The 71719-nt window shown below is 39.2% G+C and overlaps 4 protein-coding genes and 1 long non-coding RNA gene across 8 annotated transcripts in view; 3 read left to right on the top strand and 2 right to left on the bottom strand.

Annotated features, from left to right (window-relative positions):
- LOC115052041 (uncharacterized) overlaps positions 1-3181 on the bottom strand; it is a 13480-nt gene extending 10299 nt beyond the window's left edge. The window contains exon 1 of the long non-coding RNA XR_003841341.1: positions 3057-3181. This is a non-coding gene — a long non-coding RNA (uncharacterized LOC115052041). The remainder of the gene's footprint in view (positions 1-3056) is intronic.
- On the top strand, positions 1730-4450 carry ier5l (immediate early response 5-like). Its single transcript, XM_029515926.1, has one exon. It carries the CDS (start codon positions 1928-1930, stop codon positions 2795-2797), a length of 870 nt encoding a protein of 289 aa, XP_029371786.1. The 5' UTR covers positions 1730-1927; the 3' UTR covers positions 2798-4450.
- A 7619-nt stretch (positions 4451-12069) lies between these two features.
- Positions 12070-34719, bottom strand: ptpa (protein phosphatase 2 phosphatase activator). 2 transcript variants are annotated; one of them, XM_029515630.1, is made up of 10 exons: positions 34683-34719; positions 33563-33645; positions 32961-33047; positions 32587-32712; positions 31645-31762; positions 29834-29933; positions 27662-27786; positions 24988-25088; positions 18193-18300; positions 12070-13734 (listed from the first exon to the last, which is right to left on the bottom strand). In XM_029515630.1, the coding sequence occupies exons 1-10, from the start codon at positions 34705-34707 to the stop codon at positions 13660-13662; spliced, it is 948 nt and encodes a 315-aa protein (XP_029371490.1). In that variant the 5' UTR covers positions 34708-34719; the 3' UTR covers positions 12070-13659. The 2 variants fall into 2 exon arrangements, with proteins under 2 accessions (XP_029371490.1, XP_029371491.1); XM_029515631.1 differs by lacking the exons at positions 32961-33047; positions 34683-34719 and having other exon boundaries at positions 33563-33619.
- A 424-nt stretch (positions 34720-35143) lies between these two features.
- crata (carnitine O-acetyltransferase a) lies at positions 35144-51572 on the top strand. 2 transcript variants are annotated; one of them, XM_029515756.1, is made up of 14 exons: positions 35144-35350; positions 36789-37085; positions 38577-38695; positions 40836-40889; positions 41728-41893; positions 42081-42255; positions 42889-43067; positions 43779-43879; positions 44026-44145; positions 45580-45702; positions 46340-46475; positions 47315-47377; positions 47565-47702; positions 48506-51572. In XM_029515756.1, exons 1-14 carry the CDS (start codon positions 35324-35326, stop codon positions 48719-48721), a joined length of 1914 nt encoding a protein of 637 aa, XP_029371616.1. In that variant the 5' UTR covers positions 35144-35323; the 3' UTR covers positions 48722-51572. The 2 variants fall into 2 exon arrangements, with proteins under 2 accessions (XP_029371616.1, XP_029371617.1); XM_029515757.1 differs by lacking the exon at positions 35144-35350 and adding an exon at positions 35415-35599.
- A 3978-nt stretch (positions 51573-55550) lies between these two features.
- On the top strand, positions 55551-68154 carry LOC115052465 (leukemia inhibitory factor receptor-like). 2 transcript variants are annotated; one of them, XM_029516582.1, is made up of 18 exons: positions 55551-55656; positions 55746-55930; positions 58542-58693; positions 58803-58956; positions 59068-59340; positions 59442-59565; positions 59882-60018; positions 60182-60327; positions 60408-60561; positions 61920-61981; positions 62463-62685; positions 62934-63113; positions 63210-63311; positions 63405-63572; positions 63693-63821; positions 63919-64012; positions 64125-64188; positions 65243-68153. In XM_029516582.1, the coding sequence occupies exons 2-18, from the start codon at positions 55867-55869 to the stop codon at positions 65747-65749; spliced, it is 2733 nt and encodes a 910-aa protein (XP_029372442.1). In that variant the 5' UTR covers positions 55551-55656; positions 55746-55866; the 3' UTR covers positions 65750-68153. The 2 variants fall into 2 exon arrangements, with proteins under 2 accessions (XP_029372442.1, XP_029372443.1); XM_029516583.1 differs by lacking the exon at positions 55746-55930 and having other exon boundaries at positions 55577-55656; positions 65243-68154.
- Positions 68155-71719: the final 3565 nt, after the last annotated feature.

The raw sequence follows: 71719 nt of genomic DNA, 5'->3' as shown, positions 1-71719 counted from the left end.
CGTTTTTTCAGAAACTGCAACTGTGTCATCCAATCTGAATAAAAAGTTATTAACGAAGACAGCTTATTTGCTCATATTAGGTTATTGGCAGGAACAGCTATCCATCCATCTTCTACCACTTATCTGTTTCCGGGTTGCGGGAGCCAATCCCAGCCAACGTTTCTGGGCGAGGGGCAGGGTACACCCTGGACAGGTTGCCAGTCCATTGCAGGGCCAACACACAGAGACAGACAGAGAACAACAACCACTCACACTCACATGCATGTCTGTGGACAGTGGGAGGAAACCAGGAAACCACAGGGGAGAATGTAGGAATTCCACACAGAGAGGACCCAGGCCGGGAACCGAACCTGCAACCTTCTTATTGTGGGGTGACAGCGCTGCCCCCTACAGTACAGTACAGTACAGTATTTATAGGGTCATTTGCACGTATTGAAGGTGTGCACCAAACTCCAGAGGATGTCACTGATACAGTGATCTGAAATAGTTCTCCAGTGTGTTAGCCTCTGGCTTTTGGTGGCAAAAAGAATGAAGGTGCCGCAAGAACAAAAATACAAAAGCAAAGAAAAAGAGGACAAGAGGCTGTGAAAAACAAAACAACTACTGAAGGCCAAAAGGCTCCACACAGCAGAGGGTATAAGAGTGACCCCTACAGTACCATTCATTCATTTTCACCTTCTGGGTCGCAGGGCTGCTGGAGCCAATCCCAGCTCACGTTGGACGAGGGGCAGGGTACACCCTGGACAGATAGCCAGTCCATCACAGGGCCACCACACAGAGGCAGACAGAGACAAACAACCAGTCACACTCGCATTCACACCAACAGCCAATTTACAGTCTCCAGTTAACCTAGACATGCATGTCTTTGGATGTGGGAGAAAACTGGATTACCCAGAGGACACAGGGAGAACATTAAAACTCTACACAGAAGGGACCCAGGCCGGGAACCGAACCCGCAACCTTCTTATTGTGGGGTGACAGCGCTGCCCCCTACAGTACCAGTGAGACATGAAGTCTATATTTTACAGGCTGTGTCCACATGTTGGCCCTGTGATGCATGACAGAACTGTCCACCCAGTGTCAGCTGGGATTGGCTCAGTTTAGAACATAAGATGGATTGAAGGAACTTTTTCGTGGGTAGAAAGACACATTTTAAATGTTTAAATGTGATCCCTCAAAACCTTGACAAATAATGAATAAAACTACCTATGGCAAAATCTGTCATTTGGATGAGCTGTATATGTAAAAGGGACAGCTGCTTTTCTTCAAAGGCCCATGTACTAAACAAAGTTTGTAAAACAATTGCACAAACTCCTCATATCATTATTGTGACTGACTGATCTTTGGAGGATCCAAAGTCAATATTGTTGATTTAGCTTATTGACAAATAGCTAAATTTTTCCCAATTTCACCAAATGAACATGTAATATCAAATTGAAATGGAAGGTTTATTTTTCACCTGAACTTCAGTTGTGGGTTTTGAAGACTCTGCACTGTGAAGTGAAAGCCCGGGAAACTGGTTGTGTTGTGGCTCCCAGCTTTGGGACAGCTGAAATATGGACTCTCCTGATTCAGAGCCTGGGTGGAATTTGAATAGTACTGAGGAACCGCCGAGCACTGATTGGTCCACAACGACATATTTCCATTGCGTCTGCCTGTCACTCAACAGATTCTGGGCAGCTGATTGGCCGTTCTAGGGGAGGGCGGGCACGCTGCCTTCAATGCCCTACATATTCTGGTTCCAGGGTATCTGCAAATGAGCGCTGGCTTTCACAGAGAGGCAAAGCGCTGTGTCCAATGTGTCTCCACAGATCTGACTGGAGCCTTTCTCTGAGAACAAAACGAGTCCCACCGACACCGGCGAGCCATTCTCCTCTCCCGGACAGAAGCCGGGGTGGACCGGGGCAGCACATTCATCACCACCAACATGGAATGCGCAGTGGACGCGCAAAGCCTGATCTCAATTTCTCTGATGAAGATCCACAACTCCAGGACCCAAAGAGGGGGAATCAAACTGCACAAAAACCTGCTAGTCTCTTATGTGCTGAGGAACGCCAGGCAAGTCTACATCAAGGAGAAATACGCCGAGATCTACAGGATGCAGCAGTACGAGGAGGTGAGGACGGTCTGCAACGAAATCCAGGAACTCAACCCGCTGGATCTGGACTCGGAGGACGCAGACGATGAGGACCAGGCGCGGGCTGCTTGCTGTGGCGACGAGACGAGTCTGTGCCACAGAGGCGCGGCACAGCCGGCGGTGCACGTCCGGGCGCCTAGCACTCTCCTTGGCTGCTGTCCGTTCGAGGACAGCAGCAAAGAATCGGAGCCGTGCGAGTACCGGAGCTGCTGCATGGAGGCGTCCCCTGTGTCTCACTTTGATCCGTTTTCTGCAGACAACATCAGGCACTGCAACAAAACCACAGTGCTGGATTTGGACACGCATGTGGTGACAACTGTGGAGAACGGCTACCTCCACCAGGACTGCTGCTGTGACGCGCTCCAAGGCGGCCAGGGCGCGCAGTCTCCGGCCAAGAAAAGGAAGGGTGAGTTCGGTGGCTGCGTGTCCGAGGCGGAGGATGTATCTGATTTTACCGCTGCCCGCAAGAGAGCGAAACGCGAGGACTGTTCCTACTCCAACCCGGACTACACGGAAACTTCTAATATCTCCAACCTTATCTCCATCTTCGGCTCGGGGTTTTCCGGGCTGCTGAGCAGACAGGCGGACTTGGAGCAGATCTGTAGCAAACAGGCCCTGGCAGGTCTCGGAGCATGGACCCGCGCGATTGTGGCATTTTGAATCAAACACTTTATTTGACGGGAGACCGGGGTCGGTTGTGAAACAGCATCCCATCACGTATTAGCAAACAAAACCAAATGGAGAAGTACTTTCTCCTTGCCAGCTCTTGTTTAAGAACACTGTTCTTAGCTTAGAGGCTTGTCCCTGAATGTTAACAAAGAGACGCTCCCACTTTTCACACAGCTACAGAGAGCTACAGCCTCTCTGCTCACTAACTTGTCCATGTAGGAAGTTTTCAAAAAGGAAATAGTTTCCTCACCTGAAAGTATTTATTAAAGATGTCAGACGGTTGTCCCAAACCTTCGGGTCAGCAACAAAACTTCACAGCAGATATGACCTTGTGGTAAAGAAACACTAGGCTGAAGATGAGTTTCAGAAAATGTGTGTTGAAACCATATGTGGTGTGTTGATAGCAGTAGAGCCCCATGTGTGGGTGCAGACCTTCAGTTTGATAAAGACATGATGAAACGATCAGACCATGAAAACTGAGGTGGGCTTCATGTGGAAACATTTCTCAGACTCAAGCAAATCACTGCCCTCTGCAATTTTGAACATTGCATATACTCTATTCCCAACTGCAACAAAAAACAACTTTCAATATGTACAAGAGCTGGAATGGTCAACAAGGACACCTCAAAGCCCAATTCGGTGTTTAACATCACACAACATGTGACTGGCCCTTGTGTTCTGGGTGAAATCACTCCCTTTTCTCTGATTGGAGGAAACGCAGGTATTTACAGCTGAGCCCGGTCTCCTGCATAACATCTAAATCAACTTTATTTTTTAAAGAAAGAAAAAAGGCTATTTAAAATGTATCAATTTAACAACAATAGTTTGTGGTGTTGAGGGGAAAGTGTTTCTTGCTACATGTACCACACACAGGCTTCCTTGTTTTCAAAATGGAAGAGAGACTACATGCCTAGAAATATACTCTGGTGACTTAAATCTGATGAAATGGATTGACTGTTCTTGCCTTAAGTCTGACGCACACTATTGCTCGCTACTGTCGGAACTGAAAGTACATAGAAAGTGACTGAATGTCTCTGCTGTCTGTCCTGTCCTTGGCCAAGGAGCCTCTTGGGAAGATCACCGTCTCCATTTTTAAATGGACCTTGCACATTTGTCGTCACATGAAAAACCACATTCAAGACTTGTGTACCTAACAGGTTTTCACTTTCAGGTACATGGACTCTTAACCAGCTTGTATTGCTTGATGGAGTGCCAACACGTATTATTGTCTGATGTTTTCAGGCCGTTACTGTGTTATCACTACACCTTCACTCCCAGTATGTAATAGTAGAGACAGTATCAGTTGTTTTGGCAGTTTGATGTCTCTTTAATCATGGTTGTTGCTCAGAAGCCTTCAAAGCAATTCATGATTCCAACATGCCTTGGTTTTGTGGGTTTAACTTTATTTTGTAAGAGTTACTTCAGTCCTTTTGTTTTAAAAAGGCAAACTCATGATTTAGCCATAACCTGGAAACCATGCATTAGCTTTATGAGCACTATGTGTACCAAAATAAAGAGAGTATTCAGCCATTCTCTACATATTTTGTTGTTATTTCTGTATTTTTGTGTTTAATTGTAGCTTTCCGGGTAAAACTGTTTCAGAAAATATTTGTAAAAATTTATAATCTTAATAAAAAAAAAACTAAAACCTTAACTGTAAATGCTTTGTGGTTCTTAAATCTGAAGTCATGCATAAACCCAGATATTGACCTACAGACAGTGCTGCGATTGTAATAATCCAAACAAGTGGAACCATTAGGCTTTACAACAATGGAACATAGCACATGGCTTAATAGTTAATAAATCATTTAAGTTTCAAGTTGTGTTGCAGAATGAGTTTACAGAAGATTAATATCACTCAGGGCACTGTGAGTGCTGCTGAACAATTGTTTTCACATAGGAATCATGCAGACAATTAGCTTAGCTTCACACAAAGACATGGAACCTCTTAAACCTTGTCATAGGCTCTGAGACACATTCACCAATATCTTATTTGTTTGTTTAATAAGAGCACTACCAGCTCAGCAACCATTGCTACATGGACTTAGAACTATTTTCTAGATAAGTAATTTATCATTACTGGTTGCCATATACAGTATAATCCCTTAGAAAATATGTTTCACAGCCACTAACTAGCTTTTTTCAGGGCTCATGGTCTTCCTCATTTAGCAGTTAGCTCTAATTATATTCATTTACAAAATGTATTCGTTAGTCCAATGTTTTTATCATGACTTACAGTGAGGGACATCAGTAAAGCTTTAGTACAGTAGAGCCATTGGTATAAGTACAATGCCAACATCTATTAATTAAGTGGAGGATATCATATAAGAAAGTGCAGTATTTCATACCTGGCTCATATTAACCTGTTTATTCACACCAAAAACAATTGTTGCTGGTGATTGTTTCTCACATCTGGAAGCTCTAAAATTGGAGTTTTGGCTTTGGACAGCTAATGCAAATTTTGAAATAATTGAATAGGTTGTCTCCACTAAATTGTATCAGTGTCATGTAAGTAGTATGTTTGGCCCATGACCTCAACTCTTTTCTTCCTACCTGCACCTCCGCAAATATCTTAAATAAAAGATAACTGAAATATTTTGTACATATATTTTGGAAAGGGTCTACTGCTGATATATAATGAGAATTATGTGTCTGAATGCAGCATTAGTTGCCACTAGCATAACACATAGTCATATAGTCATGGTGTTAAGCTCGGTGTCAAAGGTTTTGACTGTTTATCCAATATTTTAATGTTTCTTTTTTCAATACATCTTAAAACTATCAGATGTTTTGGATCTTCTGGACTTGAAAGATCCCCAAAGTGATGTGTGCTACATTATTATCTTTGTAAACTACTGTCAGTTCTTTTATAAGTTCAAACACTCTTTTGTTCTCAAAGACTGTTTTATGAGACCGTGAAGTAAAGTTGCATCGTTGTCATTGTTAGTTCCCTTCAGTACGCTTTGCCATGGTATCTTTGAGTACCTGATAAAGTTCTGAACACCCTTGCAGCTATGCTTAATTATAGTATGCTACACATGCATGTACTATTGTTATTTATTATATATGTAAATAGGTCAAATGAAATAATTTGAAGACTGTGTAGTTTCCCACTGGCAACAGTTGTTAATGAGTATATAACACACATTTTCATTAACATAGCCACCATGGAATATGGAATGAAAAAAAAAAAAAAAAAAAATCATAAACATTATGTGCTAGGGAGGTTTAAGGGGTGCATTGCATGCAGTTATTTTGCAGGGGAAAATTTTGGGATTAAATGGGTTAAAGCAGCTGACCCATTTCCATGATCACACATCATAATATGTGGTGGAAAGACTTGACCAAACATTCCCAGTAAATTTTGACATAATCAGAATTGTTACAGATTTACGTCATTAAACATTGGTTGTTGTTTGTGAAAAGTTGCCTTTTTATACTAAATGTGTACTGTGCTATGAGTGACTCAGCCTGCACTTCTCATCTCAGCCTGCAATTTCCTCCCCTCAGCATAACTTTGAATGCTGTTGTCTCTGCTCTGTGCCACTTGGTGGTGTGCTTTAAAATCAATGAATGGAGATATCAGCTGTGTACGCAGGAGCAGCGCTACATCAAGCTGACCCTGTCTTAAACTCTCCTCACACCCCTCCTCCTCTTCCTAGCTGGGTTGCATCACTCTGCCCCAGCACAACACATACCGCTTGCTCACTTGCTCCTGTGGCTCTGCAGGCTGCTTGCAGCTGCCGGTACCCATAATAACTTGCCGTAGTTAGGTATGGAATGGAAATAATGAGGCGATGTGAACAATGCATTTTGTAATTGCAGAAATAAGATGCAGGAAAAATTTTTATCTGACTGCATCTGTCTGCTGCACTGAAACACCAAATCTTAGTTTGCTAAATGAAAATGAGAAGAAAACAGAAAAATGAAATGATAGACACAAACCAGGCTTCAGCTGCTCTGCGCTATTAGCAAATGACAATGGTTCTGCTTCATGGTGTATACATAGCTCCTCCATCTGGAGTGGGAAAGACTGACACCCATGTGAATACAATCAATTCTCTTTATTAGTTTAACAGACTCATTGTATCTTAAGAAATGTATTTATGTTTTTTGTTTTGTTTTGATTAGTTCAATTTAATAATAAAACACAACTTGAAAAGTGTTCATAACAAACAAAACAATGACCACTGGTTCAATAATTTGAGATATGGATTTCTGAAGACAATAAAATAAAAAAGTAATTAAAATAAAAATAGGGAGGTAAAGGTATGAACTGGGAAATGTGAGAAAGAGCAGTCTTTTTTATTTACCCAGTGATCACCTGGTCTGCACTGAGGGACAATATCAGGTGGTTGGGGTGACATGGGGGAGGAGGAGTGAGTGTGGTCACTAGTTGTTGTGTAGTGGTACTGGGAGGAGGAGGAGGGGACGACGATAAAGGGAAAGGAGCAGTCTGGAGGGGTTTCAAAGGGGGGGTAGGGAGGCATGCTTTGTCAGGAGAAGGGGTTGATGTGCTTGGGGGGGTGTTGCAGAGGAGAAAGGAGGGGCGAAGATAGGGAGGGTTTGTGTGTGTGTGTGGCACACGGAGAGAGGGGTGGGGTGGGATGTTGGGGGGTGTACTGTAGGGAATAGGGCTCTTGGGAGGGGGAGGCAGACTGTGGCAGCAATGATTGCCAGGGTCATTCAGGTTGCTCAGAGGTCTGTGGGGGAGGGAAGAATTTTTGTCTGTTGGATCTGAGGCAGACTGAGTCCAGTGTCAGGACCAGGACCAGGACCAGTTCTGCTCCGCCATGCAAACTGTTCCAGTACGTTCTGCTTCCGTCTGTTCTTCAGTGCTGAATTTTGGACCAGCAGCAGCATTTTATTCAAGGAAAAACTTTGCATAATAGATAAAGTGAGAGAGGATGACAGCAAAGTGCCCCAGGTCAGACATGAATCCAGGCTGCTGCAGCCAGGACTAAGCCTAAAGGGTCTGTGCTCCATCAGCTGAGCCACTGGGGTGCAGCCTCTTTCAAATAAATTACGGGAGTTCCAGATTTTTCTTTAGGCCTAGAAATGGTTTCAACCATGCTTCGCAAGTGGCCCTATGATCAATCACTCACAGTCTGAATTTGTGCTTTGGTTGGTTTACATGTATAGCCACGTGTGCATTTTGAGTTATGAATACAATGAATGAATTCACAGTTCTTGCTCACCATGAGATACCTGAAAAATAATATGGTACTTTTGACCCATTAGTTCATGAATTGCTGTTTTGAAGGCTTGTTTTAGTGATTTGTCTGTTGGCCATCTTGGTTTTTTGGAAAAATAAGAAACCATATTTATGTGGAGAAGGCCAACCAATCAAATTGTAGCCACACCCATGAATACCTGATGTTGACAAATGAATATAACGTTGTATTGAAGACCTGAAACTAGAGAGCAAAAGACCAAAACCAGAAACTCATTAGGAAGACATTTACTGAGCTAATGCATCAAATGAGAACTAGGACAATTTTCACATAGAATTCAGGACAATCTGACTTCTATTTCTAACCAGTGCCGTTGCCACCTGATGGTCATTAGCTAGAATGCAGGTTTAAGGCTCGTCAGAATTGGTTTCAATGTTCAGACCCAGAGTCTATGTTCACTTTAACAGTCTGTGCCTCAGATTGAGTGATGTAACATCATTCCAATTAATCAGTGACAGTTTGTTTGTGTGAGCATTGGAAAGGGGAACAAGGAAGAGGGGACACTGAGGAGAGGGACAAGAGATGATACTCGTGTACAGACTGGGCCATTCGAAGATGACAAAGGTATTGGCCCATATAATGTGGGAAGGGTTTTGAAGCCACTAAGACCTGAACAAAATCAAATAGCCAGCACAACCATATGCTTGGTTGGAAAGCCACTGCATTGTGTTTTGACACCTATCATTGCATACATTTGTGTGATGACATCAGATGACCATTGTTGTTTTTGCAGTTGTGTTCAAATATCAGAAATCACCCCCCAGACCTATTTTATTTGAGTTTTTTTCATTGCCTTAATTTTCACAACAATATGCCACACACCAGTATCTCATTTGCATGAAATTACAATAATTGCATATGATTTACATGCCCCAAATGGAAACACCCTTGTTTGCATGAATTAAAAAGCAAAATTGAAATTGCTTGTCCCACAAATCACATCATTCATTTAAGGAAACAAGACACACCCCTGTTTGAATATTAAGCATCCCCCTGGATTTCCATGTCTTTATTTTGCATATTTGCAGGACAAACTACAATATTTCAAATATGTCATATATTTAAAATATAAATAGCTGAGAAGGCTTGTTCACACTGCTAAGACAATTAGGCCACACCAGAAAAATCACAAATCTCTTTGTGATTTTCTCTTTTTGATTCAGTGGAGACAAAAATTAATAAAATTCCAAACTTTGTGTGAAACTGAAATGCCATATATTCATTCATTTATTCATTCACCTTCTCCCGCTTGTCCATTTCCAGGTTGTTGGGGGTGCTGGAGCCTGAACGGTCATATATACTGGATTTAATCATTTTCTCAGTTTTGGTGTGTAGATACTGAGTGATTGACAGTCAAATCATGTGTATCTCACAAAAGGTGACCTGCCTGTCAATCAGGAGTACAGAGCAGATCAGTTCCAAGAAGGCTGTTTCCAAGATAGCCAATTGATAAATTACAATCTGGAGCCCTCAAAGCAACAACAATGGATGACGTCATGGTGGATTGGCATTTGGTGTTAACCAACAGTCTTCCAAGCTATGAACAAGCTGCTGTTCTGTACTGCTGCTATCCTGATTTTATGAGCATGACTCTGTAGACAGGCTGCCCATTATTTACATATTTGATTATTCCACATTTTCCAATATGGAGAAAAAAAAACAAATTTTTTTCTGAAGTTCTGATTTTGAAAATATTGTACTTTCACGTCATTGAATTTGAACAACTGTGTTATATAAATAGCATTTTGCCATTGTAGCTGGGTGTGGCCAGTTCTAATTTTACCAATGATTTTTATAGTTTAATCCGATGGCTATCAACTGTCAAAGGATAACAAGAGAAATCTGAAGGGTTGTGAGATTAATGGTTGTCTTAAGTTTTATTTTTATGAAAGATGGTATTTTTTTTAGAGCTGAACAGTTGAAATTCAAATGGATTCATGTGAAATGTTAAGATGGTAATTCACTTTGTGGAAGAATTCAACTCAGAGCTGTAAAACATTTGAGTGGTCCAAGAGTGAAGACATAAAATGACTGCTGCAATTATTTTAGTATAATTATAACTTAGCAAGAAATGATTGCTTATAGAATTATAGAAGTATATGACTATTATTTTTTATTATTATATTGTAGTAATGACCACAACCTTTACATGATATCATTATTACTTTACTGTTGCCTCTTTGTTATTAATTTCTTGTTCCCCTTTTCTTGGATTTTAATTCAGATGACTGCTCTGCAGTTTGTATTAATTCTTATGATTTAACTGCAATGGTGTGGGCAGCAGAAAGATAGATATCTTGGCAGTCACAAATGGGGATCATCATCAAAATGGGGATTATACTCAAACATTACATTTTCAAATTAAGGAAGTGTACCTGGTTACTTTCCACCTCCTCTCTCCACTGTCTGAAGTCTGTCATCCCTCAGAAAGTGGCAGAAGTCCACTCTTCAAGTCCAGACATGTCAGAGCAGGTCGCCACAGCTGTCCAATTCCAGAAATTCTTCCAAGTGTCTGGCCAAAAAATTTGTGCCTTTTGCCCTCAGATTTAAACCCGAAGTCCATCAAGTACTTGCATTCTCATGTGAATAGTGAGTCATGAAGCCATTTTCTATGTTGAATGTGTGAAGCATAAAAATTGATTGCGTAATAACTAAGCTTATGATATTTCCCTTTTACTTCATGGAGAGTATCAAACAAGAGTCAGCATAATTTCAGTGGCCCACCAATTTTCTTGTCAAATTGATCAGCTGAAGCTGCTGAGAGACGACTGCCATTTACAGCCCCCATGTCGTGTTGAGCAACATGCAGTTAGAAGAACATATAAAGCAGTTTATGCCTGGATTCCATTTTTTCTTTATTTTTATTTTATGGTTTTTACAGAAGACAAGGCCCTGTGACCCATTTACAAATATTGAGTTTAGGATAATCCCCAGAATTCACTGGAGCTACAGTGCTCTGTGAATCAAGGGATACTGCATTGATCTTTCTGTAGGCTGTCTCATATGGGAGTGTTCAGTCCTCTGAAGAATATACCTTCAGCGGCTGTGTTGTACAACAGAAAGTTTCAAATGAAATGAGACACAGCTGCTATTCTGGTTGAGCAACATTTGTACCATCGCTGTTGGACTGCTCTGCTTTATTCCGTCACTCTCGTCTGCAGTCCAACATCCTGTATGTAGGGGGAATTCCACCCCAGCCCTCGCTGCTAGTAAATAAGAAAAAAAGAAAGAGTACCATTGCACATTGTGTTGGAATTACATCAGTTAAAAAAAAAAAAAAAAAAAAAAAAAAAAAAAAAAATCACCACTTGCATTTAGGATTAGTATTAAGTTTTATGACTCATGCAATATTCAACACTTTTTTGACATCTCCACTGTCAATCCACTGTCAATCCACTGGGTCACAAGAAAGACAGTCTGTTTTCAAGAAACTGCAGTATTCACTCCTATGAACAGGTATGTTCTTAAGTGGGATGTATGAGTTTAGTCATTCCGAAGTCCTCATCAAGGTAAAAATAAAATTTGGAACAAAGTGGTCTCAACCTATACCACTTTATAACGCAGCCTGTGGATGAACCTCAGTAATTTGGGCCAATCAGCATCCTGTAAAGGAGGACCAACTGGCAACTACTGGCATCTCTAAAGCCCCTCCAGACCTGGCATCAACATCTGTCCCCAGAGGTCCGATCACAAGTACAAATGATATGAATGAAGCGAAGACACGTTTGAGATGCAGACACTCATTTGGAGGTGGTCTGGTCCACATGTGACCACATTCTTTTAGCAGTCTTAAAACAAATGTGCAGCTGTCATTATGATGCCTCCAGTTTGTAAGTTGTTCATGAGCCTTCTTACTTTCTTTTAAGCAGAAGAAACTATTTGGAGAAGACGCTGTGCTTTATTCTGATTGTCAGGTAGATCTGTGTGTAGCACAGTCTGTCAATCACAGGTTAGTTACGCCCTGATGTATACCCTGCTCTGTGGTCTATTATCTTCAAATTGGGTCACTCATTTAGAAAATTAATAAGGAAAGCATTTACTGAGCTAATAAATCAAGTGAAAATTAAGGACATTATCACATAAACTTCAGTAAAATCAGGTTGTTTTTTTTTTTCAAACCACTAGTCACTCGTCCTGTTGCTCATTAGATAGAGTGAAGGTTTAAGGTTCTTCAGAAAGTTACTTCACTTTAGAGATCCAGAGTCTCTGTCCACATTTATACACAGTATATGGGAAGAACACAAAGGTCTCTTGCCCTTTTCTTGTTTCCTGTGAAACTTTCCTAGCTGTTTCTTTGCAACAAAACACCTGGTGAATCAGGTTACTGGTAACATGAGTCATGTACACATGACAAGACAGTGAGACAAAAGCAATTCTATTGCTTAAGAACTACAATGGCCTAGTCCAAATTAAGAAGCATGACACCTAAACAAACTGCCATAAAACATTCAAATTTCACTATTTTTTATTGGCATATCAAGCAAATGTCTGAGGCATGTCTCTGACTCTGTACAGGACAGACTTGTGACAGCAGTAATATTTCTGTGACATAAATATCTTCTCATTGTTATAATGAACTGCTTTGCTTAAAAAAAAAAAATAAAAAAAAATGTATCAGTTTTGTTTGACTTTTATTTTGAGAGCTACAGTGCAGGAAAGGATGACATGCAGCAAGGGTCAGACCTGAACCCGGTGCCACTGTGGTTTGGACTAAGCCTTTATGGTTTTTAACCTACCAATATGGACCACATGGTTGACTTTTTATGCAATTACAGATCGTTTAAAATCCAGTGAGCTCTGTCATTTAGTTCCACCAGTGGTAGCAGATTTTACATGTGGTTTTAAAAGAAGAAAGGAAATTAAAACAAAATTAAAGTACATTGAGGGAAAATTAAACGGTAGAAAAGACAAATGTATAAATTAGTCTTAACAGTTAAACCCCCCCCCCCCCCAAAAAAAGGAAAAAAATTATTTCAATAAATTAAGAAATGCATGAAGTAATCTTTACTACATGCTAAAAGAAACACATTCAGAAGTAAATTGTCTTTTTTAAACTGAATAATTATGGGGTCAAAAAACTACAATATTCTTACTGGGCTGAGAATTTTGAGGGAATAAAGCAGCACAACACAAGCACAAACAATGATTCAAGAATGTTACAAGGTTTCCCAAAACTCAAATAAAAATAAAATTTAAATAGTGGGACTTGAAAACTTCTGACCTTGAAGGAAAAACCGAGGCTAAATACTTCTTAAGATGTACACAAAATCTTATTTGTATCATCTGATTGTGTGAATGAGCACATGGCTCAGGAGGATCCTAACTTTGAGGCAAATTCTAGAATCAAGGATCAATCAATAGGCACAATTCAAAAATGGGTTGAGAAAAAAGAGGATGCACCAAAAGCACTTCCACAACATGCTCCACATTTTGCTGTGGAGCATGTTGTCCACCACCACGTGTCTACATGTGGTAGACATGTAGACATGTCTCACGTGGTTGATATTTGCTACATTTGCACGAGGATGCCAGAGAGAGGGAAATATGTTGGTTTCGACTGCTGGGATTTTGGTCTTTCCACTGTGTGTGTGTGTGTGTGTGTGTGTCTGTCTTTCAGAGTCAGGGGTTCACCGGCTGGATGGACAGCAAGCTACCGAATCTGAAGTGTTGGATCACAGGGAACTTCTCCAAACACTAGAAATGGGGAGATGAAAAGAGCACAGGTATTTTACTAACTCACAAACAATGGAAGAAAGAAACAAATATGACTGAGGCCTTCATGTGTTTCAAAATTTCCAGAACTGACGAGCATGTCCTAAAATATCTACAGTTGCTATTAGAAGCTCAGGGACAGGGAGTTTAATTTCACTGACGTTTGCTGTGAAATGTTCCTGTTTTAAGGCTGGTGACATGACATTAAAATTTAAATCTAAAAAAAACTATTTCCAACACACTTTGTTTCAAAACCAGGTGCCACAAAATAAGAAAAAACAGTCCAAAGGATGTGTCCCTAGTAGAGTCATTGTTTTGAGCCAACCCAGACATTTACTGGCCCAGAGAGCTCAACACACACATACAATTTTGATGGAAATGCTTCCAAGGGATCTGTAAAAGTGTTGACTGCAGAATGGATGAACATGCATCACTGTACTGCAACACACAAATTTATGTGGGTTATCACCATCCGTGCAGATTTATTGTTTCACAAGAGTTATCAAATTGGTGAATATTAATAAATGTACTTTTGCCTCGTTGCATGCGTCGAACTGGCAATTTTGAGCCCTCTAGTTTTTTACGTCAAGTGCAGTCTTAATGGTGGCCCTGAGACCAAAGAAAAATATATTTTAAATTGAACTCAAAACAGAATGTGGATACTGTCAAATGCGTCGTATTCAGATGATACAGCCATAAAAGAGAAAAGACCAAAACAGAAGACTTCGAATTAGAGTGACACCACAGACGACTCAAGAGCTTCAACCTTGACCTAAACACACAAAACTCGTCTGACTGGATTTGCTCTGTGAACATGTTCAAAATGGCTGTTGACCAGCCTAAACAAGGGCCTTTGTATGTGTAGACACAGGGCGTTTTGGGGAGCAGGGGTGGGGTTTTGAGTGTCTGGATTGGGGGTTGGGAGACTGTGTTTAGAAACACTGCAGAATTGAAAACTTGTGCTGTCAGCGTATGCTGTGGCACTCGATCATGGCCATCTCTCTCATTGGTAAATTTCACAAACCATGAAATGATCACTGATCACAGAAACTCCACCGACAAAATGACCATCTAATGCATTTATAGCATGTCATTTACATGTCTGTTGGTAAACCCAGAGTCAGCATTTGTATTCTGTATTGATTGGTTTCAATATGTCATGCATTACTATATGGACCTACTGCTCACCAGTTCATCATGAACACCACTGAACAAATCCCATTAAAGCAGCCAAAACCAAATGTGAAACCTAATAACAAATGTGTGGATATCAAAACACTCATATCTTCAGTATGTGTAAAAAAAAATACATCTCGACAAACTGCTGCATTGGCTGATGTTCCTTCATGACCATGAACATACACAGTGGTCCATTTCAACGAAATATCTTGCATACCATCCTGCTGCTCCAGATATTCACTCAAGCACCACATGTGTATGAATGCAGGGGAAAATAGTTCCCTACCGATAGCACTGAGGAAGCTTTAAACTCTTTTAAAACAAAAACAAAACTGACACGATGAAACAATAGCTGCATGATATTATCTATAAAAAGAGGTGGCTAAAACTTTAAAGTTTAGCTTAACAATGAAGCCTGTCTGGAAATATCTGCATATTTTTGAAAAAGGAGATGAAATTACAGGACTTTTTTCAAACTCCTTTAAAGAGCTTTCTTTCACTGGATGGCTGTACTGAACATACGTCTTCCCACCTGCCTCAATCTTTTTTCCCCCTATGACTGTACATCAGGAGGTTGCCGCTCTTCCAAAAGTGTTGGCTTTGACCTAATGAATGTATAAATTCAGGAGACACACAGTATAAACCACAACCCTGCAGAGACACATTTCTAAAACCAAACTGAAGTAATCCAATTTCAGCCAAACCCTAATACATACTCTGCTATATGGTCCATTATGCTCTAGAGAATAAACAACATATTGTATTGAAGAAAAATCAAAACTAGAGACAGATACCATAAACTTATTAGGAAAATGTTTTTTTTTATTTTCACATAGACTTCAACATAAACTGACTTTGCTTTATGAACCGGTGGAGGTGCCCCCTGATGGTCATGATAGAGACATTTTACAGCTACTGGAGTTTATATATTGGGGTCTCTGGGGTTCACACTATATTTTATATAGTCTCTGGGGTTCAGACTATATTTTATATAGTCTGAACCCCAGAGACTTGAGGACGAGGGAAAAAGAGCAGCTCAAATCAACTTATTTATGCATTTCAGGACTCAGTTCTATGGGACTCTATCACAGGGTAAGAAAGAGAGGATATGTCAAAGTTGTTCAATTGTTAAGATGTGTTGATTGTTATGGTATAGTGGTTAGTGCTATTGCTGCACAATAAGAAGGTTGTGGGTTCAGTTCCCAGCCTGGGGCTGTGTGGAGTTTGCATGTCCTGCCCGTGCGGGTTTCCTCTCACAGTCCAAAGATATGCATGTTTGGGTTCATTGGTGACTCTAAATTGTCTGTAGGTCTGAGCGCGAGTGGTTGTCTGTGTGTTGGCCCTATGATGGACTGGCGACCTGTCCAGGGTGTACCACGCCCTCGACCAGAGTGAGCTGGGATTGGCTACAGCACGTAGCGGTAGAAGGTGAATGAATGAATGATTAAGATTTCAAATTGATTATGGAAAGAAGAGAAAGGGAATGTCAGCAGTTTTCAGCAGAATGTCAGTACTTTAGTTTAAACCCTAAACCCTAGAGCTTGCTCTACAAATTTTTTGATTATTAAAGCAACAGGAAGTGTCCCATGACTAAGTGCTTTTGCCCATTTTACCAGAACACTTAGAACCTTTGATATCTGGCAGTTATCAGTATGTCGCAAGAATGTATTAATAGTAAACAAAGTAGGAGTGGATTTGCCGAACTCTAGCAACAGTGCAAGTGGAATTACCATAATGATTATAATGGCTGTCAAGTGCAACTTCTCAGCTGTCAGAAACCACTGGAATTTCTCAGATAGAGCAAACACTTTCAAACTTCTACTACTACATCTACTAATTCAAAGTGCTGTTGTGCAAATGTGTTGCCGGCGGTACGCTCTGTTTAATAGGGTTAAGATGTTTTGGTTTTTTTCCATCTTTTTGTTGTGTCTCCATTTTTTCTTGTAATGAGAAAAGGACATGTAATTATTTAACAATTCATAACATTAAGCAAGAGATTTAAGATTCATGTTGTAAGAGAGTGATGGGTGGCTGATTTTTTTGTGTGTATAAGATATACTAGAAATACATGACAAATCCATTTACCATTGTCTTAATGAGTGTGTCAATTCGCACATTCTGCTCTAAACAGGCAACTTGACCCAGAATCAGGTCTGTCTTGGATTAAAACAGTGGATTCTCTGCTCTCCAGGTCTTGCAAAGCTTCCTGCCCGAAACCCTGTGTGGGGCCAGGAAAAGGGAGAGAGGAATGCAAGTCTGCTGATGGTTGCTCCAGGCTTGGAGGAAGGTCGGGACAGAGAGAGGGAGGATTTAATGAAGGGAATGGCAGAGGAGGAGGGGGAGACAGTGTGTGTGTGTGGGAGGGCGGGCGGGGGGTGCAGACAGCTTGGCCCCTCAGCTCTTTGGGAAGACTCACAGGCCGCTCTGGAAAACACAGGATGTGGCCATGCAGGCGGGGAGAGAACAGGCTTAGGCATTCCCCCCCAACCCCACCCCTAACCGTACACACGCGCGCGCGCGCACGCGCACGCGCACACACACACACGCGCGCGCACACACACACACACACACACACACACACACACACACACACACACACACACACACACACACACACACACACACACACACACACACACACACACACACACACACGATCCCATTCTGTCCTTCCCTCTGTTAACCCTTTCTTGCCTCTATCCTCTGCTACCCGTTTTGCTCTCACTGGTGCAGCGTTTGTTTAAATGTGATTCATATCTCTTTGCTACTTCAATTGTGAAATCTATCATTTCATCTCCACATCATCAATATTTTGATATTTACAGATATCAGATCTGAAAATATATAACGAAATCCAAAAAACATTGTCGTGACACAAACTCACTTGGCAGTTTATTAGGTACACCTAGTTAAACACAGCAGGCCAAAAACTGCTCTTCCATGTTCAGTTTTTATTGAGCTTGTTCGATGGAGATGAGCGTTTCTTTGAGAGGTGTTCCTATTATTTTGTCAACCTAAATTCATAATTAAAGCTATTGGCTAAATATTTGGAACAAATTTTTTAATCAGTGTGATAAGCTGATTTACCTAAACTTAATATTTATAACGCCAACCAACTGCCAATGAAACAATGCAGATTTATGCAGATTTTGGGTATTCAACGTAGGCTGCAGATTGTGAGCATCCCATTGAGGTTTTGGTGAAGAATCAATGAAAAAGTTGATTGATGGTTGAGAATGATAGCAAATGGAGAAGGTGTACCTCGGCTTTGTACATTCTGATCAGCCCCTGGTTGACTTTGGACCAAGAGGGAACAGCGCTGATGTTCCACAGCTGGTTGGAGTGTTCGGCAAATGGACCCGTCTTCATCTGCAGACAGAGGCAGAGTGATAAAACCAATGGTGGAGACATACATGCAATGGAACCTGAACCTACAAATGAAAAGTTCAACTAATTCTTGGTTTCAGTTGATTATCATTAGCAGCCACTGCTTATATCTGTGTAACAGACAAACAGGAAACAGCTACAGTAACAAAATTAAGTTTAATATCTTATTTTATATGTTGCATATTGAAGTTGAAATAATTTAAATTCTTTTGGTCATCATTAAAGCAAAATGTCTTAAATCTGCCTATGAAGAAAAAAAACCTCTATTTGGACTGAAAAACTGATGTTAATTACTTTTAGTGTCTTTATTAAGATGTTTCTGATTTAGTCTTTTACAATGTATTATAAAGATAAGGCATTTTGTGTTGGTTATCTGTGCTTATTTATAGTGACTTAAAAAGTTGAAGCTGGTGTAATTAACATTTTTGTGCCACTAATTGAAGATGCAAGACGGTCAGTCACAGAGACTAAGCCCTCGGTTGATCGGGTTTCAACCTCCATCAGCTCTGTTTTGGCTTTTTGACCTACAGCAACGTTGCTCATTACATTGTTGATTTTTACACTCATTATGCTGCTTTCAGGAACATAACGAAGAACATGCAAAACAAAAGACTGACTGCTACTTCTGCAGTCACCTGAGAAGCAGTGAGAAATTCTTGGTTGCAATTAAGACGATTGGCAGTAAAGCTATGCAGAAAAAAAATTTTTGGACTTCTGGACTGGGGAAAAAGAAACAACAACAACAAATATCTGAATTAATAAATGAATGAAGTGAGTACCACAGATTGTTTTCCCACCATCATCTCCCAAGAGACTGAAGAACTCAAACCCAGACCCTTGGGCATCAATCTAACAACCTCTCCTTTTTCCACCCCCTACATCCACCCTCCCACTAGCCCTCTCCCATACCCCTTAAGCACCCCCCCAATCTCTCACACACACACACACACACTTTCCAGGGGCTCACATGAGAACACATGGGGGAAGGGCATGGAAGAGGAAGGAAGGGGGGTGGAGACAGCACATATTCCCTGGAGGAAGGAGTGATTCACAGCGGCATGTGGTGAAGGAAGTGACTCATGTTTAGGAGGACGCAAACACTCTCACACACACACATGCACACTAGAGCCTTGTGTGTGAATAAAAGGAAAAAAAAAAAAAAAAAAAGCACATGAGCTTGAAGTATCCGTGTGTGAACGAGAGGAAAATTCTTGGCTGCACATGCTATGAGGCTTAAAGGCAAAATAACATGGTCAGCTTCCGGTCAAAACAACGTTTCTGAGATATAAATGTGACCCGTTGTCTGTCTGAAAATAGCACTGCTTTGGGCACACCTGCATTTTAACCTACAAACTAAGTCATTTAATTTCATTAAGAAATATTGTGTTCAGTTGTGGGTTCAGATCCCGGCCTGGGGCCTTTCTGTGTGGAGTTTGCATGTTCTCCACGTGTCTGTGTGGGTTTCCTCCCACTGTCCAAAGACATAATGTTTGGGTTAATTGGCGACTCTAAATTGTCTGTATGAGTCTGAGTGAGTGAGTGGTTATTGGCCCTGTGATAGACTGGCAACCTGTCCAGGGTGTACACCGCCCTAGCCCGGAACGTTGGCTGGGATTGACTCTAGCCTCCATGTACAGACCGACAAATGCATGTTGCACTGGACAGTGTAGACCACAAAGGACACTAAGAACTGAAGCAATCTATCCGTAATATTCATAATATGCTTTGATTCAGCCAACTGTTATTGATAATGTACTGTGTTCCACTGTTCCACCAAAAGAAATAAAAAGATGGATATTCACATGAGGACAGTCTGCAAAGGTATTGGTAAGCCCCTTTTCCATTGCTCAAAACAACCTGGTCAGCCCTTGAACACTGGGATTCTTTAATTGTGTTTAAACACGCAACGTAAAACTTGCCTAGCTGTTTCTTTCAATGGAAAAATGTTGCTGGACGACACCATATCACACAAGAGAGCAATAATACACAGGCAGTTATAGTGGAGAAGTTTTGAATCCTTACCAATATGACACAAGAAAATGTATTTGTTATAGCTTGGGTCATTTGATGTGGGGTTGATTTATCAGTAATATTTTTAAACCATTGGCCACTTACCATAATGCATCATGCAAAAAAGAAAAAGATTTGGCATTTCTTTAAATTTGATGCTTTTAGAATGGGAATCAGGATTTTCTTTTTTTGATCCAATGGCCAAGCTCCATCATATCTCAGAGCTCATAGTTCCTTACTGTCCTAGCAGGCCACTCCGCTCTCTAGATGGAGGTTTACTTGTGGTTCCTAGAGTCTCCAAGAGTAAATCTGGAGGCAGATCGTTCAGTTATCAGGCTCCTCTTCTATGGAACCAACTCCCAGCATCGGTCCGGGGGGCGGACTCTTTAGTAACTTTCAAGACCAGGCTTAAAACTTTCCTGTATGACAGAGCGTGCAGTTAAAAAGTCCTCTACACTTTAAGTATGCTGATATAGGCCTGTGCGTGCGTGATACTGTCAGACTGCAGATGCAAGCCATTTACGTGAACATCTGATTAGCAATGGCCTGTTTGCAGAGCTTCAGAGTAAATCATAGCACAGAAACAGCACTTGTTAAAGTTTCCAGCAATATTCTAATGGCTTCAGACAACAGATTTGCCTCCATCCTTGTCCTGTCAGATCTCTGTGCTGCTTTTCACACCATAGACCATAATATTTTATTACAAATTAAATTGGGATCAAAGATGCTGCACTAAGCTGGTTTGAATCTATTTATCAGACAGATATCACTTTGTTCGTGTTAACGGTGACTCTTTCTCACACACTTTAGTTAATCATGGCGTTCCACAGGCTTCTGTATTTGGACTGATCCTTTTCACTCTATATATGCTTCCTTTCAGTTACACTTTTTCAATGAAGCTGAATGAAATGAATTAGCTAATCAAACTTACAGACATAAAGAGCTGGATGATCTGAAACGCGTTATTTCTGAACCCAGACTAAACTAAAGTCATTGTATTTAGCCCGAAACACCTATGAGAAGCATTATCTGATCATAACCACTCTGGATGGCATTACTTTGACCTCCAGATCTATTGTCAGTCTGGTGGGGGGCTCTGCTTTCAAAATCAGGCTTAAATCCTTCCTTCATGACAAAGTCTACAGTTAAAAATGTAGGGTTTTATTACTTTTTCTTTTAGTTTTTCTGCAATAGGCCTAGAGTAGGGGGTTGCACTGAGGACTTCCCTCTCTCTCTGTCTCCCCCTACCTCTCCATCACTCTACCGAGCCCCCCACCTCCTCTTCATCCTTTTTTATAAAGAGTTTGGTCTAAACCTGCTGTATGTGTAAAGTGCCTTGATGTAACTGTTTTTTAGCGCTATATTTATAAATTTGACTTGATTTGATTTGAATAGATGCATGGACCCACTCTCTGAACACCAGCCTCCTTTCATGAGTGTGAGGAGGTGGGAGAGGTCAAACATCAGGAAGAGGAGGCGGAAATAGAGGGAATAAGGTGGCGTGTCTCAGTTGGAAGGAGGAAAAGGATGTAGCCAGTATGCCAAACCGCCCCTTACTTCCTATCCCTCCTTTTCTTCCAAAAACAAAGCCCATGGTTCCTGCTTAGGCAGAGAATCATCAACCTATTTCCCATCTTCCTTTTCCTGACACCTAACTTTGTTCAGCTGTGGGCCGCACTTCAATTCCAACAGTATGATACACGTTTGTTAAATATACCTGCAGGCCAAACATTAACTGAAACATAACAAATGCAGTAGCTTCCACACATGTGCTCTGCATTGCACAATTTACATCTACTGATGTACTGTAATGCTGAGTGATCACATCTGATTCTGTTTTTGTGTCAAGAGGAAAAGAGCTAAGTGACTGTAACAGAGGATTTACTGTTGGTAGACAGGAGCTTCAGTCAAAGGCCCCAGCCCCCTAAATGTACACTTCTGGAAATGATGACAGAGATACCCTACGAACGGTGTGATTTAGTCTAATTGGTCACAACTAGAAGGAGTGAAATTAACACAGATTAGGGATTACAAATCTCTCTGACCCTGTTGTCACTACCAGCAGCTGTACCTTTGCTATTTCTCAATCAGTATTTAGTATTTTCTACAACAGATCAACTATTTAAAAAGACAATATGCATAATCCTAGGTGCAAGGTGAGGTGATATGCATTTTCACGTGATGTTATACAAAGATGAAGGTTCAGTGCTGGTGTATGTGCAATATGCAAGGAAAAGCTATTGAGGATAAAGGATTAGCTATAGAAGGAGCTCTTTATCTTCTGCAGAAGTGGCTACAAAGCGCTTGGGGTCTCACACCTATATTAAGGCTTTTCTTTTTTTCCTGTTTGTGTGGTCTTCCTTCTACTGTTGTCACTTCAGCAAATTCTCATTATGTTGCTCCATAAAGACTTCTTTCATTTTAACAAGGAATAGTAGGTCATGAAACAAGTAATATAAACACTGGAAACCATGATGACCAAAGAAAAGTTTAACACATCAAGTTGAGGTTTCTGGCTTTATCTGATCAGGAGTTCTGCTGATTTTTTGGAGTAGTAATGATGAAAAATCAGCCCCAAAGCCTCCAATGCTCCAAATATGTTATTGAGAATTGAATAAAAACACAAAACTAAAGCAGTTAATATGGTAAACTGATCGGATCTTACCCAACTTCATTCACAAGTGTATAGTGTGACAGACATATTATTACTAAGACCTTATTGTCTAGTTAAAGGAGGAAAAACATTGTCCCAACAAAGCATGCAGAAAGACTATGACTGTTGGAAGTCTACAGGTTTCCATGCGCTTGATAGGGTCTCTCTCTCTACACATTAAACATTGATTACTCATCCATTGCCACTATTCCCTCATTAAAGAGCGATGGTCTAAAAGAAAAATAAATAAATAAAAAAGGTTTTATGAACATATGAACATGTTAATGTTATGTTGCATTACGTTATGTCTGCTCTGCGGACTTCAGTGTTCCGGTTTAGGTGCTGCATTATTTAAAAAAAGTTTTGTCAGGGTTTGCAAGTTCCATTTTACTCTGTTTTCACTTTTTTGCAAATTGAAATGGTCCCACATTTGACATTTGCCATCTTTTTTGCTTTTCTGTCATTTCTTCACTTTGCAGCATCTTAACTATGATTGCGCTGTCGTGCGTCGGCAATTAACGTCCACTGGAAACAGAGCCTGTCGTAATAATACAATATAATCTAAGTTTTTATGCAAGAAAATTTTCCTTAAACATATTTTATAATTGAATTATTTAACTCAACTAATCATTTCAGTCATGGAATTCATTTCCATGGCTATGCTGATGTTTCTCAGCTGCATGTGCCCATAAAGCCTGATGAATCACCTCTAGTCAAGCAAGTAACAGTAAAACAATTTACTAGCCTTTCCCTGACGATCAGCCTCAGTTTCAATAAATCGCTTACGTCCAAAATACAGTGTAGTCTTACACGTCCTACTAAAGTTTTGATCGTGTGAAAATCCCTAGATTATTCTACCTGTTTTTTTGTAACACTCACAATCTGTCACTCTGATTGTCATCCTGTCAATGCCAGTTTTACTTCTAAAAAGGGTGACTACAGACCCTGTTCTCCACGATTTGCAATATATCAATGGATATTTCAAAATTTTTAGACATTGTTTAACCAAGAATGCTAGGGAATGCACTGAGCATCATTCTCTCTCTCCCTCCCTCCACAACCAGTTTACCACCCACCCACAGTCTGGTTCTGCTATAGGGTTCTTTCTCTTTAAAGTTTTTCCTTGCCACTCTTTCCTACTGATGCCTATTGCTGAGATTATAATAATAAAAAGGAGATAGAGACTATTTGAAAAGTATTTGATATAGGCTCTGTTAAAATTTTGTGCATTACAAATGAAAAAAAACTATTCTTGACATGATTAGATTTGTGTCAACAACAACAGTTCAACCAGTTACCAGAGCAAAATGTGATAGAAGCAATTTGTATGACCATCAGTTCGTGTATTGCATTGTAAGTATCAGCAGATTACACAGAAATAATAGGAATTTTCAGGATCCAGATGAATATGTATGGGCCAGGAGGATTTCCAGTTGGCAAAGTAATGTTCATAACACCAGAGCATGTACCAGTAAATCAACCTCTGAAACCTGTATGTCACCTGCTAGAGAAACTCAAGTGTGCACATGTAAAAAAAAGATTTATATCGTTAAACAAAGTAACCTTGTAAATAAAAGTTGATTAAATTATATTAAATGATGTTGAGATTACAAAGATACTGTTAAATGTGTAGGAGCAGTTACTGAATTTCTAAATTAGAATTTTGACCCTGTTTTTACAAATGAATCTGATTGTACAATGACAACTCATTGTAGCTTATTAAAAGTGTGTTCTATTTTCCAAATGGATGACAGCAGGGATTCTTCTGTGACACAGTTAAGTTTTATTATAATTCAAAATGATGTCAAAAATAATATCATTAAATAATATTACTGTGCAAACACACCTGAGACAAGAGGATGTATCACTTCGTAAAAGCTGATTCATCACCAAAAACGCTAGATTTTGTTCATTTTTATAAGCTCAAACTTTTGACTAACACAAGGGAAAATCTAACTATAAGCAAAAGGGTAGTTGCAAATGTGTAACTTGTGTTTTTGTCCCACCTCATTTATAAACTTGATGCACTCCAAAAACATGTAGTCTTGGTGATGTTCGTTCACCACTTTCTCATCGATGAAGTGATGCGGTTCGATTGTTGGGTGATCTGGAGGAAAAATAAGGTGTAAGTGCACATGTTTGCCAACAGGTGCCTCCAGTCACCTACCATTAGATCAAACAGACTCAGCAAAACAGAAGACTCATGGATTTCTCCATGAGAAAAAAATTGGCAAAACAATTAAAAAAAAAAAAAATAATAATAATACAACAATCGGTGCCTTTGAAGTGCTCGCAATTTGTGATTCATTTATTATACCAGGAAAACCCTCCGACTGGCCCCATATGATTGGCTATGAATGAGAGTGCTGCAAGAGTGAATCCTCCACACCTGAGGGCCTTTCCCCTATGGTCTGCTTTCCTATAGCCTTATGCATTAGGTAACCATAACTGTGTTTATATATGTATATATTATTTGGAGAACAGGAACTACTATTATGTACAATAATTGAAAAATGAAATCTTTTCTGAATCTAGATGTCCTCAAACCGGTTGTTCAATGTATTTATTTGTTTATACATTTATTTTTTATAATCAAAAGTTTAATTAATGTAATTTGACAGTTGGATTTTCCGTATGTACCCTGACGCATCAGCCAGGAATTTTACTTGAGCTACTGAAGACATATTTGTGGTTTTTAGGACCTAAAACCATCTCAGTGCACTTTTAGATCTCTTCTCTGAGGTTTTTCTCTGGTTAATCTCGCTCCTGTGATTGGCTGACTTTTTTCTGAGTGACCCTACAAAAATAAATCAGATTTCAGCCAAATGCTCATAGAGACCAAAACCTAAAAGGTTGGACTATTGTCCTGGTGATCTGAGCTTGGGGACATGGCAAAGGGAGGTGCCTGCTTAATTATGACATCAAAAGTTCCAGAAGTGCTGACAGCTGGTTTTAAGGGTCAGTTTCTGATTTAAGGGCTCTGAGCATTTCTCTGTGGACTGACACCGTTAATACTTCCACAGGAAAAAATATGAAACTATGCTGTGTGCACAATTATTAGACAAGTGAGTATTTTGACCATATCATACTTTGTATGCATATTTTCCAACTCCAAGCTGGATAAACTTGAGTGCTTATTGGATTTGACCATATCAGGGGATGTGTATTTGTGTAATGAGGGAGGGTGTGGCCTGAGGAGAGCAACACCCTATATGAAGGTGTGCATAATTATGAGGCAGATTCTTTTCCTCTGGCAAAATGGGGTGAAAAAGAGATATGACTGACTCTGAAAAGACAAAAAAAAAAATGTAATCTTTCTGAGAGATGCAGCACACTTGAAATTGCAAAGATATTGGGTCGTGATCACAGAATTATTAAATGTTTTGTTGCAAAAAGTCCACAGGGTCGAAAGAAACGTGTTGAGAAAAAACGACGCAAATTATTGCCAAAGATTTACGAAAAATCATCAATGTCCTCTAGTGCTGGCATATTCCAGAACTGTAACCTACTTGGAGCATCCAGAATCCAGAAGTACAAGGTGTCTAGTGCTCAGAGACATGGCCAAGGTAAGGAAATCGAACCACCATTAAACAAGGGACATAAGTTGAAATGTCAAGACTGGGCCAAGAAATACCTGAAGACAGATTTTCCAGGATTTTTGGACTGATGAAATGAGAGTGACTCTTGTCAGACCAGACGAATGGACCCATGGCTGGATCAGTGATGGGTACAAAGCTCCACTTTGATTCAGATGCCAGCAAGGTGGAGGTTGGGTTCTGGTATGGGCTGGTATCATTAAAGATGAGTTAGTTGGACTTTTTCGAGTTGAAAATGCACTTAAAATCAACTCCCAGAACTACTGCCAGTTTTTAAAGGACACTTTCTTCAAGCAGTGGTACAGAAAAAAGCCTGCATATTTCAAAAGAGACTCCAAAGAAGTACTCCACTGCATGGCTTGCCAGTGAAGGTCTTAAAGATGACAGGAAAACGACATTACCCCCTTCCTAACCTGACTCAAACCCTATTGAGAATTTGTGGGCTCTTCTAAAATGGAAGATTTATCATGAAGGACAACAGTACACCTCTCTGAACAGTGTCTGGGAGGCTATTGAAAAGAAGGGTGGCTATATTGGTCACTGATTTTTGTTTTCTCTTAATATGGAAGTGTTAGAAATGTTTATTTGTAAATTTTCAGTTGTTTGTTCATTATTTTCACTGGAAGAGATGAAAATAAACAAGTGAGATGGCTAAAATATGTTTTGCATATAGCTGCCTAATAATTCTGCACACCAATATTTGCCAATAATTATGCACACTGAGATATACTCTTATAGACAAAACGTTGCTTTTACTTTCTTAAATATTCAGGTTTGAGCTTTATGAGCATTTTAGATTAAGTGAGAGTGCTGTAGTCGTTAAAGGATAAAATTAATCGTCAAATGTCCTAATCATCGCCAAATAATTGTACACACAGTGATGGCCTAATTTAATCAAAGTCCACTTTGAGGTTTACCTTTAGACTTTATGGATCTTTAACAATTCATAATCAGTTATTTCCTTTACCTGAATTTACTAATGTCAAATTCAGGTTCTTTCCCATTGTTTGAATTGAATTTGATTAATCACATTCTTCATGTCTCTCCTCAGATATACAGTAGAGGGCTGCAGCGAGGTTCTTACCTATAAACTGGGAACTGCCCCATATAAAGGGCAAAAACTGGAAGTCATCCAGTCCCCATACACCTTGGCTTCCAGCTGGCTCCATTCTGTAGGTCCTCTGTAGTTTTCTCATCACTGCGAGATACCTTAATGACACACACACACACACAGTCTGAGACCTCACAGAAAATTTGCTCTATATTTATACAATACACATGGCCCAGGAACATAGCTCAGTGGTAGAGCTACATGTTCTGTATGTAGAGGCCCTGGGTTATAACCCCAGTGACAATGGAAACCAGTGGTAGGCTTGTGCCAGTCCCAGGACCAGATATTCTTCAGGCCTGGACAGGAAGGGCATCCGGAGTAAAAACTGTGGCTAAATCGACCATCCAAGTCACGGACCTCATCTGGTGTAGTAACCTCAAATAGGGAAAAACCAAAAAGGGAAAAAATAAAAAAAAAAATAAAAAAAATATATATACAGTAATCTAAACACCCAATAGCATTACACAATAATACTGTAGAAGACAAAACCATCTGCATATCCAAACTACATATTTTTATTTCAAACCTGGGAAAAAAGGATTCAGAAACACAAAAAAATATGATGGAAAGAATATATTGGGATTGTAGACAAGGTCAGCAATCAAATTTAAGAACGTTCTTGTTTGACTAATTTAATTTATTTGCAGAGGTTGGATTTGCACAAGCTGTATTGTTCCTGTTAACAGAACTTCTTGCCTGCAAATTAACTCCATTTGCAGGCAAGAAGTTCTGTAATTAATCAGAATAATTTTCCACCAAGTACCGTATTTTCCGCACTATAAGGCGCACCTAAGAGCCTTCAATTTTTTCAAAAGCTGACCATGCGCCTTATAGTCCGGTGCGCCTTATATATGGATCAATATTGATATTGATCCATATATATATCTGCCAGTGGATCATAAATGCCTGGGCTGATATATCAGTCTCAACTGTGGTCCGAGCTTTCAGGAAGGCAGGAATTGTCACTGAACTGCCAGACAACAACAGCGACACTGACTCGATTAATGACTTTGATGAGACGGAGCCGGGCGTTTTGGATGCCGCATTCGTCCAGCTGTTCAATTCGGACACTGAAGAAGAAGAATTCGAGGGATTGGTAGATGAGGAATGAACTGATAAAGTGAGCTTTACGTGTTTCTTTTGTGTGTTTACAGTTGAACAAGGTTGGTCATATTGTGAATATGGACATTAACGCGTAACGTAACGTAACCCCAGCCTCTACTGTAGCGCCTTATAATGCGGTGCGCCTTACACATGGCCCAGAAGGAAAAAGTTTTAAAATATGTCATTCATTGAAGGTGCGCCTTATAGTGCGGAAAATACGGTAAGTAATTCAATTCATTCTACATCTTAAAAACTTCATTTCAATTGCATTCTTACATTTAATTTGGGAATAATTCTTGAACTTCCTTCAGGATTAATGAAGTATCTATCTATTTATGTAAACTTAACCTTGATGCCCACCCCCCAAAAACAGTGGTTATTGCCCAAACAATCCTGATTTTAAGTAACTGGAGATCTAATGTACTTGCAAGTGGATTATAAACCCTTATGCAATGAAAAGGAACTCATTCAAATCAATAGATAAGTGTTGCAACACTTTTTATCCATAAAAAAATAAAACATAGCCCCTGCATTGAATCATATTTATTCACAGAATTTTGTCTTTATCTGTTATTTCAGTGACAGGCTGGAGAAGGCACACCGGCGTCTATTTGTATGAATTGGACACTACTAGTATCAGCAAAAAACAGGCCATTTGCAATTTTTTTTCTACTTCAGGATGACAGAAAAGAGTCATTGGCATTGCTTTTTACCTCTTGTTGAGCAAAGAAGTGGGGTTTGATACTGGACGACTTCTTCTAGAATCTAAATGCTATTGGTGATGCAATAAAAAGTAGCTGCTTTAAATTGATGGAATTTTTATGGACTTTATAGAGTAGTCAAACTTCCCACTACACTCAGATACATAGCAGAGGGTCAATGCTATGTGACACTGTAATGCTCATTGTGTCAAGCAGATAAATTAGAGAACCTGATCACTGGATTACATGGAAAGTCTGCACAAAAGTGCTGAAAGAATCATCCAACAATGCTCACATTTTCTGTACAGTGCTACTTAAAATAAAGAAGACCACGGCTGACCTGTCAAAAACCTTAAAAACGATTGCCAGCTGATCATCTACCCTGAGCGCTCCCACTTTACAGAGACAACAGAGAAATGCAGCAAAAGCGGCTTCATGACCTGCGAAGACAATCACACAGAAGACATGTTCAAATATCAACATGATCCGTGTGCAGATCAAATCCGGACTCTCTCTTAAAATTTCATTTCCGTTGTATTTACTTTAAAAAATAATAATTAGAATTCAAAAGCATTTACATTTCTTTTTGGATGGATGATTAAATCTTTTTCTCCTTTGTTGTTGACCTGAAAAACTTAAAATATAAAAAGTGGCTCAATTGATGTGTTATTGCACCACCCTGTGGTAAAACATATAGTACTCTGTGGTCTAGCGTGACAAATTGGAAGAGAATTTGTACAAAGCAAGCAGATGAGCATACAATCAGACATTCCAGACATGACAGAGAAGGCTTTCATTGGTCTCCATAATTGAGAGATTAGGATTAGAACAAAATATAAGTAATTATGTTTAATTACGTGCGTTCCACTGCAAATTTTACACAGATCTTTAGGTTGGTTTGTGAAGCTGCTCTGGATTGTGTGCAACCAATTAAGAACGCTAATTGGTTTCTCTTGGGTTGACAGAATATCTGCGCTGAAGTCAGACCAAACAAAGCCCCCCCCCCCCCCCCCCCCAAAAAAAAAAAAAGAACTGAAAATTATTCAGTTCTTTCTGTCCTCTATTGTGTTCTATGGAGGGTTAGGGTTGGAACAGGGACACATTGGTCACATTGCCAGGTCTATAAGCGATGTAGTTCCAAGTGGGTATAACCGCATTGCATCTTTAAACCTGACTTTTTTTATTTATTTATTTATTTATTTATTATTTTTTTTACTTTTGCTCTCTCTCTCCTTCTCTGATATTATAGGCAAAGACAAGAAAGATGGAGAAAAAAAGGCTTGTGTAGAGTACACATGGAGGTTGACCATTGACCACCAGATGAAAGTGTATTGAAGTCTATGGGAAAATGTTTCTACTTCTCATCTGATTTATTAGGTCAGTTAACATTTTCCTAATGAGTTTATGGTCTTAGTCACTAGTTTCAAGTTTTCTTCAATACAACATGATGCTCATTTTTTAAATGCTGGTACCATTTAGAGGAAAATCTATCATAAAGCAGAAATTGGACAAAGACCTTACTGCCTTATGATTGACAGGGTACTATGCATGACAACCTGTCTAGACAGTCAGGATAAAATCCAGAGTAGGTCAATTCCACACTTGGAAGAGATTCCAAGTGTGTTTTCTACAGGTTTCAAAAAACTAAGATGGCCGCCTGAAAAACTAAAAACCTATCTGCCAACATGTAAGGTCTATTTTGGATAATAACTGACCTTCTGCAGTGCACAATGCAAAAACAATAGCAAAATAAATGCTATTTTCACTTTCTTGCTTTTACATTCTTTTACATAGCACAGTAAAGCTGATCCATGTCACTAAACACTGAAGAGGAAAACAAGAGGCAGATGCTCAATGAATAAAATGGCCACCCATTGTCAAATTCAATGGGTGTCAAACACTGAAAAATCACATTAAGTATTTCCTCTGTGTACAGTTTTATTTTTGCTATTCATTCAATGCTGCACTTCATAATGCAGTAAATTAATTTAATGGCCTTATTTACTTTTCAAAATAAGAAGGAACGAATGATAAGCAGTTAGATTACATTGCAGAAGATTTAAACATCAGTGTTTTGTAAACTTCTCACAAGCTCAAAAGTCAGAGTGTTGTGAGTAGAACTACAAGCAAAGGCTGAAATAAAACAGTTACCTGTACCGTAGTCTATCCTGGTGGAGTTCCCCACAGACTCTTTCAGATAGACCGCTATCTCTGGAACTGCTGCACTTTTCTCAGCAGGAACCACTGTTGACACTAGGGCCTCTGCTTCCTATTCACACAAAAATTCTTCACATCTACGTACAGAGCATGTGGATTTACGCATGGCCGGCCGTGTTTACACCTGGAATTCACATGTCTCAGGTGAGATCAGACCACCATCAGCTTTAAGTAGTTTAGTTTTACATTTTTTATTTTTAATAATGCCTGTAATTGCTTAAATTTCCGCTGTTGAAATAACAGAGACAACCATGACGCGATGGGGATGGTTGACACAAGAGTAGGAAGATATATTTGATAGTCCACATCTTTAGAACAGCTTAGAGACCGCAAGTAGGACTACTTTATTTCTACCTGACACCTGACACTTTCATTACACAATGAAAAGGAATATATGTGGGAGAGTTTTTCAAAATAGTGTGACTACAAATCCTGACCCTAACCCTGTTATTTGTAATACATAAACTCAAGATATCTCAAGGTTTTATTTATATATATGTATATACATATATACATACATACATACATATAGACATGCTCTATACGCAAAGTGCCTTGATGTAACTCTTATGATTTGGTGCAATATAAATAAATTTGAATTCCCTGACTGTTTCTACTTGTACTTTAATAGAACACCAGTGTCATGAGGATGACTATATGTTCAAACCTAGCTGGTGACTTGCCATGCAGCCCAACACACACTGCCAAGAGAATATAGCAAAATGCACAACACCTCTCTGAATGTGCTCTGAGCAATTGGATGCAAGAATGCATCTTAGGTAGTTGGGCATGTGTGATTCCATCACCCACTATGTCTGTTAATACCAGGTGTGAACAAGGCCAATGACTGTGGAAAAGTCAATAGTGTGTACTAACCTGGTCTACTTTGACGTACCAGGTTCTGTAGGCCTTATTACCAAAGCGTGATGGCTGATCAACAGGAGGGGTTTCATTTATCCATCGGTCCAGTGTCTCCAAAAGATCTAGTAACTTCTCTACTGTCTGTCAAACAAGACATTAGTGACTGCAGCAACACTGTGACTGACCTTTATACCAACAAATTTTATAATCATAATCTGATAACAATCCCTTTACCCTTTCCAGCACCAAGAAAAAACAAAGCAGCATTCAGCTCAGAAATACAAAATTTCCCATGATTTACATTATGTAAAACTAAAATTTAGAAATATATATTGAATGTTTAGCTATCTTTTACAGCAAACAAGATACTGATAAGACAAATGACCTACTTCCGACACTTTATAGTCACATGTCAGCTTCTTTCCTTTCACACCTTCATTCAGTGTCAGAATGAAACCTATGTAATCAGCATATGCCTAGAGGAAGGAGAGAGAAGCTATGAAGATGGGTTGTCAGATGAAGCACTGCATCAACTTAAATCAGTATTATGATATTAAAACAAATAATCTTGTAAAACTGAACTAAAAATGTTCACTTTGAGACTAATTGAATTGTTTTTTTTTTTTATATAATAACCAGATGTCCAGTGAAATAAAATAATGTTTTCCTGTGGCAGATCAAAAGTCAAAACAATTAAACAAGAACTTGGAATTTAATTATAATTTCATCTCAAAGTATAAAAAGAACCATTTATTTAGCCATTTTAGACTGATAAGTAATGAATTTGATAGCATTTTTTTTCTGTAAAAACCAACAGATATAAGGTTGATTTAAGATAAATGCACTGGTATCACACCATTCTCTACACATCTACATTACTAACGCTATTATTTGTGTATTTTTTTTAGTATTTGGTACACAAAATGGCAAGTCAGACAAAAGCCATTCAACCAGTGAAACATATTGCACACAACCACATGCATGGACCGACCTGAGATCGTTTCCACTTGCCCATGTCAGGCACCATGCTGATTTCTTTCTTAGGCACCATGAAGGTGACTTCAGGTGTTTCAACTTCAGGAGTGGATCCGAAAACAGGATTGGAAACACAGTTCAGAGAAAAATTAGTAGTAGAAGAAGTTTGTTTTTCTGTAGTTCCCAAACAGATCACAGTTACATTAATCAAAATAATTTGGACCAAATAATTCTTATACAGTAGTGTACCCTCTGCGGTCTTTTGAATGACGTGGAAAAACTTATACAACTGCTTTGGAAGCAGGAGCAATGCTACAAACAGTAGAGGAAGAGGAAGAAAAAAATATAAGTCATTTCTCAATTTTGTGAATTCCTCCGGCAGACTAATGCCAACACATTAAACAAAAGTAGCTTCCTGTGTGTATGTGTGTATATATACACGGTTTCATTTTTATGGAAATTCAATATTTAGTGGATGTAATGTAAACTTTTATTCTCTGCCCTTCCCTGTTTCACATCCTAGTGAGTCCGAGGATCAGTGGTATAAATGTTTCATAGGAGTGATTGCGCTTTTGAGGGAAATGTAGGAAAAGGAATCAGTATATTCCCAGCTGGAGAGTAAAATTCAGAGCATGTAAGTTTAGCTGATGCTGCTTCTTTTACGTATTGGCAGTCTTCGTTTGCATGTCTTGATGGACAGGAGAGAAGTGAATGATTTCTCTAGTCTTCGTTTGTTAGTTTGGCCTGATGATGTTATGTAGAAAAGGCGGGGTACAATCTACAACCTGTCTCCTACAAATCCACTGCGTGCTAGCAAACACAACAGACAGGGAAAGAACCACTCGGGGGCTTCAGAGAAAGTTTACAACGTCTGCTAACAAAACAACACTTGAGTGCAGGTTCATATAAGAATGCATCGACAAATAGATAAAGGTAACTAACTTAAATAAGGAATGATAGCCTTGCTTGAGAAAAGCCGTGATGTTCCTCCCGGCTTATCTAACGCAATGGATACAGTAAAACGCTCCATGTAATAATCTGCTGCAGTTGCCAACGATATTAACTTTGACCACAACAGGGAGAAGTCAACCACGGAGCTTGACCTCGCTAAGCAGAAACATTGAGCAACATTTTACCTGACTGCTGCTCGGTTTCCGCCATGGCAGGGCTTCCGTCTTCTTTGTGGATTTTAGGAAGGTTTAAATCAGCCATGACTCTTTACTGCCTCCTGTTGATCGACAAGTTAACGACAGGTCTGGGTCTGTTTCTATGAATATGCTTTCATCCCCAGCCGCTTTCTCTCTACAAATCTAACTCAAAAACAGTTATAAGTAAGTGAAAACCAAGCCATACGTTTGCTTTAAGGCTTACATACAAAAAATATGCCATAAAATGCAAAGAAATCATCCAAACATATAAAATAATAGTAATAATAATATTGATCCCTCCCCCACATCATTCGCATTAATCTTATTCTTAATATGTTGTATGAGATATGTACATGTGCAGTGTGGATTATCATGTGTCAGAGCGCTGTTCCTCTCTGTGGCCACTGGTTAAGCGCCCGTACATATCTACACTGTCAATCACATCCACACAGGGTTCATGGCAATGCACCCAGCAATTAAAGCCGGATAATTTTACCGGCCACTCTTTGCTATCCTGCTCAGACCGCTCCCGCTAGCCCTCACACAGAGCAGGTGAAGGTCTCGGCTAACCCGTCAGTGGACTGGCTCTGTGATTGACCTAACGACGTGGGCGTTCCTTTGACTGCAAAATGTGGGGCATTTGCCGTAGAACTATGGTAAGTAACACATCTTTCGCTGACTGTACGGGTATAAATTGGCCCGAAGCCAACTTAGCTAAAAAGTGAAGGGATGTCGACTCTTTATTTAAAATCGTTTCCATTATGCCATGACCGGTAATAATTTAACGCTGCGAAGCCCACTGAAGCTGTGAAGTAATGTTTGCTAACTGGCTGTGAGCAAAGTAGCTGGCTGCTAATGCGTGAAACAACGGTCGATATCGGTTAGCTAACCTAACTGGGTCAAAGGTGAGTTGGTGCTCAGCCAAAATAAAATCTAATAATACAGCCATTCAAGTTAAGCTTTAATCAAAATGTTTCTACTATTTATGTTTGAGTCATTTAACGTTAATTTCCTGCAACGAACTTCGTAAACATTAAAGTCATGTCAGTCGTCATCTGTTTATCTCGCTAGTCATCTGACTGAAGAAATATCTCTCCCCTTGCGTCGAAGATATTTGAGGTTATTACTGTACAAAACTAAGGTCAGTTGAAATCAGACATGACACCAGTGGGACAATTTGAAAAGACGTATTTTCATCAAAAACTCTAGCTTTGTACAAAACCACAAATTCTTCAGTTTGCATGACAATCCACATAATGATATACTAAACCTATTTAAACTGAGTATACTAGTATACCACAACTTTCTTTAAGAGATAGGGATATGTTGTTGTTGTTGTTGTTGTTGTTGTTATTATTATGTATGTGATAAAATATTTGCAAGTCCACACATGATACCTTAAAATTAAGGTGATGTATGATAATTGGAGTGATCATTACTTCCTTGCTGAAAGCTGCAGCTAAAAAGGATGACCTGCACTGAGAACTTTGTGATCGTGACAAGCAAATAGATGTTTTTAACGACCTCAAACCCTCTTAAGTTTGTGCAACAGAAAGGGTTTTTGTTGTCACTTTTTAAAAATCCAATCAACATAAGCAAAATAAAAGTTAAAGGTTTGACTCCAAAAGTATTTATAGGCAATCACATGCTCCATCTTTCTGCTGTTGTCCATACTTTTGCCTTAAATGTATGTTGACTCTTCAGGCCACTCTACTAGCCACTGAAAACTACACCTTGATGGGTTTTAGATCTCCCTTTAAAGTAAGCTGTTATCAAAAAAAAAAAAAAAAGAAAAGAGAAGATTCTAATGACAAAGTTAATAACATATTTTTAATAGTTAATAGTGAATAAAAAACCATTAAGAAATCAGACTCTGTTTTTTATGTTGATGCTGAGTTCTGTTTTACTTTAGAAAAACTGAAGGTAAGATAAAAGAGCAATCACAAAAGGTGCTGTCTCTGACAACAAAACAGCTGACTTTGAAATCTAATACTATAAAAGACCAGAATCTTCCTTAGGAAGTGTTGTTTATTATAACAGCATCACCCTATCGCAGTACAAAAATGCATTAGAATGCACTTTTCTGACTTCCAGGTTAAGGTGGGGATGGCTAAACCCTGTGGATTAACAAAACCGAGCCACCTGGTAAAGCCTGTATCAGCAACACGGGTTGCTGGGAGATACCTGACCCACCAACAGGGCTTGCCCCAGCTGCCTGTCCCCCCTCTGCAGCAGACCTGTGAGCGCTACATCATGGCCCTGGAGCCCATTGTAGAGGTGGATGAGCTGAAATACACTAAAGAGCTGGTGGAGGACTTTCAGAAAGCAGGAGGGGTTGGAGAGAGACTGCAGAGAGGCCTTGAAAAGAGAGCGTGCAACACTGAGAACTGGGTAAGCTCAAGCAATCAAATACCTGTTGATTAAAAAGGTTCTACGATACTTGCATACATTACTTATTGAAGACACAACATTAACCTGAATCCCCTCTTTGCTTTCAAATCAAATAAGATTTATTTATATAGCACCAAATCATAACAAAGTTACATCAAGGCACTTTAAATATAGAACAGGTCTAGACCAAACTCTTTTATATAATTATTTAAAGATTGCAAAGGAAAAACTTCCGTTAAGAAGTGGAAACCTCAGGCAGAACCAGCCCCTGGGGGGCTGGCCATCTGCTACGAGAGAATGGGAGCAGGAAGTGGGGATAGTCAACACAGATGCAAGCAGGAGCATGTGATAATCTATGAATTACATAGAAATATAGGAGCAGGAGGTGTTGGAGGAACATGGGGTATCCTCAAAAACCTGCAGGATGAGGACAGGAGCTGGGATAGATAGAGACTTCGGGGAAAACATGGTTAGTATGTCAGCGCAAGGGGGAGGGAGAGAGAGAGAGGTGCTCAGTGCTTCTCCCAGCAGTCTAAGCCTATACCAGCATAACTAAGGAGTAAATGAACTTTAACTTTTTAACTATAAGTTCTGTCATATAGATAGGTTTTAAAGCTGGTCTTGAAAATTGAGTCCACCCCCCAGACCGATACTGGAAGTTGTTTACATAGAAGAGGAGCCTGATGACTGAAAGGTCTGCCTCCCAATTTAACTTCCATCTAGAGGGTGAAGTGGCCTACTAGGACAGTAAGGAACTATGAGCACTCTGAGATATGATGGAGCTTGGCCATTAAGAGCTTTATGTGTTAACAGAAGCATTTTAAATTCTATTCTGAATGTTACCGGGAGCCAGTGAAGAGAAGCTAAAACAGGAGTTAATATTAATATTCATGCAGCAGCATTCTGAATCATCTGAAGGCCTTTCAGAGATTTGTTTGGACATCCAGATAGTAATGAGTTACGGTCGTCCAGTCTAGAAGTAATGAATGCATGGACTAGTGTTTTTGTTTGTTTTGTTTTGTTTTTTTGCATCCTTTTGAGACAAGATATTTCTGATTTTCCTAATGTTGTGCAAGTGAAAGAAAGCTGCCCTACTGACTTGTTTTATGTGAGGGACAAAGGACATGTCCTGGTCAAAAGTTACTCTGAGATTTCTTGATGTGGAGCTAGAAGCCTAAGTAATGCCATCCAGACTGATTAGATGATCAGATAAGGTTTCTCAAAGGTGCTTAGGGCCAAGTACAATAACTTTGGTTTTGTCTGAATTAAGATGTAAAAAGTTGCAGGTCATCCAGACTTGTATGTCTTCAAGACATGTCTGCAGTCTGACTATCTGACTAACTTAATTTGGCTTCATTGATAAATACACCTGAGTGTCTTCTTCATAACAAGATGCATTCATTCACAATGCAAGTTAATTAATTAACAATGAAACTATGTGTTTTTTTTCCTTCTCTCTCGAATGAACTTACTCTGTCTTTGTCTATTTAGTTGTCAGAGTGGTGGGTACGGCTTGCATATCTTGAGTACCGGATGCCTGTGGTAGTCCATTCAAGTCCCGGCTTGGTCTTGCCTCACATGAACTTCAGTGATAAGCAGGGACAAATAAGGTGATTACTCATACCGCACATTTGAGTCATTTAATAACAGCCTAAAGATTTTCAGACTTCCCCAGTTTTCTTCTTACTTTGAAAACAAATAATCTATGTCATTTATATAGTCTCCCAAAGTTTTATGTTTGATATTTTTTATATATGTAACCACACATCAATAATCAAATCACAGGTAAAATGTGTCATTAACAGTGTTATGAATCTTTAGTACCAAGACATTCAAACAAAAACGGTATTCTTCTTCCTTGCAGATATTCTAATCTATACATTCATTACATCTCAGCATGGCCACTATTCTCCTCTCATCCATTCCCCTACCTGTGGGATAAATGGACCTCAACAGTCCAAACTTTGGTAGCAAGAACTCTCTTTCATGCACACATTCATAAATTACACTGACATCCAGTAAAATAACAAATTCATTAAAATACTTCTGTTTGAATGAATCCCTTCATGGCCATGCTCCTCCAGACTCATCCAACTGTATCCATCCCTATATAAACCCTCTAGATTGCTATGCTTGCACACCATGGGTGACAAGGCAGGTGGATTGCTCTCCTATAAACTTTGCTCGAGTGCACTCTATTGCTTATTTTAAAGTAAAAACTCAAGGATATGTTTTGGCTGGCCTTCCTGGCTTCTATGTGAAATATGTTCTCTGTATTTATCGATAATATGTATGTAATAGGGCTGAACGATTAATTGTATTTGTGATAATATTGCAGTATGATAAAACGCAATTTTCTAAATGTAATGTGTGCGGTTACAATGTGGTCACAGGAGAAAAGTGAACATGTGGCGCGCAGGAGAGAGCGAGAGCAGACCACTTGACTCCATCAAATTTTTATGCTGCACCTTAGCTTGTTGCACAATGGTCTCTGGTTCAATGGAGCCGTCAGAAACGGACTCAACTGAGACTTTAGTCTCAATGAGGAACAGATGACCGGTGTGAAATTATTTCCAGCATTAAAAAGGAAGATGCTGCGCAGTGTCAGGTGTTGCGCAGAACATGCTGTGGTACTGTTGCTACTTCATGGGGCAACACAACACACCTCTTTCAGCATAAAAAAAAAAAACACCACAAAGCCATTTACGACAGCTGAGCACCAGTGCGCCACGCATGCTAAACCAAAGACAGGCATCATTGCCCGACATGTTTGAAAGAGTTGCTCTGTATGAGCGTAGTCATGAATGGCACGGGGATGCCACTCGGGCAACAACTGAGTTCAATGTTTGTGTGAAATGTTGCTGACTTGGGATCAGTAAGATAGATGTCATTTAAAAATGTCTTTATTTTGCAGAATGTTTAAAAAGTGCATACTATTAAACAGTACCTTTGTTTTTCTTTCAAATACATAGAGGCAAAGCCAAAGATTTGTTGCTCTTATATTTCTGTAATGAGCAGTTAAAATAACCCATGACCTTGACCTGTGATCTTTTAATTCTAACAAAGACACCCAGCTTATGGGAAAGAACATTCTATACTAAATGTATCTAATATTTTTTCGGCCATATTAAAATAATTCATGACGTTTTTTTGAGGGTAAAAAAGGATAAAATAATAATTCAAAAAAATTGCAATATTTGAGAAAAATATCGCAATTATATTATTTTCCAAAATCGTTCAGCCCTAGTAAATTTATGTGGGTGTGTGCATTTACGTCTCTGTGTGTATGTAATTTTTACTTTGGTGTCTTGAAAGGTGCCTATATTTACGAAGTAATTTCCATCAATGTATATATTTTTTGCACATGCTGCAGCCCTACCACACGCATATTTTCTCATTATTCTCATCATAGCACATTGGACATCTTCAATGCAGTCTATTTAATGTGTTTCACCACTTGAGTCTCACTGACCACTCAAAATTCAGCCATATACATCCATTTGCTCACTTCACTGCCCACATATGCATACTGTTTTTACACTGCACACACTGATCAGGGGGGATATTTTGCAACTCAGTATATTTCCCCAATTAAAATGTGGACTTGAGAAGCCAGGGATCAAAACCACAAAACTTCCAATTAACAGATTACATGCTCTACCTCCAGAGCCACAGAAATCAGTCCTGTGCTTGAAAAGTGATGCTCTTGTTTACTGCTGCGAAATGTCAATATATGTTTTCTGTGTTTAGGTTTGCTGCCAAGTTGATTGCAGGCGTTTTGGACTTCAAGACAATGATTGACAAGTAATTCCTGAGCTTATGAATCCTAACACTTTCATTAATGATGCTGTTTTGAAAAAAATTTCTCACCTTTACAGTTTCTTGTACAGTCAGAGCCATGGCACGCATGACTGACTGACATGTGATGCATTTACTATTTTAACTTTCAACACTTTCAACATTTTGAAGTGTTTTAAACTATGCCACAATTATAAAGTCCTACTTCTCAAGGTTAATGGAAATCTTGTGAATCTTTAAAACCCTATAAAAATACTCACGCAGCTTTAGTGGGTTGTCATTCAAACTGCCTCTAGTACTATCTGAACATGAAGTCCTATGTCTTCATGGTAGAGATCGACCGACATGGGTTTTTCAGGGCCGATACCGATAGCGATTATTAGTATTTAAAGGAGGCCGATAACCGATATTTGGAGCTGATATTCATTTGCTGTAAAAGTATAAACATTGGCGAAAAAAATTTTGAATAATGCAAATACTGCACTTTGTTTAAATGTCTGAAGCATGCTTATTTAATCAAAAAATAGAAAAGTTCCTAGACTCAGAAGCATCTCTTTTTTTAGTAAAATTTCAATACAACTGAAATGATAAAAAAAAAAAAAAAAGAGAGGAAGAGGAAGGAGAGGAAAAGAGAGAGAGAGAGACGCGGCTGCATCTGAGCTGAAATAACCCAGATTTGAATTTATTATATCGGCCCGTCGAATTAAAAAATAAAAGGCAAATACCGTTATACGTCAAACTTCCAAATATCGGTGTCAATAATCGGCCTGCCCAATAACCGGTCGGCCTCTACTTCATGGTACTAGAGGTTAGTGAGTAATGGCAGAGTTTGTATCTTTTGCAGCGAGACACTGCCGGTGGAGTACCTGGGAGGAAAGCCACTGTGTATGAATCAGTATTATGAGGTACTGTCATCCTGCCGTGTCCCTGGTCTGAAGAGAGACTCGGTGGTGAACCATGCCAGGAGCTCACCATCCCCCAAACACATTGTTGTCGTAAACAACTCTCAGGTAAGGACTTTGGCACTTCAGTATAAGCGGTTATGGGGCCAATGGTAGCTAGGGTAGACCAGTTGTTGATCTTATCATGTAAAAGGGATTTCCTTTGGCTTTGGGCTTTTCAGTTGTCTAACAGAACAACAGTTGTTAACAAAAAATTAAACTTGACTGAGGTTTAATTTTCTTCACCTGGATTCAGTTCTTTGTCTTAGATGTGTATAACAGTGATGGAACCCCGTTAACAGTTGATCAGCTCAGTCTTCAGCTCAAGAGAATCTGCAGCTCGTCAGTAGCAAAGTGCACCGAGCCTGTCGGTATCCTGACCACTCAGCATCGTGACTCGTGGGGCAGGGCTTACATCAACCTCATCAAGGGTGAGCTGAAAGACCACTGACATACAGGAGACAGAAGGCAGATCAAAATGTGTGCATACGAGGGCAGTAGTGAGAGTGATTCTCCAAGAGTTCAAAAAAAAAAAAAAAAAAAAGGTTAAAATGACTTAAATCAGGAATTACTGTTCTTATAAGGGGAAAATAAATACATTTGTAAAGCATGTAAAAGTACCTAGATACCTTTGGATCCATACAAGAGGTGAAGCATTTGGTGTGGGAAAGTAACCTTTGCATTAATTCAGGAAAGGAGAAAGAGCTGTTTCAGAGGGGTAACCCCAACCCCCCACACTCATCAGTGGAGCAATTGTGAAAATGGTCCACAGCTTCAAGTACCTTGGAGTCCACATTTCCAGGGACTTGATCTACAGGTGTGTGGTAGAGAGTGCACTGAACTCCTCCATCACTACCTGGTTTGGGGACTGCTCTGACAGGAAGGTGCTGCAGAGGGTGGTGAAAACCTCCCAGAAGATCACCAGCAGCAGCCTACCTTCTATTGAGGACATCTGTGTTAGTATGAGCAGGAGCAGTACAGCCCATGGACTGATTAGGGAAAACCCAGGATATGTTATTGAATAATAATGTGTGTGTGTGTGTGCGTGTGTGTGATTTATGCAGATAAGACCAACAAAGAATCTGTGGATGCCATCCAAAGGAGTATATTCACATTGTGTTTGGATGGCGCAATGCCTGCAGTGTCTGAGGAAATGTACCGCAGCTCTGCTGCTGTCCAGATGCTGCATGGAGGAGGCACCCAGTGGAACAGTGGTAATCGCTGGTTTGATAAGACACTGCAGGTGAGCCACAGAGGCTTTACTCACACTCACACACACACACACACACACACACACACACACACACAATGAGCAGTTACTGGAAAGAGAACGCAAGACTTGTCTATTTGTGTATTTGCATTAAGTAAACACCACATCCACTACAGCCTCTGGGATCTGCCTCTTCTGAGCCATGTCTGTAGTGTGTTTCCTTTATTTTTAACTGTTAACTCATGTAGGGGCTTTAGAGACTGTGTTACATAGCTAACAAAAAATAATGCTAACACATTGTTATCACATATTCATGGTTCTGGAGTTTTGTGGCTTGTCCATTTTCATAATTGTGAGTCAATAAGATACGTGTTTGATGTCTCTAAAACCAGGCCTCACTGATTCTCTTTAATTCTGATTTATCTTACAGCACATTTTAATCTTGTTTGGTTTTTGTTTTATTAAAGCTGGTCCTGCTGTGAAAAGCCACCTTTGTGAAACTTCTCTCATTAGAAATGCTTAAGTGTCATTTCAGACTCATTGTGCCGTCTTTCATGAAGAGTAGTAGTCGTGTTTTTAAGCCACATGGTTTATTATAGTAATTCAACACAAAGGGAATTGTTATAGGACCCAACATCATATCAGAGTCACAGAGATGCAATGTCCTCTATCAAAATAACATGGTGATTCGCAGAGGCAACATTTAGCCTGTTTTGCTCTGAAAGTCTTTGGTCTTTGATTCAGTTTATTATTGGAGAAGACGGGACATGTGGTGCAAACTATGAGCACGCCCCAGCTGAAGGCCCACCCATTGTGGCCTTGATCGACCATGTTGTTGAATACACGTAAGTAGGTCAAAGGTTATTGACAAGGTCAGTGTTTTATATAATTTTAATATGAGTGCTCAGAAACTCAAAGCACTGACACCACACACATACAACCATGACAATCACATTGACATTGGTATTTTGTGTTCTTCCAACTAATACAGAAGGAAACCTGAGATGGTTCAGCCTCCCATGGTGCCGCTGCCCTCACCCAAAAAACTGCACTTCAGCATCACGCCTGAAATCAAGAGGGATATTGAGGAGGCCAAGCAGAATATGAACAAGTGAGGGCTGCCTATATAACTGCAGTTCAAGATATTTAATAGGGCTGGGTATTAGTACCTGTGTCTCATTAATACATTTTGTATTCAATATGACTAACATGAAAAAATAATAGATAGGTAATGTCCAGTAAATAAGTACATTTATTTGTATAGGGCCTTTCAAGAACAGAATATCACAAAATGTTTTACAATAACCAAAGAGGTAACCATGGACATAAAAACAGAATTACATTAAAAGATATACATATTAATTAGGCAAAGGTTAGTCCAGAAAGATTGGTCTTCAGCTGATTTTGAAAATGTGTACATGCATGGTGCCCTCACAAAGTGAGATAATCATTGTTGCTGAGTGAAGATATTTATTTAGTTTTTTTGACAAGAATTCGCATAAAAACAGCTCATTAATATAAAAAAGAAAGCACATTTTTACAAAATAATGTATTCAATGAAATATCCATCCCTTTCTGGTCAGTATTTAGTCAATGCACCTTTGGCTGCAATCACAGAATAGAGTCTGTGTGGATATGTCTCAATCAGACTAGCACATCTGGATAATGCAATTTTCTCAATTTTTCCTTGCAAAACAGCTCAAGCTCTATCAATTTGCTCAGGCCCTGTTTTATCAGGTGTGAACAGCTCTTTTCATGTCCAGCCATATATTCTCAATTGGATTAAGATCTGGGCGTTGACTATGCCAATCCAGAACATTCACCATTTTGTCTCTGAACCATTTCTTTGTAGCTTTTGCTGTATTCTTGGAGCCGTTGTCTTGCTGGAAAATAAATCTTCTCCCAAATCGTAGATCTCTTTCAGATTGAATCAGATTCAGTGGCTTTCTCTTTGCCACTCTTCCATACAGCTTTGTGTGCTGAAGAACCCAGGCAACAGTTATTGCATGTACATCTCTCCTATGTGGGCCACTGAAGCTCTTAACTCCCTCAGCAGTCTTTTTATTGCCTGATTACTCAGTTTGTGAGGACAACCAGCTCTAGGCTGATTTAAACTAGTGCCATACTCCTTCCATTTCTGAAAGATGGATTTAACTGGACTTAGTTGGATGACCAGTAAGTTAGAAAACTTTTTGTAGCCATCTCCTGTCTTATACTTGTCAGTAAAAGTATATATATTTTTAGTTAATTGACAGTAGTTCATAAAAATCTGTTTTCACTTTGACATGAAAGAGCTTTTTTGCAAATTCCTGTCGACAAATCCATGTAATGCAGAATCAGACAAATGTTGAGCTCAGTGAAATGAGAAGTAACCATGTCATAGGTTGTCATCAGCATGACAATAACATGATAGGATGTTCCTGTCTGGTCTTTCATCCATCTAATTAACAGAGATTTTTTTTTCCCCCCACTCAACCCTAATGTTTGTGCCATTGATAAAGATCAATGTATTTCATGTCATGACCTGATATTTATCCCTCCACAGACTGGCCCAAGACTTGGATATAAGGGTTATAATGTTTGGGCACTTTGGGAAAAACATCCCAAAGGCCTACAAGATGAGCCCTGATGCCTTTATACAGATGGCACTACAGCTGGCTTACTACAGGTAAGGAAATTGATGGTCTTTGTGGTTTCATATTCATATAAGAAATCACAGAATAAAGTAAAAAGAGAGATAATAAAAAAAAAATAAAAAATAGAGATTGTTGTATTCATTCACTGACATTAGATTTAATTTAAAACACAGTGTGGGCAAATATATTGGAGTCCTCCAACATACACCCCCTGCTATTGGGAGGTTGAGAGTCTGCAACCATAACTTGACTTATTAACATCTGACAGACGACCAGATGAATTGAACTGGATAAGATGACCCGAAAATTCCCATTGCTATGCTATCATATGTATATGTGTATTGTTTCAATGGACCAGAGGATGTCATTCCACAATAGTGAGATAGCATTTCATCAATTATCTTTGACCTCAAGACAGCCAAATAGGTTTTAATATAACTTCACTGACAGTCAGAGAACATTTTTTCCTTGAGAGTCACTGTGTGTTCTCTGCATCTGTTGTAACACAGCCACTTGGTGGTGACTTTGTATTAGACTAAGAATCCATGTAGTTCTTTACATTTGGGAGTTTAGAACATTAATATATAGTTTCTCAGTGTAACGTCAAATACTGTCACAGTCTTTTCTCTTTTTTGGGCTTTCTCAACATCTCTCTTTTTGTCTTGGCAGGATGTATCAACGTTGCTGTGCCACATATGAAAGTGCCTCTCTGCGCATGTTCCGACTGGGTCGAACAGATACAATCCGCTCAACCTCAAGTGCCTCAGCTGCCTTTGTCAAATCCTTTGATGACCCCAACAAACAGGTCTGATGATAGGGAAAGCATACGGGAGTACACAAGGGACATTTTGGCACAGAAATTATACATTCTTTGTAACCCAGAAACTAAGGCATGATGAGGCTTCATCTATCAGTCTGATTCTAACTGATCCTACAGTTAAGAAAGGAAAGACATGGGACGAAGATAAAGTCAAAAAGTATTATGAGAGTGACTTAGTTTTCTGCTTTAATTTTGCAGTGTGATTTGATCTTCTCCCAAGTCAGTGTAAACTATGAAAATGTGCTTAATGTGATAGCACAATCAGTAAATGTGTTTTTATTGAAAACAGTATATTTTCAAGGCTGGTGGAAAAACTAAGGATGTAATGACTGGTTGAACTACATTTTGTTCCAAAAAACTGAAAGCAGCTCTCCAGTAGTTGCTGATCACATGTGCTCAGTGTTCATGAGGAAGTCTGGACCTTTGTTCCTCATAGCGCTACTTTGGGAGTTTTCTGGACATCCACTTCCTTTGAGAGCAGCCAAAGACTGCTCAAACTGTCACCATCTAGTTACAGTTTGAAGTGAGTGAGGTTTAAACTCTCATCAGCAAGTCTTTGTTGTTCAAACAGTAACAACTCAAAACGTCAGAATTTTTGTGACTGGAATCCTGGTTTGCTTACTCCTGACGCATGTTTGCTTTTCACAATTTATTATTTTTATTTTTTTTTTTCTGAGCTACAGAGACTGAATTTATTCAGTATAGAACAGTACATTGATGTCTATACTAAATCATTTTTCTTGGTTACACACACAGTTTCAAGTCATTAACAATAGGTTGCTGGAAGATGCATTGTAATGTTCCTGTCTCCTTGTTTTTCATAGAATGCAGAGAAGGTTGATCTGATGGAGAAAGCTGTGAAAGCTCACAGGTCATACACGAACATGGTGAGTAGTTTATCTGGCCATTCTATAACTTTATTATTATGAGACCAACCTCTAATGAATGAAAGTCTACTCAGTGTTTCCACCTAATTGTTAAGCTAAAGAATAATATAAAATATTTCCACATTTGCAAATAGTTTAAATCTGGTAACGAACAATTCAGACTAATGAGTTTTCAATCTCTTCACAGGCTATTAATGGTCAGGCCATAGACAGACACCTCCTTGGCCTTAAAATGCAGGCAGTGGATGATAAGCTATCCATACCTGATCTCTTCAAAGATGCTGCCTACGCAAAAGCCTTACACTACCAACTATCTACAAGTCAGGTCTGTGACAGGTTCCTTTTTGAAACATTGTGTAGCTTTCTCATGAAATTTTTTGTTAAAATGATCCCTTTAATAACATCTTACCAACACTGCCGTTCGGAAATGCAGCAAAAGCCATTCACCTGTCAACAAAACAACTCCTCTTTGCATAAAAAAACTCATAAGGAAGGGTAAGCAACAAAGCCTTTGTTTCAATTTGTTTGTCTATCATCAGGCAATTTGAAGGACTTATCATAGTAATGAGCGACTGCAGCAGTATTAGCCTGCTAGCACAGGCTTGAGCTGCACAATACATCAAAATGTAATATGGCCTAGTGCAATATCCACATCACAGGAGATACAATTTTTTTAAACAAGTAAAAATTTCACACAATTTTTGTGCATTATTAGTAATCACGTGGCGCTACAGGAATGGGTTAGGGTTAGGGTTAGTTTTCTGTTTGGTCCAACAAAAATCCCATCATTGTTTTAACTGGAGTTTCATTTGACAGTGAAAACAAAAAAACACTAAAATAACAAAATTTGCTAATATTATCACATGATTTGTTTTATATATTGTGCAACCCTAAAGCAGGCACAGTGAGAACATACCAAACGCCACACAAAAAGGCCCCATTGCTGTTGAACACCTTACTGCTTAAACTGTCAGAAATAGACATTTATTTTTTCAAACTAGATGTTGTTAAACAATAAATTTACTTTGGCTTGCTGAGCCTGTAATTAAGTCATTTCATGTTTCATGTGTATTTCAGCCTGTCAATAAAACTGCTGCGAACTAAAATCCTCCTTTACTTCTCCACCAGGTACCATCCAAAACAGACTGTGTCATGTGCTTTGGTCCAGTTGTCCCGAATGGTTACGGCGTGTGCTACAACCCGATGAACAATCACATCAATTTTGCTGTGTCTTCTTTCAACTCCTGTGAGGAAACCAATGCAGCAGATCTGGCCCAAGCAGTGGAGGATGCTCTGTTAGATATGAGGAAACTGCTGGAACAAAATCCCAGAGCCAAACTGTGAAGCTTCTTAGGCGTTACTGCTCCCTGCATAGGTGAACTGAACTGTACAGGGTTGATTTGGTTGATGAATGCAGACCTCACTGTGACCCACAATCCTGACATCGGTCCTCATTGTGCACTATAAATGATGCTGTGATGCCTCCTAGGGAGCATTAAAATCCAAACATGTTAAATCAACTAATTATGATCTACAAACCTGTTTTTAAAGACACTTCTGTTGTGTCACACTGATCAACATCCATACTTAAGCAGCTATTTTGGATGTGGCTGGATATTTTACAATCACCTGATTAAACCCAGACCAACAGTCAGTGGGTTCCAGAGCTGCTACAAACTATTCTGAGCCCCTTTTCCTCTGGCAAAGAAGCCACTAGAAAGCCCGCTAACATCAGATTTTTGCTCTGGCTCCTATTGGCATTGATGTAAACCCCAGAGGGAAGCACAATAATTTTCACATTGTCATTGGTATGGGAAGTATTTCTATCCCCCTTAAATTTTTCACTTTTTGTAATATTGCAGCCATTTTCTAAAATCATTTAAGTAAATTTTTCCCCCTCATTAATGTACACACAGCGCCCCACATTGAAAAAAACAACACAGGATTATAGACATTTTAGAAAATTTATCAAAGACCAAAACCTGAAATATCACATGGCCATAAGTTTTCAGACCCTTTGGCCAGTATTGAGTAGAAGCACCCCTTTTGAGCCAATACAGTCATGAGTCTTTTTGGGAATGATGCAGCAAGTTTTTCACACCTGGATTTGAGGATCCTCAGCCATTCCAGTTCTTTCAGGTTGGATGGTGAGCATTGCTGGACAGCCATTTTCAGGTTTCTCAGTCCAGACATGCTCAATTTAAGTCAGGGCTCTGGCTGGGCTATTCAAGAACAGTCACAGAATTGTTCCGAAGCCACTCCTTAGTTATTTTAGCTGTGTTTTTGGGGTCATTGACTTGTGGGAAGGTGAACCTTTGGCCCAGTCTGAGGTCCTGAGCACTCTGTAAAAGGTTTTATTCAAGGATATCTCTGTACTTGGTTGCATTCATCTTCCCTTCAGTTGCAACCAGTTGTACTGTCCCAGCAGCTGAAAAACACGCCCACAGCATGATACTGCCACCGCCATGTTTCACTGTTGGGATTGTATTGGGCAGGTGATGAGCAGTGCCGGGTTTTGTCCACACCTACCACTTAGAACTTCCTTCGTGTGTTTTTTGCATTCTATGCAGGCTTTCATGTGTCTTGCACTAAGGCCCTTAAGTGCAGCAGAAATTATTTTGTAACCTTGGCCAGATCTGTGCCTTGCTACAATTCTGTCTCTGAGCTCTTGGGTCATGACCTCATGATTCACATTTTCTCCAACATGCACTGTGAGTTGTGAGGTCTTACATAGACAGGGGTGTGCCTTTCCTAATCAAGTCCACTCAGTTTAATTAAACACAGCTGGACCCCAATGAAGGTGTAGAACCATCTCAAGGATGATAAGAAAAAAATAGACAGCAGCTATGTTAGTTAGTTTCACAGCAAAGTGTCTGAATACTTATGGCCATGTCATATTTCAGTTTTTGTACTTACAGTTGTAAGTACAAAAACTGAGGGATACACCCTCACAGTTGTGTATCCTCAGAAAGGTAAAACGGCTGGGGGGAAGGGGTAAATTATTAGCAAGTTTATCATTTGAAAAAGTATACCTCGCAGTTTTGGTGGTAAAGGGGCATTAATCACTAATAAATCTTTGACTTTTGTTTTCAGACAGCTTCATCCTTTCAACTGTTGACATCTTCTGTTTTGTTTTTTTGTTTTTTTTGTTTTTTTTTTTTTAAGGATTTTTATCTTTCTCATCATTAGTCCATGCTCTCAGAATAACTAAAGTGAACAGTACAAATATACCAGATAACTGTTTGTTTTTTTCCCCCAAGAATATGCATGGTGTATTCACCCCAACAGCACATACTATATTTAGAGTAATAATCAGGGATTTCATTTAGTAGCTGGATCTAATTCTCAAATTGTATTTGTGTAATCTTTCCATTCATATGTTCTTTACTTCTTACACAAGATTATCTCTTTATTTGCTGTTTTCAATTATATTTTTTTTAATTGATTGATTTATTTTACTTTCCTGTAACACCCAGGGGCTCTGCAGCATCATATTCACCTGTGTCTTTCAACTGGAGTCAGAATCTAATTGCTACTTACAGGCTCTTAACTTCATCACTTTAAAGTTGGCACATAGCTTTCTTCTGTGAAATTTCATGCTATGAGTTAGTTTTTTGTTTTCTCTTTTCATTTTATGATAACGGCAAATCTCAGGTCGTGATGTTAGGCTTGACTGATTGATATGTGTGGGGCAGTTAAATTCAAACCCATTAAATCCACTTAGATTTGCTTAGATTCACCATGTTCAGGATAATTCACATACAGGATGTTTAATTGAAGAGATTGAGATGGTGAAAGGATTATTAACATAATGTAAATAGTAGTGTGTGATTTTTTTTTATTTTTTTTTTATTTATTTTTTTTTGGGGGGGGGGCGTGATTTCCATAATGTTGATACTGCTGAGAAATATAAATAAAAACAAATAATTATGGTAAATTCAGAGCACCTTACAATGGAAACAGTAATCACTTAGACACCCAGGACTATTTCAACACTTCCAGTGTTTTTCTACCACACACATTATGCACAGATGATACAGCAGGTTTGAAAGAGTATCTCCTTTAGTAATACAGCTAAAAATGCAGCTATTTTCATTTTTGGTAAGAAATTTTTGGTAAGATGTTTAAAAGTATGTTTAAAAATGTTTAAAAGAGTTTTTGAAAGTACATTAAATTTTTCTGTTACTCATACAAACTGAACATATTTAAAGACTTTTTAACTACATTAGCATGCATTTTACCAATGTTATTCTGTAAAGCACTTTGTTGCACTGTATGAAAAGTGAAATACAAATTAAAATAATATTAATATGAAGATTATGCAGGCACTTTTAAAACAGATTTAGATTCTGTTTATCTTGTAGTGTGACAACACAATAAAACATGTCCAAGTCTTAATCAGGGAGAATTTCGGATACATACCTTCATAAACTAAACAGTAAAGAAAAAAATGACATAAAACCGAAATGCAATTAGGATTTTTAATTTATATTATCAAAGATTCTGGAGATACCAAAGCATCTGAGGTAAACCAACACATGATGGTATAGAATAGAAACTCAGTGATCAAGGCTTTAATCCATTGCTCTGAGGCCAGCAGACAACTTGGCTTTTATCAGGTAAAACTAAAAGTGAAGTCTGATACAACAGTCCTGCAACACACATGTTTGTGTGTATCAATGTGTGCAAGTGAAATAATCAATCAAGGTGATTCAGCTGGTGCTGTGTGTCAAAATGATGTGATGTTACAAAGTTCTGTTAATGGCGTAGTAGTAGTGAGTCTTAAAACAAAAAATTTTCCTTAAAGGATATACTGGACTACTCACATGCCAAGTGAGATGATTTGACCTCACTGTTTTCGAATCTTTTTTTTTTTTTAACTTTGTTTTTTAGATATGAAAGAAAGAACAGCAATATAAGATGCACGCCGAGAACATGCACTTCAGACAGGATCATCTACAGCGAAATGAAATTCCAAACATTATTCAAAACAAAAGACAGACTGAAAATGGGCTGACAGTTGGGGTTTAGAGGGTTCTACATGCTTGTAGAAGCTGTCCTTTAAGGTACACACAGCCCTCCTCCTTGGTCCAGGATAACACAATATATACAATACATCCCCAGAGGGGACTGTTCCTCTGTACAGTTCACAAGAGGTACAACGTTCTCCAGACCAAACAAATTTTCACGATGCCTTTGCAGAAAAAAAGGGAGAGATACAGAGTTAACCACATAGGGTAAACATTCAGTGATGGGATCACCTCTGATTCAGATAACATCTCCATTTCTCCCAGTATTTGTTACCTTTTGCAGTGTCACTTTTTTCAACTATTCAACTATCCAGTCTGAAACTGTTGGAGACACGTTACTCAGCCATGTGGAGAAAAATCTGCCCATTTGTAAAGATGAGTAAATCTTAGACATCAGTTTTCTGCTAGTTTCCATTATATGCATTGCTAAATATCCCTATCAGACTCCTTCCTTCCTTCCTCTCCAATAGTTATTATTCCCAAAGTTTTTATTCAAATAATTTCTCAGTTGGAAATATCTAAAGAGATATTGTTTCTCCAAATCGTGTTTCTTCCTGAGTTCCTCAAACAAGTCTAATGCTGTAATGGTAGAAACGTTACAATATGAGGTAATAACCAGATTTGTCCAATGACTCTGTTCAAATCTTGATTCTTTGGCTCCTCAGAAAAAGAAAGTAATGAGACAGAAGGCTGGCACCTTGCTATAGCTCTCCAATTTGTACTTTAATGTAGATGAATTCTCCATGGCCTGGAAAGAAAGCTTAAAAACATATTTTTAAAAAAGCTCTTCGCATTGTCCGAAGCGCCTACTATTCCACGCTGATAGAAGAAAACAAGACCCAGGTTTCTCTTCAGTACTGTAGCTAGGCTGAGAGTCATAACTCAGTTGGATCACTGATTCCTTTAGCTCTCAGCAGCAAGAATTTTATGGGCTTCTTTAGAAATAATTTCGTAACAATCTAAGCCAAAATTCTCTAGCTTTTACCTACAGTCCCCTATCAAATACCTGCTTTTTATTTGAAATCTTTTCTACCTTTAATTCTCTCTGAGCTAGTTTCTTTAATCTCATCATCAAAACCGTCAACTTGTCTTTTAGACCCAATACCTACCAGGCTGTTTAAAGATGTTTTTCCACTAATTAACATGTACATTATAGATCTGATTAGTGTCAGTTTATCTTTTGATTATATACCACAGCCTTTTGAGGCTGAAGTTCTTAAACCTCCACAAAAGACCTCTTGATCCAGATGTTTAGACCCATATCTAATCCCCCTTTAATATGTAAAAGCATTTGCAAGGAGTTTGTTTAGGCTATATTATCTGGAAGCACAGCACCAATTTTCACTGTTTTGTAGATGATATTCAGTTATAATTTTTTAATGAAGCTGAGTAAAATTAATCAGCTAATCAGACTTCAGACATGCTTTACAGACATAAAGAGCTGGATGAGGCCTTCAGATGATTCAGAATGCTGCTGTACAACTATTAACAGGAACTAGAAAAAAGGATCACATTTCTCCTGTTTTAGCTTCTCTTCATTGGCTCTCAGCATAATTCAGAATCCTTCTCCTAACCTACAAAGGTCTCACTGACCAAGCTCCATCATATCTCAGAGAGCTCATAGTTCCTTATTGTCCCAAGAGGTAACTCCGCTCTCTAGATGGAGGGTTACTTGTGTTTCCTAGAGACTCCAAGAGTATGAGTAATATGGAGGCAGATCTTTCAGTTATCAGGCTCCTCTTCTATGGAACCAACTTCCAATGTCCATATATTACATTTAATGCACGTTACATTAAATGTCATGAGCTTTGTTTCTTCCTGTAGTTTGTGTTTGTCCCTCCTGTCCTCTCTCTCCCTGTCCCCGTCCTGCAGATGCTGAAGCATCTCTGATCCCTGTTCCAGCTCAATACCTCCTGCTGTAGTTAGTTACCTTTAGTTGTTATTACACACTACTATAGCTTCCCATTGTTACTTCTTCTGCGAAAGACCTTATTTTCACCTACTGCTAATATTTACTTGTGCACAATCAGTGGTACCAAGCATCAATCAGTATTTACATCTGAATGTTTTGCCATATTCTCTCCTTTTCTTGCCCCCAGCCCCTTTTCCTCTCTTTCACGCTCTCTCTCACTGTAGCTCTGGTTCTTGTGTTTTCCTCTCGAAGAAAGCTTTTCTTTCCCTCTTTCGCCAAGTGCTTGCTCTTGGAGGGATATTTTGGGTCTCTTAAACAACTCCGTAAGGCGTTTGTTCTATACCTGCTTTATATGTAAAGTGCCTTGATGTAACTCTGTTATGATTTGGCACTATACAAATACATTTTATTTCATTTTTCTATTGTGTTTTTTCCTATAGGTAGTGCAGAAAGTTTCCTGTCCATCCCTCCCAGAAGCTCGGGCCCCACATGCTCTCTCTCAGCTGGCCAACTTTACATGAACTCTAACCCCAGCCTGCCTTTTTAGTCCTCGCCCAGTTCTGGATAGTCATAGACCCACTCCTCCACTTATGACAACACACCACATCCTGTCCAGCTGCCACGTCGGGTTTCCATGCCAACAACTCACTGCACAGACTGCAACAATTACAATACCTGGCAGTTTGAGATGACTCAAAAGTATAAAAGCAAATCGGAAATAGGAAAAAACCTAAACTCTTGTACACTTCTTTTTAATTTTCTCTCTATTTTTTTATTTTTTTTATTTTGTTGGTATGTGGACAAATCTTTGACTTATCTGTCTAATTCACCCATTATGAAAAAGTATTTTAAGAATGACCAATTGTCCTTTTTTTTTTAAAACAAAAACAAACACAAAGATAAAACACCAGGGTAAACCAGTGGCAGGCTTGTGCTTGTCCCATGGCTGGATAAAGTGGGAGGGTTGCAGCAGGAAGGGCAGTAAAAACTGCAGCCAAATCAATCATGCAGGTCATAGAAAAAGTGTTGTACAGCTTCCTGGATTTTCAGAACCCCACTTTTGGGATAGTGAGCCCAACATGTTGCAAAATAACCACACCGAGATAGTGAAACTAGTTCTTGTTAAGAATCAGGCATGTCCAATCTGGCAACCGTGACTCATGATTACCAGTAAGCACACACTCCATTTCCTGCATTGAAGTCCACATGGATTTCACAATCATTATGAGTTGAAGCAGCACATGTATCATTGGCTACTTTTGAAGGGAGTGTTGTTTGAGGGAGAAACTTGACACTTTGACTTTTCTCACAGAGTAAGATACACATCAAGTCCTCATGTAAGTATTGTATTTATTATTACTTATGCCATTTAATGAGGTATGTATTATTTTAGTAATGCTTAACAAGATGATATTTATTTCCACAGCCCGATAATTTTGATGAATTTTCTGTGATGAATGAGTTGAATCCATGAAGTCTTCCTGACATATTTTTCATCAAAGAAAAACAACAATTGACCATCAACAGTAATTTTAACTAGGATTACAATGATCGCTTGGTCATTATTGACCTTACTATTCTGCATCCAAGATGGAAATGGACAAAATATCAGTGAGTATGTCCTTTACTAGCTTCAAATAACATGCAAAGAAAGAATCTGTGGTGGTTTGTGGAGGAGTTTAAGAACAGCTGATGATGTGATTCACAACATAAGGATGTTGCCCTTTGAGGAGTTCACAAATTATACTGTATATTTAAAAGGTATTATGGTCTGTAAACTTTTACATTTACATTATATTTTTGGAATTACATATACAGTGATTAATATACTTTTTATTATTATTATTATTATTATTATTATTATTATTATTATTATTATGGCAGTTAGTACACAAACACAGTGGTTAGTGGAATGTGTGTACAGACTTCCATGATTTGCATTAAATATTAAATATATTATTTCAGAATGTATTCTGGAATAATGACCACTTGGATGAAATGTGTTAATTGTCCTGGTAAATGATTAAATAAATGGTACTTCTAGAGGTAATTTAGCATCACAAGTGTGTGTACCAAAACTAGAAATGTCATAGTTCTCCTGAAATTTTATTTAAAACCTTAAATGAAATTGAAAAATCTCCCATTATTGGGCTTTCGAGCGATCATTTCACACACATACATAATGCGGGAAGCAGGCTGCTACTTCCCAGAACATCTTTCATTTCATAATTTCTTAAGTGCTTCATCAGTACGTTACTGTCAGCTGCATCAAAATAGAAGAGAGCTTTCACATTACTACTCAAGTTTCCTCAAGTTTAAGTTCCTGAGACTCTGTGCTAATTAATGGGTTTGAGTAGTGAGGTGACTGCTATACGATACTGGCGATACTGGTTCAGACTGGTTTTATGATTTTTATCCACAAGCCTGGCCAGAAGCATTGAATATATGCCATGAAGATAATTTTAAATACATCTAGATTGATGCTGTTTAACTCAGTCACATCTACATGACTGTAGCTTTCAGCCAGGAGAATACTGGGCATACTCGGAAAATCTGCCATCCTTTGTCCCTGCACTGTTCGTGAAGGTCCTAATACTTGGTGGCTTTTCTCTCATAAGCCTCCTCGCAACCATCTTCCCACAGGTCTGTCATTTCATTCAGGATGGTCTTCCTTGCCTCCTCAGAATATCTGTATCTTCCCTGGCTGAAAGCTGTCTTACATCCCACCAGTATCTGTGTCATTGTTCCTTTCTCTCCACATAGCCTACACAGCGGGTCCTCCCTTATTACCCATCTGTGGAGGTCTGTTAGTGATGGAAGTGTGTCATACACTAAGCAGAGCATCAAAGAGATGCCAAAGGGCTCCAGTCTCCAGATTTCAGGCCACTTGATCCTCCACTTCGGCAGGTCCCACTTTGTCCAGGCTCCTTGTGATCCAAGTTCAACAGCCCTAGACCTGCCTGCCTTTCTTCCTCCTGGTGCCACACCTCAGCTTGGACCATGTCCCTCCTCTGCTTTGGATCTGCTTTTCCCCACTGCTGGAAGTGGGTGGATCCGAGTCCTTACCTCCCTACACACAGGTTCCCAATGATGTCTTTCAACCTCAGCGCGCTTTCAGCTTGTGCCACTGATGTGTCAGCTGCCCATTTATGTCCTGATCTCGTGGTGACGCTTGCACTTCTGACCTTTTCATTGGTGGAGTCATGATATATCATCACGACCCTGCACTTTGCCACCTTGAACTCTTCAACCACTGATGATAGGGGTAGTTGTAACTGACCAGACCTGATGTATAGCCCTACTGATGTGAAGCTTGGTGGGATTCCGAGCCACTTGCAAAGATGTTTGTTCACTCTCTTCTCGACTCCTTCCGCTGCAGTCATTGGAAATTCATAGCTTGTCAGCCGCCACATGAGTCTTGGTGGCAGACTGTGATGGAAGAGCCAGGCATTGAACGCCACATGCCTCCAGGATCCATCTTGCTCGCGCATGGGTTGAAGTTGTTATGGTAAGGTCATCCATAAATCCTTTCATTAGAGGTTGGCAGGCGCCGGACTCCATTAATGGCCCTCTGGATTCCTTTCCTGCAGCTGCTATAAGCAGGTTCATTCCAATGACAAACAGGATGGGAGAGATGGTGCAACCTGTTACAATTCCCTTTTCAAGGTCCTGCCACTGTGTTGTGAAATGGGCAGTTTTGAACTGTAGCTTAAATTCTCCAAAGTAGCTGGTAATCATTCCCCTGATATGGTGGAGGATATGGTGTGTTCCATAGCCACGTTGATGAAGCCATGCAGGAAAAATCTTATGGCTGAGTGGTGATCACATAAATATATACATGATAATATAATGACAACAATAATGATACTAACAATGTAATATTATCGTTGTTGTTGTTGTTAAAATGTTAATAAAAATATATAGCGATGGATCTTTAGGTCCGGCACCACACATACCAGTAGGAGCATGTGAGTGTATTTTGTGGCGCATGTTATTTAGAAAGAAATAAAAGGAAACTTGGTACAGGTTGCCACAAAAAGGAAAACACTTTCACATACACAATGTATATTTCTCAGGTGTCTGTGAAGTTTCTCATTCATAGCTTTACATAGTCAGAAGGTACAAACTGAGGAAGCCCCTTGGATGAGAAGTGAAACGTCATCAAGGCTATGGAACCAAATCCAGTGACTCCTGACTCAATTCTCTTTGGGTTATTCCTCAGGTGTTTCACAGTGTGGACCTCAGAATATGACTCTGAACAGTTCTGACCAGACGATCCTGGTGACATGGGAAGATGACCCTTCATGCTTTGCAGTACATGACCTGCTGATCTATGAGCTGGTGGTTCTGGTAGCAGACAAGCAAGTACATTCTGTAAGAGTCCATTTATATTACATCACAGTTGCTCATTTTATGTCATTTATCTCCACTTGTGGAACAGCCAAGCAGACATTCCTGTAATCTATTTATGGAAATGTTTTAGGATGAAGTGGCTGTGAAACCAGACCGAATAGGATCTACTCACTTCTGGAACTGGACGTCCCATTTGCCTTTGCAGTGTTCTTCTCATTCAGTCAGACTCAGCTCACGATACAAGACCTACACAAGTCCGTTGGAGCAAAAACAGACTCTTCCAGGTTTAAATTCATCTAAAATTTCTGCTGATTATACTTTCATTATGACAACAATTCAAGTTGTCACGATATTCACAAAGATACTTATTATATTCTAATATTATTCTTACACAGGAGTAGTAAATGCAATGGAGCCACAAGTGTATCCGCGGGACAAAGTGCTTGAGGTTGGCAGCAGAGTCACCTTCTGCTGTGTTCTGCCAGCAGGTAGCACATTAGACAAACTGCATATGAATGGGTATAACAGCTCCACCATTAACACGGCCAAGATCAGCAACTGGACACACACCTTGACAGTGGTCCTGAATGAGCCATCAAAACAAAGCTGCACTGATGTTATATGTAAATCAACCAAACATGAGAATGGGGCTTGTGTCTTTGTTGGTTGTAAGTATAATTCATCCATGGGCTGATTTCTCTTATTTTTGGCATTTGAAATATGTCTTGGTAAATGCTAAAAGTTTTCTTGAATGCTGGCAATGACTCAGACCCACCTGGTGATAAGGATCTTCAGTGTGAAACCCGGGATCTGGAATCTGTTGAATGTCACTGGAAAGGAGGAAGAAACACAGGCCTGCAAACAGCACCCACAAAATATAAACTTCTTGGAAGGTATGAAATGAATCCTGATGTAGCCACAAACAAAGATTCTGGAAGGGTAGTGAGCAGGGGTTTAATTGGCATGGAATAGTCCCCAGGTTGTTCACAAATGAAATTTAGAAGCAAATGAATATATTATGAAATTGAACCAGTATTGAAGACTTGACAAAGCACTTCTCCTCTTAAGAGGCATTTAAATCTGGTAAAATACATAATAATCAGATAAGTTTAATCATCCCAAGAAACAAAATATGCCCTTTATTATTTTTCTTTTTTCCCCTTCAATTCATATATTTAAGGTTATATACTCATTGCATTTTTTTTCCAGACAATGTACAAACGAATCCCAGAGGAGATGCTCACAAAAACTGAAAGTCCGGGCTGGTGAGAGAAACTGGACATTAACAGCTGAGAATCCACTTGGGACTGTGAAGCTTTCAGACAGGGCAGACCTGACTAAAAGAGGTATAGCCTGTGTTTACTTTCAAGGACTAGATGAAATTTGGGGAAACTGCAGTTGAAAACTACTCTTTTAACTTGTCCATATTATGCATGAGCATGGATGGATAGAGTACTGTATATTCTCATATATCCTAAATTCATTTGATGAGCCTGTCCTCTCTGTCAGTGCACATGTTTGCTCCAGAGGGACTTAAAGCATCTGCTGTGAATGCCAGAAATGTCAGCCTGGTATGGACTTGGACGGCGAAACAGTACTGTAATCTCAATCTAACATGCCAATTAAATGTCAGCCACAGTGGGAAAAACACCATGGTAAGTTAATGAAGATAAGAGTGTGAGATGGACAAGGAATATATACCTCTCTAATCCATTTTTATCTCTCCTGTTCCCAGAGTCAGCTTGTTGGAATTGGCCTTAATTTTACATTTTTGACTGACTTGATGCCAAACTGGAGGTATAATGTGGCTGTACAATGTAAAACAACACAACATTTCTGGAAATGGAGTGACTGGAGCAAATCATTCCACTTCCAAACAAAGGGGGATGGTAAGTATTAAAAAACACAAACAAACTGCAAGTGACTGACACTCTAATTTCATTATCAAAAAATACAAAAAAAATATTAGAATGGCAAAATCTAGTTCCTTAATGTGCATTGAAGATTATTCTCTTCAGATGACAGTAGTCAAGTCAAGATTATGTCCAGAGCACATTTAATCACTGCATTAAGATGACACCAAAGTACTGAGCATAATAAATAAAACAAAGCACTATATAATGAAAGACAGAAATGTACAACAGAACAAGAAACTGAAAGAAGCAAATACATTATCCAAAGAAACTATTAGGCTAGCAAACAAAAAAGACCAGAGAATAAAATGTTTCTTGAAAATAGATTTAAACTAGAGATGGTATGAACACATCAGATGGCACATGACAACTGATTCCGTAATTTTGGAGCATCGGTTGAGGTTGAGAGCCAGTCGATAAGATCTCTAATGTAAGAGTGGGAGAATAGGCATAATACAAGCCTTTCATATGATGCTGAGCAGTCATTAGTTGTTGCAGTAGGTTGAACGTGTACAGTAGGAGCATAACTTTTCATCAATTTTTCTGCTTTTTCTTAAAAAAAATCCTCTTTCATATTGTAATCTCTTCAACATATTGATTGCTTTCTTTATTAATTATGTAAATATAAATTATGTATTTTACATTACACAGTGAGGAGCTCACGGCACTACACTAATAAAGTCTTAGCCATCTGTGATTTTACTCATTGGCCTGTGAACTTTTGAACCTGCCAGTTTGTAATTTAGATGTGGGTTTTGTTTTTTTTTTTTCTTTTTTTTAAAACCAGTAGAAACCATATTTGGAGGAGGAGGTGGGGCTTAGGAGGAATGAGGGCTGGATCTGACCTGCTCTTTTCTCTATTTCCCTCTTAATGGAAGCAACATTTGGAAAATGAACACCATATTGTTGTATTGAAGACTTGAAATGACTGAAAAACAAAAGAAATGTGAAGGGGGGTCATTTTTCCATGGACTTAAATAGTATCTCACTTCCTTTTACAACCAGTGGAGTCACCGCTTGATGGTCCTCGGAGGGAATGTAGGTTTATGGTCTTTCACATTGGCTTGACTTTACAGACCCAGAGTATATGTCCACTTTTACAGTTTTTAATCTTTCAAATGGAAACTTTCAAAAATGCCTATCGTCTTGTTTCAGTTTTTAATGTCCATGTTGCCTTATTGTTTCCCATTTCTGCACCATGTAGGTATGCATTACTCCGAAAAATTCTTCAGAGCTTAATTATTTTCTCCCTCCTTCTTTAAAAGCCCCTAAATTCATCCATCAGACTCACGCTGTAAACTGCAGGCTGTATTATCATGTTGTTTCCCCTACAGTCCCAGATGCTCTTGATGTGTGGATGCAGAAGAATCATACTGAGACTATAATCACTTGGAAGGTAAGTCATTAATACAATTCAGTGTCTGGTGAACATTCTGACTAAAAAACAGACACATTGTATTTTATTTCCCCACCAAAAATGCCGTGAATGGTGTCCTATAAATGTCCAATAGATTTGGGAGGCTGGTTTTCTTATCATGATTGACTATCATCCACTATTCAGTGGCATTTGAATATCATACAGATTTAACACCCATGCAAGAATGTGGAAATTTAAATGCCAATTGGATGAATTTTTTATTTTTAGTCAAACAAAATACATATGTGGAAAATTATCATGCTGGGGTGGAGATACATTTTTGTTTTCAGGCTTAGATTTGTCTTTTAACCAGATGTTGCTTTGATTAATGACTTGAGTGAATCGATAAAGCTCTGAAAAACTATTTGTTATTTACCAGAGTAAATGGAACCATAAACAACAACCTCCAAACTGGCATGGTGTCCTAAAGTGCACTGTGTGTTGGTGTTAACCTCCACAGAGACCACTGGCCAACCAGAGTCATGGACACATCATAAATTACACAGTGACCTGGATGAAGCGCACAGAGACAGAGAAACCAAGCAGAACAACTGTGGCTCACACCAAGCACAATCTCTCACTCAGTCTGGACACCACTGAAGAGTATGTGGTCACAGTCACAGCCAGGAATATTAATGGCAGTTCACTCCCAGCTACCATCATCACACCCCAATTCATTCCAGGTATGAAGCTTAGAAACGAGATAAAATGCAGGTTTCTTACCATTCCTGCTCACATTAGCTGCAAAAAAAAGATCCTTTCGAACTTACTTCCAGTGAAAGTGATGTTAATGTATCTGCGAACATCTTATTAACTTTCATTATTGTGACTGTGAACATCTCATTTCTCCAGTCATCGTTCTCGTCTTATTTGTAACTTCTCGCCTATCTGTATGTTTATGCATGATCTATGTGGTGTTCTTGATTTTCAGACACAACCAGTGTGAACACTTCTTGGATCACTGGTATCAACAACAGCTTCAGTCTGTCCTGGTCTGCCAGTCCTAAGGCTAGCTGTGGCTACATAGTGGACTGGTGTCCTAAGTTTGGACCTTGCATTGTGGAGTGGATCAAAGTTCCTCTCCATCAAACTAATGCCAATATAGTTTCAAGTACTTTGTATTAATTGCTCACAAAACAGCTACACTTATGTAACAGTAAATCCCCATGTATTAAAATGCATCTCTTTTGTTCTGTCTCCACCACAGAGCGCCTCAGAGGTGGACTGAGATACACATTGTCCGTATATGGCTGCACCCAGGGAGCTCCAGTGCTGCTTGAAAGAAGAGAGGGATATGCCAGCGAGAAGAGTAAGACAAATGTTTGATGTACAGTTATCAATAAATTTATCTAAAAATGTGATTCATGTGATTCAATGTTTTGCCCCTGTTATTCTTTGCTAGGAATGCAAAATGACCTCTTTAAATTAGAGTGGAAACAGCAGGATTCAAATGTTGAGGTTTCCTGGGATCCAGTACCTCTAACAGAACGGACTGCTTTCATCCAAGGCTACATTCTCTATTGGTCAGACAACAACAGCAATAACAGCATGGTCTACAATGTCACCACAGGTTTTGTCATTGTGCATTTATTTTGAAATTTAAGACACTATGATTAGATTAAGATTAGAGCTGAATCCACATAAGGTGTATTCTGATGTTGAAGCTTAAAGAAATCTCTCTCTGGTTTAGGAAATCCTGAGACCACCACTCTCACAATAAGGAACCTGAAAATAAGTTCCTACATGTTCACAGTGAAGGCACTGACTTCAGTAGGAGAGTGCGGCACCACATCCCTCCATGCCACCTTAAATTCGCAGAGTATGGTGTTTCTTTTCACCTTCAGACCTTGTGTGACCTACTGTTTTCTACAGTAAATAAAGGGATTTTTCTTTTGTCTTTTCTCTCCACTCGCCAGCTGATCACTTAGTCAAGATGATCATCATCTCCCTTATCACTATTTCCATTCTCTTCTTCATCATCAGTGTCATTTGCTATATGCACTGGTCATGGTAAGAACATCTGCACAATGATTTTCTATGCAATTTACTTCTGCAACTGATCTAAATGAAGGGAAATTATTACTATATCTTTGTGATTTTCATATATTCTTAACTCCCATAGCATCAAACAGAAAGTATGTCCTCCAATCCCAAAGCCTCTGCTGACGGGCGGGTGGATTTCACCGGTAGGTTCACAAAACCATGTCTTGAAGGCTCTCCATGTCTTTATATCGTCAGTCTCAAGTTGTTGTTTTTTTTTAAGCTAGAGTTAAAAAATCAGAGTTTGAAAAAAGTTTTATTTATGTTAACAAGCATTTTCCTCCCTCACTGTAGTGGGCCTGTTCTTGCTTGTCTGTACTGTCGTTGAACCTCAGGGGAGACAGGACACTGAAACAGAGAGAAATCATAATTTATTCACTGACAAACAGCCTGAGGCTGACGTACCCTGTTTGTTGACAGCTAACTGTTAACCCTTTTGCAGAATTTGTCACACTCTCAGCGGTGTGCATGTGTATAATATGTACAATACTGAATGCTTATTAAGAACAGAATGACAAGAACACTGACTATCTCTAGTCACCCATCCTACACCAGGATTATCTTCAGTGCACCTCACCAACACCCCGACAATGCTGCTCATTCACAGTCACAAAAATGACCAAAACTATAGACACAGGAGAGCTGCAAGTCAATTTAGTTCTCAGAAACAATACCATGCAGCGTCCGCAAAACTAGTGTTGCTGACAGTTACTGTACTAGTCATGAACTTTGAGAAGATGAACTGTAGTGACATTAGTGAATGTGAATGTGTGAAAGTGCCCATTGATCAGCAGCTTGGTTTGCTACTAGCGTGGCTTTTGACTTTTTACCTTTTGATTTTTACTACAGCTCTTGTGAGTTCCCTTGTTTTATGGACGTACCATACAAAATGTAACGTAATTTAGCATAAGGTTTGACTCCTGGGCCCAAGGTCAGTACCACAGCTTCCCAATGGTTAATAGATGACTCCAAATTACTCATATTTGTGAGTGTGTATGAAGGGTTGTATGTCTCTACAGTATTTGTTGGTCCTGTGGTGTGGCCCCACTGCAAGTGCACAGATAAGTGACAAGGAATGAAAGAATGGAAGATGGTACAGATGGTTGTTTTTTTTTGCTGGCTGCTGTCCCACAATATGATCTTTGTTGTACACAGAGGTATGTTTTCTTTAAATGTGAACAATATTTTTCTTTTTTCTAGACTGAACACAGCTGTCATTCTCTTTACGTGGAAGAGTTTCACCACAGTGAAGTAGATGTCATAAATATTCCAGAACTGCGTTATAAATCCAGGGCACCAATGAATGGTTATGACAGCAATGAGAACGTACTGTATGTTTTCACTCCAACTAGAAGGGATTACTACAATCAGCTCCCGAAAAACTGCACCCCCTCACCCATTTTGCCTACAACAACGGTACCATCTCAGTCAGGTTTACCAACTTCTCCCTTCAGAAGTGTGTTTCCTAACCCCACATATAACCTGATCATGGAGCCTGGGTATCAACAGTATAACCCAGAACCTCAGCGTCAGGAGGGGCCATGGTGTGAGAGGAACTCTGGTGGCTACCAGCCTCAGAGTCACACAGAATCCCCAACCCCAAACCAGTCGGAAGAAGATGCAGTGAGTCCTATGAGGGATACATTCAGTTCAGACCTTTTATGTGACTCCCCTTACATTTTACTACCACAGTTACCTTCCAAATAGTCATTTATATATGTAGCATTGGCAAATCCACACGGTGAGCACACTTTTAAAGCAATTCAACATGGCTGAACAGTGCCACTTAGTGTACGAAAAGGAAACTTAAGAAAGAGAAAGAATCCCCACAATTAGCCACAAGCTCCAAAATGTGCCTTGGAAGCTTTTTCAGTGCTAAAGAAGCAGAAAATGCTCAGATTAAGACAAAAAATGCAGGTGGCACAAGGAGTAGCAGAGACAATGCTAGCTAAGCAGCTAACTGCTCAACCGAGCTAATGTAAGCCAAAACACAGAGAACCAGGCTCACCACAGTGGAAATAACATCAAGGACAACAGGAATGAGGAGGATGGAAATATCACTATCTAAACTCACCCTGGACTATGGGAACCCATCACGGAGCATGAAAATGGTTCTTTCTCAAGGGTCTGGTTTCAGTCTTTCAGGATAGGGCCCCCAAATGCCCAGCATCTGTGCAGAAGCCAGATTTGATTACACCAACAATCCCTCACATGTATTTAACATAATTTACAATTGAAAAAATTCTTTTTAGCATGGCATGTTGCATTGGGATATGGATTGCATTCAGATTGGTCATCAGTCTAAAGGCTTCTATGGCTTTTGCTATATTAACATTTTCTGTAGTATGTGTAGTAGCCTATATTTTTTTTCTATATTATCTATACATTTTTATAAATCTATGGTATGCTTGCCACAATAAATGTCACTTAAAGAGTGGTTACCCTGGGGCACCCTCGGAAGCTGATCCAGGTCTATGTGCCCACAATGTCATTTAGAGCATAGTTTGAGCTGAAATATTTGCTGATAAGGATCTGTTCATAAATGTTTAGGAGAATAAAATTCACATACTGTGACCATGGTTTTGCTGCAGCAGACATGTGATCCATCTCTACTGCTTCAGATCAGTAGCCTGATTAGATATGTTGTAGTTGCAACTAAAAGAATTTGGCTGTTGAAAACCCCGCAGAAGTATATTTTAAATTTGAAATGTAAAATACACAATTTTGGGCAAAATTTCTGATTTTAAAGAAGGTAACACAACAAAATGGAAATAGGCATTACATTTAGGAAATTACTTGCTTTTGATGGAGTGCATGAAAAAATATTCCTGCCGGGGGCACAGTGACGAGCCAGGATGTTGAGTTAATGTCTCAAAATGACTCAGTATTTACTCATGGTTATCTTTAAAAAGTTCATGAAACAACATCAGGGCATTCAGTTAGAGGTTCTGCTTACATGAAATACAGTTGATCAGCTATAAAGATCAAACTGACAGCATAGACTTTCTATTGATCAAAAACTACCCTTTAAATATATATTCTTTCAGTGTTTATGAAATATGAGAAAATATTTTGAAATGCAAAGTACTTCAGATTGTGGCCACATGGAAAAAAAATTTTCCATATATATATATATATATATATACAATACATTTTGAAAATGTGCTTCATTGTGTTCCAGTTTCACAGGATGTATTTATATTTGGTACTGAAACTGTTTCACTTTAAGGGAGAAACACAAATACCAGTTACATTAAACATTAGGAACATGTGACATATCTATTCGCTGCTGGCACTATCTGTAGCAAGCACTAGGTGGAGCCAGCACTGTTTGATTGATTCTGTATGCAGTTGAGCTGAACACTGAGGTCGTTTTGTACTGTTTTGAGGTACGTAGTTGTTTATTTGCACTTTTTAAGAACAATCGAAAAAAGTAAACAAAATAAACAAGTAGGAATAATTACAAGTTAAAATTCAGTAAAATTAAAAAAATTGAATTCCCCAGAAATTAGAGATTAAACTGGTGGTTTCCAACATTTTTGGTGTCTCTTTACACATATTGCAACGACATTAACCACATTTCAGATCCCAATGACTTGTGAACACTTGCACCAATGAGGCCATTCAGGAACACAATTTCATAACAAGAATTGAAAGCACAGTGTGATGGTGCTGAGGAGCAGCAAGAACATCATACAAGTGGAGAGATCTCCAAAACAAATGGTCTCGGTGAGTAGGAATGGTCAAAACACTAATGCAGTTCAGTGTATCATTTATTCAGCGTATGGTTTGTGTGGTGACTGGACTTAATCCCAGCTGACACTGGGTTTGGCAGTGTACACCTGTTCAGGGTGTACAATGTTTGGTGTAAAAACAACCAATAACACAATTTCAGAGTAACTAATGAACCCAATGTGCCCACACATGCACAGGGAGAACACAAAAAAGACAGCAAAAGATACCAGGAGTTTAACCATACCATTCTTTATGGTGGTATCACGAACCACTACACCAACCTTGAATAAAACAGGTAAAAGTTAATAATCTGTGATGTTGGCTGAGCTTGTTTGAGCAACGTCTACCTCCGGTTAAAACAGATTTATGTCATTTCAGAAAAATAACCAATATGTAAAACGTGGATGATAAAAAAGATTCAGCTGAATAAAAAGTAACTTCTGACGAACACAGCACTGCTGCCTCCACAAAATTCTGACAGAAGTGACAAATGGAGAGGACCAACACCTTCATTAAAAAGGCAGATTTATATAGGACTGGTATTTGCTGGAAAGTCAACACAATATATAGCACAGAGAGAAAAGTAATAAAGCATTAACTTTCATTATTTGAATAACTGTTCAACTTATCCAGCATTTCAGAAAAACTCACCCCTCAGATTTATTTTGTGACTATTTGGAGAGGCCATGACCCCCATGCTCACCATAACTATACTATCTAGCTGGATATAAAGCAGTGCCAGCAACAGCTCAAGCAGCTAGAGCAGTAACATGGTGCTGACACACTAATGTGTCAGTATTCATCATCTAAGTATCTCATATACTAATATATGATCATCACTCAAGGGTGCATTTTACTCCATAATCACTACTCTTGAAAGTTCACCTACAGGTCATCCAGAGTTAAAGTTTGAAAGCATTTTTAATATTATTGTATTGCTAGTTTTACTCACCTAAAGGGCAAGGAAAAGTGTACTAAATGTTAAAGTGGTGAGTACTGAAGTTCCTCATTTGAGACAGAGCCTGTTGTCTCCTCCTCCCTCTGTCTCTATGACAGTATGATGTCATCAGAACTGTTTGTTGAGATGATGTCAGGGCAGCTGATAGTTCTCAGATGTGTAAGAGGGATTTTTTCCATTACATCTGATGAACGGTCTCCCCAAGCAGCCAAAACTCAAGGGGAAGTCAGTTTCACCATGGAAACAAACAGAATCAACTTTCAGGCCAGCCACATGTCTTCCGTTGGTACAGAATGGAGCAGCTACAATTGTGTCTAAAAATGTGAACTTTCATGACACTACACTGCTCCTCATTTCCCCTCAGTTCAGCATTAGACTTCCACTCATCCCACCAAGATGCACCACTGAGCGTTAAAGGAAATCGTTCCTGCCAGTGGACATCAAACTCTGTATGCTGCCCTCTGACCCGCACTGAATTATTAATGACTGTGCAATACTCTGGAACCCTGCTGACCTTACCCAATAATAATACCCAAACCAATTTGTCTGTGCTGCACTATCATTAGTGAGGGGTCTTCTGATCTTTTTACTGACTCCAGTCTTTTCATCTTGCTCAGTAAAATTAACAAATCTTTTTTCAGTCATTCCTTCATTTTGTTCATTGGGCACTGTAGCTGCCATGACTGAAAAAGAACAGCTTTCAAACACTGAAGAGCAACATCGTTTGCATATAATACACAAGTTTGCTCTTGTTAAACTATTGGGCAACCTTTTGGGCCAGAGCCTACTGAAGCTGAAATTGCTGATTACTTCATTTGCCGGTAGGAGAGCGCTCCTCCTATCATTAAAATAATGAACGAAAGACCCAAAGACGTATAAATATGAGTCGTGAACTAATAGGCCATTTCTACATTGAGCCTGTGCAGCAGCCATGGGACAAGTGAATGAGAGACTCAGAGAGAAAAGACCCTATTTTATGAGTAGTGAATAAATCAGCTATTCCTACACAGAGAATCTGTGGCAGAAAGACCCATTTGTAAACGAATCTGAGCCTGTGGACCAGAGAAAATAGAATGATTCACCCTCTGAGATGACTTGTTACTCCAGAGTCATACAAATGATTAGTGCATATTTTATTTATCTCTTGTAATAAATATGAAATTTCTGCTGATGATTAATAAATCATTCTGATTCTGATTCTGCTGTCTCATATGATGTTGAGGGTCTTCTAATGGCATACAAAAGCGTAAATACATATGAAATTTAAATTTGTCTGTCAAATGAGTGAAAATAAATATAAATAAGAAAGATCAGCGTAGACCAGACTAAAATAGAAGTCTGCAGGCCGCTGGGCATTCCTTCCTCCAGAATATGCTCTCTGCTGACATTAGCCAGTCTCAGACCAAATTTTAATCCCGTAAAATTCATCTGTTCATTTTCAGTTTATTGCATTTTTTTCTTACTTACTTCAGGCACTGGACTTTTCGAAGTTCTCTTGCCAGTCGTTCTTTCCAAGTATCACCTAATTGATTTAACTGGGTATGAACTGTACAGTCAAAGTTTTCCTGCTGATGAGATTACAGTAAACCTTCTGATAACCACTACAACTGTCTAACCATCTGTTGTTTATTCACTTAAGCACATGGTGGCTGGGGTCTGTGCTTTTCACCCTCTTTCTATATTTTGCCATTTCCTCTCCCCTCTGCAACCTTGTGACCCCCCCCCCCCCCAAACACACACACGCACACACACTCTTTCTCTGCTTCTTCTTCTTAAATATCCTGTCTGTTTTCTGTCTGAATTTTCATCTTCCAGTACTTCCTGTCTTGTCTTTGACTCTCCCTTGTTTTTGTAAGGCTTTTGTACACTCACTCTCTTCCTATGTGTCCGTCCCTTCTCTGTGTTTTAAATTGTGTGCTGATTGCTGTGTTTTGTCTCATTCGTGTTTGTATAGTTTGTCTTCTCTCTTAGTCCTGATCTTGGAGAGGCAGTTGTGCACTGCACCTGGAAGGTACTTAATGTTCCCTGGACTAAGTTCTTCAAGTCTGTTTGCAATGTATCCATAATGTTGTCATCATGACTGCCCACATTATAAATTTACAATGCACTTTACGTGACATCTGTTTGCCACAACTACCATCTGACTGACTGACTGACCATATTTTCACCATTGGTCAGCTGAATGCCATGACTGAGATGGAGTTTGCCCATTGGCCATTGCTGTGTCAAAATGAATTTGGGCAAATTGTTTCTCTTAGGGAGGTGTTTACAGCCTTCTGTGTTGCCAGCAGTACATTTGTCATTAGACTTAGGCTTTTTTTTTTTCAACAAGACTGAATGCAAACCAGTCAACAAATATAAATAAACAGGACTGGAATCCAAAGAGCTGACAGAGACTAGGGTTATGGCAGCTGATGGGGCTTTGTGGGCAGATTGTGTGGAGGCAGGTAGAGAAGTAAGGGGAGTTTTCTCTTCTGTAGTCTTATCTAGTGCATGTGTGGGGTTGAAGGGAAGAACTCTAAGCTCCACACCGGTGATGGGTTTTAACAGAGGAAATGGAATTGAAGACGGACTGTTATCCTGGAGGTACTGTGGGTGGAGCTGGCAGGTAAATATTAAAGCCAAGCAGTAACAGGAGCAAGATAGTGAGTAACTAGGGTAAAGACTCAGCTGGATATCCCTGAAGCAGAAAAGCTGAACATTGAATGATCTATATGACAAGCAGAATTTAGTCAAACAATGATTAGCATTGGTATTACTCCTGTGTGGTGCACAACAATCTGATGAATACTGGAGGAAGGACTGGGATCTTAAAAATCAGACTGCTTGTGACAACAGGGGTGATCAGTGATAGGTGTGGAGATGAATGGTGTGAAGGAGAGAAAAGGTCAGCAACAGCTGGCCAGAGACACATTGAGAAAACAAACAGACAGACCATAGGTTGTATACTAAGGTGGACTGATGAAGTGAAATCTATGACAAAG

The sequence above is a fragment of the Echeneis naucrates genome, chromosome 12 (genome assembly GCF_900963305.1).
Source record: "Echeneis naucrates chromosome 12, fEcheNa1.1, whole genome shotgun sequence".
Classification (NCBI taxonomy): Eukaryota; Metazoa; Chordata; class Actinopteri; order Carangiformes; family Echeneidae; genus Echeneis; species Echeneis naucrates.
This window is presented reverse-complemented; position numbering and strand designations above follow the sequence as displayed.

Bases quoted from the DNA above. Each gene is read 5' to 3' on its own strand.
- ier5l (XM_029515926.1), top strand. From the start codon at position 1,928: ATGGAATGCGCAGTGGACGCGCAAAGCCTGATCTCAATTTCTCTGATG.
- ptpa (XM_029515630.1), bottom strand. From the start codon at position 34,707: ATGGCGGAAACCGAGCAGCAGTCAG. The intron at 25,089-27,661 runs GTAAGAACCTCG...TTTTTCCTCCAG, and splicing joins GGGCAGTTCCCAGTTTATAG to ATCACCCAACAATCGAACCG. The intron at 13,735-18,192 runs GTACACCTTCTC...CCCCATTTCTAG, and splicing joins TCAGAATGTACAAAGCCGAG to TGTTTGGAGAAGTTCCCTGT.
- crata (XM_029515756.1), top strand. From the start codon at position 35,324: ATGTGGGGCATTTGCCGTAGAACTATG. The intron at 35,351-36,788 runs GTAAGTAACACA...TCTGACTTCCAG, and splicing joins GCATTTGCCGTAGAACTATG to GTTAAGGTGGGGATGGCTAA. The intron at 41,894-42,080 runs GTAAGGACTTTG...ACCTGGATTCAG, and splicing joins TTGTCGTAAACAACTCTCAG to TTCTTTGTCTTAGATGTGTA.
- LOC115052465 (XM_029516582.1), top strand. From the start codon at position 55,867: ATGATCGCTTGGTCATTATTGACCTTACTATTCTGCATCCAAGATGGA. The intron at 60,019-60,181 runs GTATAGCCTGTG...CCTCTCTGTCAG, and splicing joins GGCAGACCTGACTAAAAGAG to TGCACATGTTTGCTCCAGAG. The intron at 63,573-63,692 runs GTTTTGTCATTG...TCTCTGGTTTAG, and splicing joins GGTCTACAATGTCACCACAG to GAAATCCTGAGACCACCACT.